Below are 72,089 nucleotides of genomic sequence, written 5' to 3'. Positions count from 1 at the left end.
TAATTTTCTATGGCTAATCCCTGTAAAAAACACATGTTAACAAGTAAAGCCATTGGCCTATGTCTAAAAGGTTCTTGCATTCAATTCAAAAATGTACTTTTATCGCACCATCCATGATTGATGTGATCCTACCATCTTATCTATATTGTAAAAGCAGTTCAAAAACCAAAAAGGTTGGTCTTTAGTGACAGTTTCCCAAGACAGTTAGGAAATATATTTTACAGAACAGCTAGGGCTATTATGGACTGAAAGGGAGAAAATTGTGCCAGCAGCATCTCGAAGGAAATGACTTTGCTGTCATAATATTTTACAAAACAGCTAGGGCTTTTTTCTTAGGCATACTATTAAATGTTCTAATCCCATACTAGTTCCAGTTCAGCATTGAGTTCTTAATTATCAGCCTCAATAAGTGGGTAACCTAATGAGATCTTGTAAGCAATTTATACAAGGATTGTCCCCTCCTTTTTTTTCTCATCTCTTGAATGACTTTATTAATCCAAAAAAAAAAAAGAATTGAACACCTGAGTTCTTCAAATAACATAATTCAAAAAACATAATTAGACAGACAGCATAATATTGCATGTCATATGTTGCAAAACTCAAGTAGGTCAATTTTTCACAGCAAAGAATAGAAAAGAACTTGCCCCACAGTCAGGTTGCCCAACTCTTTCAGGAAGCTCTTCTATAAATTGAGTGCCCTGTAAAGAGAATAACTTAATAAGAAAATTAAACCTTAAGCTCAAGGCCCCAAGCTATATATCAAAAAAGAAAAGAAAAGAAAAGAAAAAGAGCAAAATGTCAATGTCAAGCAAAAGCTACAGAATATACAACATGGTAAAACAAACACTTGAAAGCACATAAAGCATTATAAAGCAACATATCATAAATGCAGAGAGAAAAAAAGAACTTCTAAAAGTAAACATTTTGTATTACCAGCGCAGCAGGAGGGTGATTAAAACGACAGTTACTTCCATAACCACATAATCCGGTCCTTAGATAATAGATACAATCTGGTTCACCAGGACGATCTGGGTATGGACTTGATGGAGCCATACCACCTTGTTCTTGATTATCATGAATTTTCAACCGCCAAATTCCATCTGCAATGTGCAAATAAGCCAAATAAACAAATAAAGACCAAAAACCCACATTTTAGCCAGCATCAGAAAAGGTCTAAGAAAAACTCCGTTCAAAACAGCAGAAAACAGAGCATAAAATTTGATTGCCTGTGAAAGCTAAATCCCTTCAAGCATTGATACGCACTGCATAAATAAACAAAAAAGCTCTCAAAACTAAAAACCCACATGCGACGAACACCTACCAAGCAAGAAAGCGCAACGGCACTGAATTCATACATGTTCCTTCAACGACCAAAAGCTCCCAAAACCAGAAACCCATAAACCATCAGAAGGGATTGCAAATACGCATAATTCAAACAATTTAACAAAACAGCGAGTATGATATGAGATTCATAACAAACAAAGAAATCATTTAAACAATAAATACAACTTCTAACCTTGTAAGAAATCGTAGCATTTAACAACAATATGCATTGTCATTTAACAACAATAATAACAAACTAATAAATCACGATCATCTAATTCAACCATCCATCACTCAATTACACACACTCCCAATATTGTTTAACAAATATAACAAAAAATAAAGCAGATCTTATCTGTTCTGAACAAAAAATAGCTGAAAAATACAGTGGTACCTTCAATATTATCAGGAGATTGATTTGGCACAGCATTGCTCTTAACCTGCCTATTATTGTTGTTATTATTACTATTATCTGGCATCGGTAACACAAAATTCCTATAATCACTAGTCTCGATTTTCTTCTTCTTCTTCTTCTTCTGCTTCTTCTTCTTCTTCTTCTTCTTCTCTGTGTTAACTTCGAATCAACAATCAAACATCACAAAACCAAAATCAATGAATCAAAGCAGGAAAAATAAAAGCCTAAAAAAGTACACAAAAGGGTGTGATTCAAAATAGGAAAAATTCAAAAAAAAAAAGAAGAAAAAATGATGTGATCAAAGGGAGTTTCGGTGAAATTGAAGAGATTAAAAAAGGGAAAAGGCTCCAGAAAGCAATGCTGCATAAATAAATTATGAAGGAATCAATAGAGAAATCGTAGAAATATATTCCAATTCGATTAAATTCCTCTCCTTTTCTCTCTGTCCTATATTCATCATCAATTTTCTTTATCTTTTCCTGGACTGAGAAGGAAGTAGTAGGTATATAAGAGGGGCAATTTCGGATCTCTGTGAAAAAATTATTTACAAAATTAATTCTTTTTTATTTATACTGAATTTACATTACTGCCCCTGAAGCATGCCTTGCCAATTAATTTCCGTTAATAACTGTATTATGAAAAATTAAGAACGCTATTTACTTTCTTCTCGCTTGGCCACGTTGACTGAAATCGTTCTCGCATAATCTCATTGTTTTTCACATGATTTTTTATTTTTAAAAATAAAACTTTTTAATTAAAATAATCGAATATTTAACTTATTATACTTTAAAATATGAAAGTCATAAAAATTAATTTTTTTATTTAATTTTTCAAATAGATGAATTATCCTATTGCATGTTTGATATCATATAAAAATAAATTTTATAATTTTTTTGGATTAGATAATTTTTTATATCTCAGCTTGACTTGCTCTAATAATTTTTTATCACAAAAACATTTTATTTTTTAAATTCATTTTAAATATAGGATTATTTTACTTTTAAAATAATATATTATTTATTAACTTTTTAACATTTTCATATTTAATACATATTAAAAAATAAATTTATTAATTTTAAAAATAATTTATTAATATAAATCGAATTAATTATTTTTTAAATTTATTTTATATTTATATATTTGTGGGCATGTTGATTTTTCAAAGTGAATTAATACGAGTGGTAACCGGATCGTAAGTTCGTAATTAGAAAAGGAAACGAGAGAGTACATAGGGGTATTTGTGTAATTGCGGTCGTATTAAATGCACGCAGAGGTAGGCGTGGGTATCACGGTATGAATTTTTGGGTCTTCCGAGTAGGAAAATTAAAAGAAATTAAGAAATAAACAAACAAGACGTCACCGTCACAGCGCGCGAACTTGAGGGGGCAACTGCGAGATGTGGGCCATTGGATTTGAATTCTCTGTGGGTCCCATGTAAAATTCCTCTGATCGTGCATAATGAAAAGACTATTCTAACCCCACAAGACAGTTAACTTGTTCTAGTTTGAACAGAAGTTGGGAGCATTTATGTCATTGAGGACGTTAGAGGGCGCGAAATTGCTCAAAGAGGGAGAAAAAAAAATCTATTATATATAAAATACGATCTTGGAGAGATGAGAGAAAAAAAAAAGTTTTTCTTTTTCTTTTTTTTTTATTTTAAAGTTATTTTAATAATTTTTCCATTTTTTTCTTATTTCTAAATTATTTTAATGCTTTTCTAAATCTAAATTCATTTAATTTTTCTAAATGTTTTTATATAATACAAATTTATTTAATTCATTTTTAAAATTTTTTTATATAATTCAAATTCAATTAATTAATTTTTAAAATTTTTAATAAAGATTAATTTATATTTATCTATTATCTATTAATTTTATCCTAAAATATATATATATATATATATATATACACTGAGTTTAAGTATTATTTTTTTAATGAAAATATAAGTTCATTTATTTATAAAAAAATAAAATGTTAAAATTTCTCACTATAAAGATAATAACAAATTTATAAATGTTAGAAGTTAAAAATATTTATTAATTATATAAATAGTTAATATATAAAATATTTTTTAATTATATTTTTTAATTATTTAAATTATTTTAATACTCTTAATTTTTTTTATTAATTTACCTGTATATTTTGTATTTATCATTGGTAAAATTTATATATATATTTATATTTTTATGTTAAGTTTATATAATTTTGAAGTGTTATATTTTTTTCATGAAAATTTAATATAACACAGACAATAACAAATCTGTTAAGATTTAATAATATTTATTAATTATATAAAGAGTTAATATATAAAATATCTTTTAAATAAAAATTGCTATTATGTAACTATGAAAATAATTATAATATTTATACCTTTAATAAATCTAGCCGATTTAAATTAGTATAAGATGAGTAATGGTGATTTAATTAATAATGAAATTTAACTAATTTATTATTCAAAATAAATGTAAAAGATACATTAAAAAATTTAATAACTTTGTAAGTATTAAATTGAAAATTTTAATTTTAAATTTTATAAGAGAAATTATTTTTTTATTTTTTTTTGCAACTTTAATAAAAAAGTTTAAAGATAATATATACTTTTTAATTATAAAAAAATTATTTTTTATTAATAAAATTAATAACTATATAATTAAAATCTACACGGTGTTCACTAGTTTTTATTTTATGGTTTGGTTTTTCTGAACGAGGAAAATGTGAAGAATGATATGGACCGTTGGATGTGAATAGCAAAAGGATAGTGGGACCCATAGATCGCGGAAAGTGGAAAGAAAACTACTGGACCACTGGTGAGGTAGTCACGGGGATTTACTAGCCGAGTTAACTCACTCTCCACCGTGTGGACCGAAAGGCACAAGGTAGATGAGTACATAATTAATTAAATTTAAAAATATGCATTATTTTTTAAACAAATTATTAACTTAGTCTATCGGGTTTATTACTGAATATTAGTTCACTTATTTTTAATTTCAAATATTCCACTTCTATATTTAATTTCAATAACAAAATTATTTATCCATATAAATTAAACATAAATTTTTATTAATTAATGGTTAATATTAAACTCAACCTCCAAAAAAATTTTAATCCTTAAATTACATTTATCTAGGGGGTGAGCATTCGATCGGTTCGGTTCAAAACCGAACCGAACTGAATAAACTAAAAATTGAAATTTTAGTATTTATAAAAACCGAACCGAATCGATTTTGATCAGAAACCGAACCGGTTTGATTTGGTTCGATTCGATTCGGTTTGATCGGTTTCGATTTTTAATAATTTTTTTTATTTTTTACACTTTATTTTTAATATTTTAAAATTTAATTAAAATATTTTAATTTTAATATGATTTAATTTCTCTATGAAAAAACATATTATTATCATTAATCGGTTCGATTCGATTTTTTCGGTTTTTTCTGATTAAAACCAAACCGAATCGAAATAACCGAAATTTCTGAAATTATAAATCGAATCGAATCGAAATATATAAAAAATTAAACCAAAATTTCAAATCAATTCGATTCGATCGATTTTTTCGATTTGAACTGAATACTGCTCACCCCTACATTTACCCATTCTCCCTCTACCTTGTATAACCGTCTTTTATTCCTTATCTTTTCGTCAATTATCATTTTATCTTTTCAATTTTAATTTATTTTTTTATCTCATTAATTTTATAAAAGTGATATTTATTAATTTTTAAATTCTTAATCAATAAGTTGCATAAATATAAGTGATTTGAGGTGAGTGTTAACTTATTTAAATGATGATATAGATTAAAAATAAAAAAATATTTTTATAAAGTTGAGAGGATAAAAAGAAATAAATTAAATCTGGAAAGATAAAATCACAAGTCATGAAAAGGTGAGGGGTAAAAGATATTTTTTACCATTTGTGATTGTTCTAAGAAAGAAAGAAATTGCACAAGCTTCATTTGTCTTATTTAAAATATTAATTAATTAAAAATACTTTTCTAATGAAATGAAAATTAACTTTATTTTGTTAAAAAATGACTTCCTTAAAAGAGTTAGTCATTTTATATACATTAAAAATAATATTCATATTACTATATATAAATTTATTAATATTTTTATTTTCAAAATTAAAATTAAACAATTAAAAATAAATTGTGTTATTAAAAATATTTTTCACAAAAAATATTTTTCATCAAAAATATTTTTCAAAATACAAATTATTTTTTAGAAATAAAACACGAGGTTTAATCTTTTCTATGTTAAAGTTTTGATTATGTCTTGAAATTGAAAATTTTATTTTCTCATGAGAAATTTTTATCCGTGATTTGGATATTAATAATCCTTCTTAATGGGTAGTATGTGTTTTTTTTTTACAACATTTATTAATTTTTAATTGAGTCCATCAAGTGCTTTTATTGTTTTTTTATATATACAACTATATGCTATTGAATTTATAATCTTTCCAATTCAATTAATTAAATGCTTAAAAAAGAATGTCGAAAATATTCATAAGTTTAAAATGAAAGATCGTTTACAAAATCATAAATATATTTTATATATAATCTTAAAATAAAAGGAAAATTCATTTTTTTAAATAAAAGAATGGAGAGAATTAATATTTAATTTTGACTCTATTAAATGAATGATACATTTTCATTTAATGTTTCAAACCAAAGTATACTAGTAGCAATTTTTTATCACATCATCGATTGAAATGAAACGAAATCAATTCAATGCTAGTTTAATTATTTAACTAATAATATTTTAATTAAAATAGGACTATAAGTTTTTATTAAATGGATTAATGTAATATAGATTTCATATACTTCTCCTGTGAAGCGAAAGAAATGAATATTATTTTTTATATATTAATGTACTTTAATTCTGTATAAAGGAGCTATTTATACTTACTCATAAATTTAACCCACACAGTCTAGAAAAATCTAAAAAAGAAAATAATACAAAAGACCTTTAAAAAACTTAAGCTAAATTAAATCGGTGCAAATAATGATCTTATACAAAATAATATAATTTAAAGTAATATTTCTTAGTTGATAAGGCGATTATGTCTAGTCGTCAGGTCCTGTATTCCTTATTATGTTGTCTTATCATCTGGTTGTCAGTTGATGAGCCACTAAGTCACTCCTGCACCTCATCTGGTTATATCCTTCTATACCTCGTCTAGTGACTTGATCGTCCGCCAAGTCGTCAGGTCTATACCTCATCTGGTCGTCCACTAGGTTGCCATGTCGTCAAGTCTACACCTTGTCCAAGTTGTCAGGTTTACACCTTGTCAAGTCTACATACCTCGTCACAGATTTACACTTCGTTTCAGGTCATTAGGTTTACACACCTCATCAGGTCTATACACCTCATCAAGTCTACACACCTCGTCAGGTCTATACACCTCGTCTCACGTCATCTGCCAGGTCGTATCCTTCTACACCCCTCCCTTTCAAGTTGGAGTTGGGAGAGACACCAGAGACAACTTGAACAAGTTTGCTATCTAGTCTTGACTTGACACATACAAAGTCGTTAAAAAACCTTTCTAAAGTTGTTCGCGTACAATATGACAGTCGATAAAAAAACCTTTCTAAAGTTGTTCTCGTACAATATGACAGTCGATAATAATATATTTCATCCTTTCATGAAAAACCAAATTAGCCACAATTTGGAGAGTCGTCTTGTTATCTCACAGAAGCTGGACTGGATAACTAACTGGAACTTGCAAATCTCGTAAAATAGTTGTAATCCAAAGCAATTCACAAACTGTTGCAGCCATGTTCTTATACTCTGCTTTAGCAGAGGACTTGGAAACAATAGTTTTCTTTTTTTGTCTTCCAAAAAATCAACGAATACCCAAGAAAGACCCCAAATCCAGTTAAAGATTTTTGAGAAAAATAACAAGATGTCCAATTTGAGTCACAATAGGCAGTTTTCAGATATCGTAAAATATGCATGGCTGCTTCCCAATGTGGTTTTTTAGGGGTAGTCATGAATGGACTGAGGTGTTGTACAGCATGACTAATATCCGACCTAGTGAGATTAATATATAAAAGTCTCCAATAAGCCTTCTATAACAATCCGGCTCAGTAAAAGACTCACCTACATCCGGTGACAGATGCAAACCTCTAGGTAGAGAAAATAAAGTAGGTTTACAATACAACATACCAATATCACTTAACAAGTTGGTAATAGATTTTGTCAGACTAAGAATAGTGTCCTGATCAAATCAAGTTATTTCAAATCAAAGGAAATATTTAAGATGCCCCAGGTCTTTGATAGTGAATTTATTATGCAAAATAGTTTTAACTACAACAATATCATCAACAGAAGTACCAGTCACAATGACATTATCGACATATATTAAAAGTCCAATAAAAGAATGCTCATATTACTTAATAAACAGGCAGTGATCATGGGAAGACTGCTTGAACCCCAAAGACTTGAAGAAGGAGACCTGCTTCAAACCATAAAGAGACTTTTTAAGCAAGCAGACCTATCCACGTAAGGCCTTATAATACCCAAGAGGCAGCATATAGACCTTTTCATTTAAAGTGTCACATAGAAAAATATTATTAATTAATATTGAACTGAAAAAATATATTGTTATTTTATAATATTGTTAATAACAGTTTAATTTAAACTAAGTAACACTAATTCATAATATTATTAATAACTATTTAATAGTTAAAACGTAGTGTTATGTTTAAATTATATGAATGATTTTATTTATAAAAGTAGTTAAATAATTTTAAATATAAAAATAATCAAAGAATATATATATATAAAAGCACACAATGAATTAAATTTTTATTAAGTTAAATCTTGAATAGCTTATAAATAATTAATTTATTTACACACTTACTCATTTATGATTCAACTAATATATGTTATTTAACAATTTATAAAATTAAAATTTGAAGTATTTAAATAAAATAATATAATTTTAGTAAGATAATAAAATTATATTAAAAGTATATGAGATATAAACATATCATTAAAACTATATAATAAAATCATAATACACTAAAATTATTAAAAAATATACATATAAAATTAATTTTTTAGTATGATTTTAGTACAGTTCCGATATAATTTTTCATAAAAATCAAAAGTAGAACTAAATATTTAAATAAATTTAATTTTATACAATTCAATTTTATAATATTGATTTTTTTTTAATTTCGATTGGGAACCCTAAAAATAATGTATAATCCTAATTTTTTTAAAAAGACTAAACAATTTAATTTTACAAACCATAAAAATGTTTAATCGATTGATTTTGTATATAAACAAATTAGTGAAATGTTTTAAAATGTAGCTATCTGATAGTAATTTTTTTTAAAAATTATTAAACAAAAATATAATAAAATATGATATATTTAAATAAATTATTTGAATTATAATAATTACTTTATAATAAGAAGACAAAATTTTATAAATTTATTATTTAAAAAATTGGAGTTGTTTCATGAGCTTATTATTTATAATAATTAGATTTCAAACCATACTGAAACTGAAAAAAAAAAATAGAAGTCAAATATATCAAACGAAATTATTTAATTATTTTATTTTGATTTTAATTTTTTATCAATAATTATATTGAAATCATACTGAAAAACTGCTTTTATGTGTATATTTTTAAAAATTATTTTAATTATTATACTGTATAGTTTCAATAATCTGTTTATATATTATATAGTTTCAATATAAGCTCATAAAGTGTTAAAATAAATTGTATTAGAAAATAATAAATAACGGTACAAATAAAATATATATATATATATATATATATATATATATATTTTTTAAATTAAATAATTTAAATATAAATTATTTTTATTAATTATTAAATAATTATTAATAATATTACAATAAGTTATTAAAAAATTTTAGCTATATTATTTAATTAATTATTTTTTAAATAAAGAACTAGAATATGCCTTTAACTATTGAATCAGTTAGGTAATTAATTTTTTTTAATGCAAAACTACTGATTATATTAATAAAATTTTATCAAACAAACTATCATCTCAAACAGAAAAATGATTATACCTGATAGATTCTCTAGTCAAAGTATAAGGAGTTAGAGTAATATTACGATAAATTCATCTAATAGAAATATCAGTTCTAGAATCTAACAAAAATTTACAATCATTCAAAATCAAACCCCTGTATAAGATAATTTGGCAAAAATCTCATCAAGTGCCTATTTAAACCCTGTATAAGATAATTTGGTAAAGATACTCTTCTTTCTCATCTCTCGAGTATAAATCATTAAAATCTATCGAACAAAGTCACGAAAAAAAGTTTTTACGAGATAAAACTCGAATAAAATTACAAGACTGACGTCGTCGTTGCAATTCTAGAAACCCATAATAACCAGTAAATTTTCATTGAACGTTACCTTCCAAAACAACTGAATCAATAAAATAAATAAAAACACTCATATATGCATTTGTTTTTTCAACCATAAACGTATTAATTATTTTATAATTTTTTATTATATGAATGAATTACATATTAGTTATATAATATATTTTTAGATATTAATTATACATATATTTTTTAATTAAAATTATATAATTAATAAATATATATAAATTAATGTAATAATGTTGCTGAAAATTATATATAATATATTTTTAAATTAATATTATTGTTTTTTAAATGTTAATATTATTATTTTGATTGTAGTTATTTATCATTTTAAATAAGTATAAAAATTTGAATTAAAATTAAAATTAAAACATTAAAATTAATAAATTAAAATAGAACTAAAATAAGAATTAAAATCCAACTAAAACTATACTTAAATTTTTTAGAACGGTATTATACTGAAATTTGATTTTAAATTTGGTTCTTTAAAATAAAAAAAATAAAAGTTTTGTTTTTATTTTAATTCTCAGCTAAAACCATAGTAGAGTTAAAACCGAACAACTATATGATAATAATGAGTCCAAATCCAACACGTGCTTGAAATGAATATAGCAACTAAAGGCATGTGGTTTTCGAATAGTTTTTTTTAGGGACCGAAATCGAGAGTTAATTGGTTAAATATTTTGAAACTGGAATCAGTTTTGGTATGATTATATATATTTTCGATTTTGATTTGATTTTTTGATTTTGATTTTGATTTTGATATAATTTTAATATGATTTTTTATTTTTATAATAAAAATTAAATTTTATTAAAATAATTAAATATTTTTAACATAATACTAATATTATTTATATTAAACTAACAAGTCTTGCATGTTTTGATTCAAAAAAAAAAAAGTCTTGCATGTTAATTTTAAAATAATATTAAATATTCACAAATATCTTTAGCACTTTCATAAAAAATATATCAAGAAGTTAAATAAGGAAAAATAATATAGTTTTTACTATCAGAATTTCTAAACTCTTAAAATATTAAAATTAAGAAAAAAACTCCTACTATAATTTCTAAAAACTTTATTGCAATATTTTCGCAATAAATAAATTCAAAATAAACCTTTGTTTGTTTTATAAAAAAATAATAAAAATATTTTTTATGAAAAATATTTTCTGTAGAAAATATTGTTAGTAAAAAATATTTTTCAATGAAGTAATTTATTTTGCATTACTTAATTTTAATTTAAAAAATAAATTTTATTAAAAGATATATAGAGAGGCCTTAATAAAAATATCAAATTGCGAAAAATAACTTTTTCTTTTAAAAAAAAAATATTTTTCTTAAAATGATTTACCTTTTCCTTTTATTGAAAAATATAAAAAATATTTTTCGTTGACTAAATTTTTTGAGTGTCCAAATACCAAAAAATACATAAAATATTTTCCTGGAAGTATTCTAAATACTAGAAAATACAGAAAATATTTTTCTGAAAATAATTTCTTTAAAACAAACGAGCCTAAATGAGTTTTTATTATTCATTATATATATTGCAAATTTATTTAGTTTTCTTTGACAAGTACGTAATTTAGTTGGAAATAGTATTTTTTTTAAAGAAATAGTTGTAATTAATTTAATTTAATTTATTTCTAATTTTATCAAAATATATTTTATTATATATATAATCTAGTTAAAGATTACATTATTATTATATATAGGGGTAATAATAACGATTATAATTACATATATACATATATATGTAATTGATTTTAATAATTTATATTCTATTAGTATAAATATTAATAAAGAGATAGTGTATAACATATCATTTTAAATAGAATGGACTATCATTAATAAATTAAATTAATTAAATTATTCCATTATAAATTTTTTAATACTTACTAATAACTAAACATATAATAATTTTATATTATTATTATTATTATTATTATATTACTGATAATAATTATAATTACATATACACATATCAATCTAAATATAATTATTTTAGTAATTTATATTCTATTAGTATAATACTATTAATATTGAGATAGTATATACATGTGACAAAATCCTAATAACCCGTGACACTCGATCATAAAAGTCTCACTCATAATAAAGGAGACTCGGTTATCATGATGGTCAACATTTGGAGCGGTAGAACACTCACTCATTTGTGTTCGGTCGAGCCTCTCATAATATCTAAGTTACTATTAAAAGATGTTATACAACAAATCTCTATTACATCTACAATCATGAGATCTCTTACCCACTAATCAGTACTAGCCGGATTTTTAGGAAATTTGCTAACTAACTCTATCTTCTTACAGTATAAAAGTAAAGTATACATCTACAATCATGAGATCTCTTATTCACTAGTCAGTACTAGCCGGATTTTCAGAAAATTCACTAAATAACCCTATCTTCTTACAGTATAAAAGCAAAGCATACACAGAGTTCAAGATACACATTCTTACACACTCTTCTTAAACTCAAGCAATTTTACTTACACTCGCCCTCTTTAAGAAACTGAGCACCGAAGACCTGCCTTCAACTATTCTGTAGCATCCTCAAATCCGTAGTTAGAAATAGTAACATCACTAGGTATGAGTTAGACTATTTCACTATTAGAGCAAGTGGCATTAGGGGAGGTGATAGCTTACCTGGGCTATTTAGGGTAGGTGTTTGTATAACTCCATACTGCTAATAACTAAATCATAGAAAAATCAAATAAAGAAACGGACATATCCAGAAATAAAGCAGACAGTGTGATTAGCGAGTAAGAAACGAGTCACTTTTGGGAGGTGTTTAGGGTTTTTCGACGTGCTTACTTGAGGTACTTGTTAAAATTTGACATGTTTATCTAAATGAAATGAACTTTTAAAGGCTAAAAGCATAATTTAGTAAGTCAATCTATGAATATTGAAAGTTTGAAACTAAATTGAAACATGGTAAAAGGTTTAGTAAGTTAAAGTGTGAATATGAAAAGTTTAAAGGTAAAATTCAATTTTAGTATTTTATTTTTCCACCTCTTCATCTAAACCTTTCATGTGTCATCTAACTAAACATAAAGGAAATGACAAAGCAAATGAAAAAAAGGTTGTCTTTATCCACCATCCTTATTGCCTAAGTTTATGCCATTGAAAAACTAAAATCTTGTTTTTTTCTTTCTTCCATCAAATCTAAGCCAATTTCTCACCAAATCAACTTCTTTCTTTGATAAAAATTCACCTTAAGATCAAGAGTTAAAGAAAGAGCCATATATTAAAAAAATTGAAGAAGGAAAAGTTTAGAGTTCCATATGAACCAAGCTTGAAAGTCAAAGGTGAACTTAGAAATATGTAGAAAATAGTATCTTCTCATTTCTTCATGCATTAATTTGAATTATAAAGTTTTAATTTTCAATTTATTCAATCATTCTTTAATATATAAATTGACCTAGGTGAAGAAAAATCAAAGGGAAAGGAGATAGCTAGAGAGTAAAAGTGGAAAAGAAAGAGAAATTCAAGAAAGTTTTGGTATTTGTATAATTTTTCTATTTTTCTTTAATTTTCTCATAAATATGTGAAATTAGAGATTGATTTTACTTACTAGAAATGTTGCTTTGATTATATAAATATGTAATATGAATGTTAGAATGGTGTTTGAAAGGCTTAAAGTAAAGAAATTTAACATGGGAGTTAAAAGTGCAAATCTGGCAGGATAGATTTTAATAGGGTAGTATGTATTAGCAGTTTCATAACTCATTATATAATTATTAAAATTAGACCTAAAATATACCAAATGAAAGCCGAGACAAAGAGTTAAAATTTTCATGAATTGACCAAATTTTGAATCTATAGGTAAAATAATGTAAATTACAAGTAAATTTAAATTGATCATAGTGATAGAGCATCCAGAATAGACTGTATTGATTATACTATAACTAATTATGTACTCAATGAAATTAGTTAAAATTAATGCCACATAGATCTTAAGAAGTATACTTAAAACTTTGTAAAAGACACTTAAGCTTGAATTTGTATGAAAATATATGCATCTAATATGTTTTATGATACTATAAACAAGTACCAATATTGAACTGATTAAAAATTTATTGAGCAGTTTATAAAGAAAAATTCATAATTTAAGCTAGAGTGATCATATTTGCATGAATTATACCTTGTTGTAAAGATAAGACATAAATACACATTTGTTATGGAAACTTAAGTTAAATTGTAACTTTAAAGTGCTTGAAAAGTTGATATAAAATTCAGCAGAATACAGCTCTTTTAAATTGGAATGCATAAAAATTGACATACTAGCTTAATCGATAAGAATTACGCACATGTTTGCTTGTCGTACTTGATTTTTGTACATGTTTACTTGATAATAAAACTTATTTGTGCATGATAATTTGAGTAAAACTTGTCATTCTTTACTTGTTAGTGATATAAAATACAAAAAGTGGATTGACTTGACGCAATATTGGAATACTAAGTCTATAAAGTTTTGCACTATTTGCCATAAGTTTTTCATCTTGTTAATCTTGGCATATGATATATATACTTTGAAAATTATTTTAAATAGGTTCAAATGACATGCATTTACGTTGAACAATTGATACATTGAATTAATGATACTTGGCCATGGTAAACTTAATGGGAGTCGAGGTTAGCTTAAGAGTATGACATGCCATTTAAACATTCAGAGTTCGCAATACTGCTATCGATACATGATCTATATTTAAGGTTACATATCAGGTACCTCATAAGCATGGCCACAGAGCCCTACTATCATAGTTTTAGCCTTTGAGCTTACCGTTTGGTACTATGTGCCCACCGTTATAACTCTTTATCTACCTAGTCAATCCTATTATGTGTTTATAAGGGTTGAGAACTTAATTCGGATTGATGCTCGATTTTATGAAATTAATAGTGAATGTTAACATATTGCATCTATTGCATGCACTAAGGTATGGTGATTTGCTATAAATATAAAATGTATAATAATGGCAAAAGAAGATATTTTTATTGAATATGAAGGAAATTCTTGGCATGCATAAGGATACATATGACACTCCTATCTTATACCAGCAGACAAGTATATTTTGTATCATGCTAACTGCACTTTACATGCTTATAATTGTTTACTTAATTATCTATATACATGAACATGCTTATTTTATTTTATTATTTGTTTCAAATCATCCTTTGAGTATTAGTTACCTCACGCAGGTTGTAGATAAAGTAAACACTCCAGAGGCCGTCAGAGATCTACATCAGACATCAAGACCATTATTATAACTGATTGTTTTGAGTCTCCGAGTCATAGTACGGTTATATTTTGGCATGTACATATTAAATAGAGTGGGTTATGAAGGTTATGTAAGTTAAAATAATGCAAACATATATGGATAAAGAAAAAAAGCTAAATGTTTGCATATGATGAAATTCATGAAAAAATAAGAAATGATATTGTTATGAAATATGTATCAAATTAAAGAATAGTAAGATATCAAATGACAGTTGATAACTATAAATATATTTTTCATATGTACTACAGGTTGAAATGCTGATAAAATAAAGAAAACTCTGCCAAAATTTTGATTTAAAATCTCAAATTTACTTTACTCACTTTATGAAATTTACATGAACTACCTAAGAACTTGATAATTACACATAAAAGAAATGGTTTAATTTGAAATATCTAAGAAAGTATAATTTGTGACAATTCTCACTCTATCTACACCTTAACAGGGTAATGGGTGTTACATGTTCCTCGTATGCCATGATGGTATCTTCAACGGAGATCTGATCATCAACACGAACATGTGGATTAGGAGCATAAATCTTAAAGATCTCTCGAGAAATCTAGTAATGATCGTGAAGACGGTTTATGTCCCTACTATTAAGCATGGATGGGATTTCGTTCACCAGCAGAGTGTTATTGTCATGGACTGCCCTCAGTGGAACTATGGGAGCCGGAGCCGGAGCACAGATGGAGCCTCTAGAGGAAGAGATGGAGGTTGAGCTATCACTAAAAGAAGAAGACGAAAGGACCTATTCATCTTTAAAGTAGGGAATATGAAAAAAAGAAGAGATTACCTTTGGAAAATAGGAAGGAGAAGACCGAATGTACGAGCCTTTTCAAAAAAGAAGGAAGCAATTGAGAGCAAAAGTGGTGATCATAGGAAAAAGGAATAATTTCTATTGTTGTTTGGATAGCTGGTTTAAATGTCGCTGGAGAAGCAAAGCAAAACTTCATTTATGATTGGTACAGACAAAGAGATGTAGGTATGGAGAACCAATTTGGGCATACTACGTGTCTAAAACCATAGAAAACAGCTGTAATATTCGAATCTGAAGAGTCGAAAACTGATGGAAGGACTTCTGATATGATACAGTACGTACCCAAATTATGCCATACAAGGAGATACGTGACAAAGTTCTAATAATTCGTGATACTCGGTCATACAAGTTTCATCCATAAGAAAAAGGAGATCCAGTCATTATGAAGGTCAACATTCGAAGTGGTAGAAGACTCGCTCATTTGTGTCTAATCGAGCATCTCATGATATCTAAATTACGGTTAAAAGATATTATATAACAGATTTTCATTACGTTTACAATTACAAAATCTCCTGTCCACTAGCCGAATTTCCAAAATTACTAACTAATCCTATCTTTTTACCGTATAAAAATATAACATACATAGATTTTAAGGTACGCATTGGTCATAGGTACTAACCACCTCACTTTCTTTTTAAGATATACATTATCCAACCAATCACCTCATTTTCTTTTTTTTCAGAGTGACAGGTCATTTTTAACTCTATTTGGACCATATCAATACATAATCTATTTAGATAGAATGAACTTTAATTAACTAATTATATTAGTTAAATTATACTATTATAAACCTTTAATAATTAAGTAGTGATTAAAATATATAATAATTTTATATTGTTATTGTGTATATATAGGTAATAATAATACACTTATGTAATTATTTTAATAATTTATATTCTAATATTTTAATATTATAATTCTATTAGTATGGAAATAATGTATATATAATCTATTTGGATAAAATAAATTATAATTAATTAATTAAAATTAGTTAAATAAAAATATTTAATAATTAAATAATATTACAATTATATATGTTTAATTTTATTAAAATTATATAATATATAAAATATATTATTAAAACTATATATTAGAATTATAATATTATTATAAATTTTTAAAAATATATATACATAAAATTGATTCTTCAATATGATTTTAGTTTAATTTTAATATAATTTTTATAAAAAAGTAAAAATAAAATTAAATAACTAAATTAATTTAATTTAATTTCTATACCATCTATTTTTTTAATTTCAAATTAATTCAATATAATTTTTTGATTTGATTCGGAGTATAAAAAAAGCCGTGTACAGTCCTAATAGAAACACGCTGAACTAAATTGTTATGGAAAAAATTATTTCATGTATATGTTATGTTTGATATTTTATTATGAAATTTCTCACCCGTATGCCTAGTCGCGAGGTTAAAAGGGTCCAAAAACAGAAGGGTATTCTCGTCCAGTTAAATTAATTTTGGGCCAACAAATTGCAGAATTCAGAATCTGTCAGAAAATACTTTTAATGGGTCCCAGTAAAAGGTAAGGGTGACTTGCATACACGGACTTGTCAATTGTCATTGTCAGTAAGTTAGATTTTTTTAAAAAAAAAAAAAAAAAAAAAAACTTGTTAAAACATTTTAAGTTTTATTTTGTTCTATATATTTTAAGTTTTAATAAGAAATTTAAATATATTTAAACAATATTTTATTGATTAAAAATTTTAAATAAATGCTTATTTAAAATTGCTATGTGGATTTAATATTTCTCTATTATAATCAAAGCAACATGAATAACAAGAGAAATGAGTAATCGATAATTCGATTTAAAATTTAATTGAATTGAATAAATTAAAAATTAAAATTAAATTAATTTTAAATAAAAATTTATTTAAATAAAACCGTTATAATTTAGTTTAATTTGATTTTATTTAGTGGGTTGAGTTTTTTTATATTTTATATTTTATTTTTAATATTTAAAATTTAATTAAAATATTTTAATTTTAATTATTATCTAATTTTTTATATTATAAAAAATAATATATTATTATTCACTAATTAATTTAATTTAATTTTATCAATTTTTTTTTAAATTACTATTAAACCGAATTAAAATAATTAAAAGAATTTTTAAAAATTAAATAAAAAATAAAAATTTAATTATTATTTTTTAAAATAAAAATAAAAAATTAGGAGAGTAGAATTTGAAATCTTTTAAATTTATTAAAATGTATCAAATTAAATTCGTGATTGTTTATTATTATTTTTTATATTTATTTTTAAATTTTATATATTTTATTTGATTAAATTTTAAAAATACTATTATAAATATGGTAGGTAGATTTTAGTTGATAAATTACTACAACCGATTTGACAACGGTATTAGTTGGTAAATTCATGTTTTTTTGACGTAACTAAATTTTGCTGAGAGATTCAACTATTTAATGCAAACAGTGATTTAATGGGGAAAAAATTGAATAAAAGGACAAAAAAGTAAGGAAATTAAAAGTTTAATTATTAAATTTATGAAAATATAAAAATGAAATTATGTGCGGAAGTTCAAATAATTCCCCAAAAAAGTAACTATTTAATAAAGCGTTGGCGAAAACCGAAGGTTGATATGACGAATTAAAAAATTACACGTGTAAGATTTTGAAGGGTGAGACGAGGAATTGGAATTGAAGCAGCATAATCTTCAGTGGTGGTCCCAGTAGACAAAGATAGATGATTGTGGTAAATTGACCCGACCAAACCAAACAAGAAAACCATTGATTAGTTTCTTAAACAAGTCTTCTCATTTATTTGGCTAAAACGACAGCAGGCTCCACCCACCTTCTCTGCCTCTTCATTTCAAGTCGGCAAACCACTCCCTTATATTTCTCTCTCCTCAATTGTATTTGAAGGATGTCTCACCTGCTACATATTTCTCTCCTTAATTGGAACGAAAGCCCAAATCTACTATATTTTCTATTTTTTTTCAAAATAAGTTATTCTCTCATTTTTTTTATTTTATATTTTTTACATTATTCTTTATTATTAAGAATTAATATATATATATATATATATATCTTTTTTATTTATTTTATTTAGTTTTTAATCTATTTTATTTCACTTAGTTGTTAATACTATTGTTATGAGTAGTAGTTTAGTCTAATTAAAATTATGAAATTGTGTATATTTTAAATAATATTTTTATTGGTAATAATTTAGTATAATTAAAATTAGAAAAATTTTGTAAATATTAATTATTATTTTTATGGGTAATAATTTAGTGTAATAAAAATTAGAAAAGTTGTGTAAATATTAAATATAGTTTTATAGGTAATAGTTTATGTCTAATTAAAATTAGAAAAATTGTGAAATATTAAATATATTTTTTATGGGTAATAGTTTATGTTTAATTAAAATTAAAAAAATTAAGTAAATTTTAAATATTTTTTTAGTGGGTGATAGTTTAAATTTTAAATATTGGTCAAATATGATTTTATGGGTGAATTAATAAAATTTCATTTTTTTAAAAGATAAATTTTCATAATAGAAATTGAATTAAAATTTTAATATATTTGAATTATATGTATTATTATAGGTACGGAGTGATTCTTTTAAAAAATGTCAATAAATGTATCGTTATCATTGTCGATGAATCAATCTGCTTAATCAACTTCATCTAAGCAAGTAAGGATTGTGAAGTTGATATTGAAAATATTCTCTCTAATCCATAATTCGACCTAACATAATGAGGTATCTGTTTGATGTTAGAAATCAAGTACGCAGAGTTTACCTACTAAAAGGTCTATATTAACTATGCAGCCACAAATTTCCTCAAAGAGTAGATAGAAGTTGAAATAGAAGATTTATTGTATCTTAATTTGATAAATTTGGGAGTTGGTTAGAATATAGCATAACTAAAGATGCTGCCTATTATTTATATTATTATCTTTTTTCATATGGGTGTAGTGAAAAAAGTTATGATGCTTTTGTTATCGAAGATTTTACTAATTGAAGAAAAAAGGAAAGATTGAGAAAACATGTTGCAGACCATGTCGTTTAGCTTTTCAAGATTTAATAAACCAATCTCAACACATTAAAGAGTATATTTCAAAACAATTATAAAAGTCAAAGATTGGGTATTATTGTAGATTAAATGCATCGATTATTTGTCTTCGTTATCTATTAATGCAAGGTTTGGCTTTTTAAGGGCATGATGAGTTTGAAAAGTCATTAAATCAATGAAATTTTATTAAACTGTTGAAGGCGTTAAGATTCATGTAATGAGGAAATTAATAATGTGAGGTTGAAAAATGCTCTTGAGAATTTGAAGCTCATAACTCCCCCTATTCAAAAAGATATCATTAATGCATGTGCAGTTGAAACAAAAAATGCTATAATTAGATATTTGGGGATGATTTATTTTCTATTTTAGTTGATGAATATCGAGATGTATCCGTGAAAGAGCAAATAAGAGTTGTCATTCATTATGTTGATAAATTTGGATGATGTGTTGAAAGATTTTTGAATATTGTCCACGTCAATGATACTAGTGCAGCATCACTTAAAAAAGCTATGGAGTATTTATTCTTTACACATGGTTTGAGTGTATTAAGTTTGAGAGGCCAAGGATATGATGGAACTAGTAATATACAATGAGAATTTAATGGGTTTAAGACTTTGATTTTAAGAGAGAATTCTAGTGCTTATTATGTCCATTGTTTTGCTCATCAACTTCAACTCATACTTATTTCTATTGCTAAAACGCATTCAAACATAAGCTCTTTTTTCAATATCGTTGTACGTTTGTGCAATGTTATTGGAAGTTCTTGCAAAAGAAAAGACATGCTTCGGAAAAAATAAATAGATAAAGTAATTGAAGGGATTGAAATTGGAAAAATAACAATCGGATAAAGTTTAAATAAGAGATGACAATAAAGAGATCAGGAGATACTCGTTGGAGTTCTCATTATAGTATATTGATTAATTTGATACATTTATTTTAATCTGTGATTGATGTTCTTGAGTATATTGGTGAAAATGGTAATAATGATGCACTAAAGTCAAAAGTAATTGATTTGCTAGATATTATGAGTCATTTTAAATTTGTTTTATGTTGCTTCTCGTGAAAAAAATTTTGAAAATCACACATGAATTATCACAAGTTTTGCAAAGAAGAAATCAAAATATTGTAAATGCTATGCACCTAATTAAAGTTTTCAAATGTTATTTGCAAATTATAAGAGATGATGATTGAAAATTTTTAATACTTGAAGTAGAGTAATTTTGTGGTAAACATAATATAGTTGTGTTAGAGATGAATGATTTGTACACAGTTAGAGAGAGATGGAGAAAAACTGAAAAGACGACAAATCTTCATTTCTACCATGTTAACCTATTTTACTATGTCTTTGATATGCATATGAACAAAAAGTTTTCTAATGTGAAAGGAATTGGAACTCTTACTAAAAATATGATTGCTACAAGAAAATATATTGTATTTCCTGTATATGTTGATTAAATTATCATTTTGAAAAATTTTTTTCTGCAATACACATCATCAAAAGGACTCCGCAAAATAGGAAATAAGTTATTGAATGATTGTTTGATAATATTTTTTTGAAAGAGATGCATTTGCAAATATTGATAATGAATATATTATAAATAGATTTCAAACAATGAAAAATAAATAAAAAAATATTGTAATTTTATTGTAATTATTTATTAGCCTTTTTATAATATACTTTTTTTAAATGTGTATTATTTTTTAATCACTTCTTTAATTTCGGCCCTGACCAAAATTCTTAAATGCACCGTTAAAATTACAAGGAGTAACTTTTTATCATTTTAAAGAAGAATTTAAGAGTAGAAATAAATTAAGTTGTGATGAATTTTTAAGAATCTAATTTAATTTATTAATTTTTTTGACTTATTTGAATTTGTGCCCGTAAAATATAAATAAATTTAATTAAGTTTCCCTTCTTTTTGAGCATTTATTAAGTTAAATTTTAAATAATTTATAAATAATTCGAGTTATAAATAATTTAAATAATTTTTTTATTTAAAATAATATATTTAAAACTAAATAATTTAATTTTAATACACGTGTTTACTAAAAGTATTATAAATTTATAGATGATTGATAGCTAATGGTAACTAATTATTCTAAATATTTGATTATTTTGTATAACATCAATCATTAATATATAAAATAATTAATAAAGATATATATATTAGTTTATTTTACTATTAAAATAAGTATATAATTATTAATTTATCATATATACATACACCAATACTGATAGATGAGAAAAGTGGTTTTTTTTTTTTATATATATATTGAGACAGCATAATTGATCACGAACCGTTATAATAAATGAAATTATGAATTTTAATGAATTGAATATTAATAAATTTTATTTAATTTTTTAAAAAATTAAGTTTAATTCTAAAAATTTGTTTTTGACTTATTTAAAAAATAAATTTAATTGATTTTTTTATAAATTCTTTGATTTTAATGAAATAATTAATTTTTTATTTTTATTTTTTTTAAAAAAAAGCTATAGCTATTATAGAGAATCCACTGGATCATACAAAGTGCTTTATTACTTAATTGGATTGTTTCTCTCTAGCAGTCAGATTCTGGATGTTCTCGCCAAGCAAACTTCTTGACCTATTTGTCAATGGGCTAAAGTAGTTAGATTATGGATGTTCTCACCAAGCAAACTTCTTGACCAATTCGTCAATGGGCTAAAGTAAGTGGTTTGCATGAGTTTGACTTCACCTTCATCTAGATACGTTTTACTGGTTCTATAACCTTAGGAAAACACATTTTAGCTAAAAAAAAAAAAAAACGGTCCATGATCTCAAGCTAGACCATAATTTGAGGAAGAAGGATCCAACCCAGCAGCAGACTCGACTCACTTTAGCTGCAGAATTGTTGAAGCCCTAGGATCTGAATCCGAACCGTACTGTAAAGTGGGTCCGTTGAGAGCGTCGTCTCCAGCTATGACTAGGAAAATAGATTCCTTGCATGTCAAAGATACAATCATCAAAAGCACATATTAGAGAAGAACAAGGCTTAAAGAACTAAGATCGCTACAGGAGGATCCAAAACGGTAAAGGAAAATACATATCATAAGAAGAAACGGAAGGCCTTGAATGGTGGGCAGAGCTCCAACATCTCATGCTGGTATAGCCTTATGGGACTGAGATACCAATGGAAGATAGCTATGGCACCGTGAACGTCTTAGAGATGATCAACCTCTAGCTTCCAAAAAGCTGAGCCCTATTTACACCATCTCGCCTGAAAAGGCAACAACAACACAATGTGCAAAGGGAAAAACACATGTAGGGACAGAAAACTCGAAGACAACATAGAAAAACGGTAGATTAAAGAAGACTCTCTTTTAAGCATAGATCTACCTAGAAAAAAATGGAAGTAAAGAAAATCAAAACAAAAGACCAATCCCCGATGGTAGGGGAGTAGAGACCCAACTCCAAGAGGAAAGCTGATAGGAAACGGCAGGGAGAACCAGGATGTGGCCCTTAGAAGAAAATCAAAAAGAGAAAAATCTCTCTTCACACGATAAAAAGAGTTATTTATTCCTCATCATGAATTGAATGGATTAAATAGTTGTTACTTTGAAATTACATTCAACCTATTCATATCACTGCTACCAACATAAATCAACCTACTTCCGGGAGTCTCAGTTTGTACAGTAGTATAAACTCTTTTTTTGATTCAAATGCGAATATTCTAGAGAAATATTTTTGTTCTTAGATACATTACCGTTCTGATTCCAGATTTACCAAACACTACCACTTGCAACATCAAGAGCAATTTTGTTTTTACCAAACATTACCACGTGCTCTCCTATGTAGCATCGAGAGCAATTTTATAGTCGGAAAGCGTGACTGCTGAAATGATTCACCAAGAGTTTGTACAGTAGTAGCACCCACTCATATTTGATCCTATTGAGAAAAAGAAATTGAAGAATCTCTCCTATTCGATTGAACGGAACCTTATTTAGAAGTCCTTGGATAGCGTGGTAGTTGTTACAATAATTTCTGATCAGAAGACAATCCCAACATCGTTTGATGTACAGGAAGGTCCTCAATAACACCATATCCTTGATCTTGATTATCATCCTCCTCCAACATTAAAAATCGGGTTCCTTTATTGTTACAAGCTCGATTTGTGGAGTATTGGTTCTAATAGACTCCCCCTATCTACCATAGCCTTGATTCAACCGACCAAGATTGCGTAATGGCGGCTAAACAAGCATCCACAGGCCAGCTAAAACTATATCCCCGCTATGACTACTATTTACATCATGCATAGGAACAGCAGGAGGTACATGATTTTTTTGTGATTCTTCTATGACACCCAAATAATCCCTATAACACCCCTTACTGTGTTGCCACACATTCATCTAATCGATACCCATAGCATCCACACTGAAAATAATTCATCTGTAGACCTTTATATTCCAACCGATGAACACATCTCCGTAGTTGGAGCTTAATTAGTAAACGTTTGGCTAGGTCCACTTCAACACAAATTCGAGCATACTTACTTGAGATACCTGTAGAGTAGTAGTATCTATCTTAATAGGACAACCAATTTAAGCATCCAACCGCATCAGAAAGGAAGTATTAAAATATTTCACTGGTAATTTTGGAATTCTGACCGTACATGTTAGTGTCGAAATAAGATAAATTGTGGATCCATGACACATGGTGCCACACATTGATTTTGAAAGTTCTTGATTGATTGATTGGGTTTGAATTTCTCTAGAGGAGTCTGAAGCAAATTTGGCAAACAAATGCTCCATTCAAAATTTTTAATTTGCCCCATGGTTTCTTCTTGGCTAGGTTCGCCAATAAAGAAGACTGTGAGTAGCTCTCTTTGAAGGCCCTTGCTCAATAGCCAGCCATTATCTCTTGTTGAAAGAGTGACAACCGAACTTTGATCCGGGCCAGAATGGTACAACAACCCACAAGCATACGAGTTAAGGGCCTTGAAAATCAAGAGAACCAACAATGAAAGGGTGGCTGAGCAAGGATATCTTCAGATAAGCTAAACCTAAAAAGAACAGCAACAAGCCAAAATGTAGTAACCACCAAGAGAATTGCCTGAGAAGAGAGTGGTGGCCAGAGTTCTACAACCTCAAAAGCTTTGAAGGCCACCATAAATGGATTCTACACTTAGTATACAACCTCTAAAGATGAACCACCCTTGAAAAATGAATCTTTCTTCTATATCTGATAGAGCAAAATAGAACACACAGAAAAGAAGAAGAATGTAGCAGAATGAGATACATATTTTATTCACTGCTATGTGCTTAAATACAGCAAAAAAGAAACTGAAATTCCTACATTTCAGCTCAACCATGGAACATGCTTCCACGTTTAACAACTTAACTAAGAAAATGGAAATATTGACTAAAAATCAGTAGAATAAGTCAATTGAAAATAAAAACAGCAACTAAAAAATAGAAAGTGCAGTAGCAGCTAAGTCAACATTTTAATACTCCTCCTTGGCTTTGATGCTGCAAATTTCAAGTTTTTCTCTAAGAAACTCGAACTTGCTTCTTTCCAAAGGTTTGGTAAAGATGTCTGCAATATTGTCATCAGTTTTGCAATATTTCAGAATAACTGAACCTTCTTTCTGCACATCTCTGAGAAAAAATAACTTGATATAGCTATTGCAGCTTGATTATCCACAAACACATCTGTACCTTCCTTCTGCTCCAGATTCAGATCAAATAAAACTTTTCGAAGCCATAAAGCTTGATTTGCAGCAGCTGTAGCTGCAATAAACTCTGCCTCCGCAGTTGATTGTGCAACAATTTCTTGTTTTTTACAAGACCAAGAGAACATCCCTAACCCCAGATTAAAACAATAACCAGAGGTACTTTTCATATCCTCAGAACCACCATAATCGCTATCTGAATAGCCTGCAGAACATGATTCTGACTAGCACAAAACTGAATTCCATGCTTCAATGTGCCTTTTACATATCTTAAAACTCTTTTTGCAGTTGAAAAATGAGTTTCAGTAGCACAATTCGTAAATCTAGAAAGCAAACTCACAGAGTATAAGATATCGAGTCTTGTGGCTGTTAAATACATCAAACAGCCCACTAGACTTCTGTAAAAAGTTTCATCAATCTTTTTCGCTACATCATCCTTGTTGAGCTTCACATTTTTACCTATAGGAGTGTTAGCAATTTTGCACTCATCCATTCTGAATTTTTTCAGAATTTCTTTAGCGTATTTGGTTTGACAAATGATGTAATACCCGGCTAGACTCCGGTATCGGAATTCCTACCGTCCGGTGGAATCTCGGATGTCGGAACCCTCTAGAAGGGTAAAATCATGTTTTTATAAATTGTTTTCATGTATTTTATGATTTTTATGAAGAAAGAAATTAAGTAAAAGTTTTATAGAAAAGAAAGAAAGAGAATGAAGGAAGGGCCCAGGTTCGGCCGCCGAACCTCATGTTCGGCCGCCGAACATGGGATGCATGCGGAGGCATGTTAGGCCCCCGAAAGTGGCCTGGCCAGCCACCTATAAAGGAGTCCCTTGTCCGAAATGGGCGAGTTTTCTCTTCCCATTTTCGGCCAAGGTGAGTCTCCGTCCTCCCTTGTCGATCTTGTGTTCTTCCTTCAAGTCTCTCATGTTTTTATGAGTTATTTAACTTGGTTTTGAAGATTTTTGGAGCTAAGATCAAGATTTGAAGCTTGGAGACCCCGGAGCTTTCTTCCTCCATTTCTCCAAGTTTAGGTCGCCTCCCCTCTCGATCTTCAAGAGATAAGGGTAGATCTTTAGCTTATCCCATGTTTTAAACAAGTTTTATGAGGGGTTATGGGGTAGAAGTGCATGTTTAGGTTAGTTGATTGTTGTTAGGGTTAATGTTGAATTTATGGATAATGTATGTTGTATGTGTATATGCTTTGTGTTGATTGTTGGGGTTTAGGGTAGTTTGAGACCTCTATATGCTTGTTTGCTTGTGTATGCATGTTGTAGAATAGCTAAATGCATGTTTGAAAGTTTTGGGAGGCAAAATGTGCATGAGGAGGCTGAGTTCTGCTACTTTGGAAGAACTCAGGTTCGGCAGCCGAAGGCACTTTCGGCCGCCGAACCTGCCTGTGGTGGCATGTTTTGGCTGCCGAACCCTGCCCCCGAAAGTTGGACTTTCGACTCTGGATGGGAGTTTCGGCCGCCGAACGTGCCTCCGAACATGCATGAGTTTCAGATCTGGAAGGCACTTTCGGCAGCCGAAGGTGCCGCCGAAGGTGCATGACTTTCGGCTCTGGAGGGACTTTCGGCCGCCGAACCTGCCGCCGAAAATGCCCTGTTCAGCCTTCCTTTGCATGTTTTCTATGATTGTTTTAAGGTATTTTAGGAGGTTTTTGGGGAGATGTTTAGAGTCAAGTTCACGTATATTTGGTCCCTCATTTGAGTCCACCTGTGTAGGTTCGGACCCGAGGAACCGAGGACCCCAGCAGTGAGATAGCTACTTCAGAGTCTTTTCAGAGCTAGCCTGAGGTGAGTAGAATGACTCTTTATGTTGCAAAGTAAATAAAGAAATTTTGAGCATGTTCATGCATCACGAATGCCATGAGATATATTAGGTTGTTTGCATTAGAATTCACGAATATGTTGCATTGCATAATATGATGTTGATGTGGATGAACATTGGATGATCCATTAAGCCCTCGTATGGAATGATATGATATGATGATGATACGGTATGGAAGTCCAGGAAGACCCATTCTACGTCCCTGGCACAATGTAAGAGAAAGTCCAGGAAGACCCATTCTACGTCCCTGGCACATTGAAATGTTATGATATGTTATGTAAGGGAAAGACCAGAGACCCATTCTACGTCCTGGCACTATTGGATATGTAGAGAGCTATTGGTAACAAGTTCATCCTTAAGGTGATTTGTTTGTGATGTGATGCATTTCATGAAAGCATGAATTTTAATGTAATGTTTTACTATTCTGCTCACTGGGCTCTAGTAGCTCACCCATTTCCCTTAACCCCCAGGTTTGCAGGTGCGGGCTAGACCAGGAAGTCACTAGGAATAGAAGCTTATGTATGTAATAGTTAGTAGTGGACATGTATTGGAAAATGCTATAATGTTATGTAATGTAAATAATTGTATTGAGGATAGAATTGTGCTTGGCCCTAGTGTATGGTTAATCCCTTTTGGGTACATGATCTTTTTAATAAAATGTTTTGATGATGTTTTTATGTTAAACCAAACTTAATGCATGATATGTTACCCCATTAGAGCATTTGATGAGGGCTCCAGTGTGGGGTTTATGTTCATAAGTATGAGTATGCACAGGTTAAGCTTGGTGAATGAAAGAAAAAGTTTAAAGTTTTATGTATATGTATGATCATGTATGAGATTTAACAGGTATACAGGATGTATGTTAGGCTTGCTACGGGTCCCGGCGACCTTAAGTTGATCTGGATCCTAGCGCCGGTAGCGGTCCGGTTTCCAGGTCGTTACAAATGAACACTTCTTTCTCCTTTTGTTGAACCTCCATTCCAAGAAAATATGCCATTTCTCCTAAGTCAGTCATCTCAAAGATCTGCTGCATATCTTTCTTGAATTCATTCATAAGCTCCAAATTGCTTCCTGTAACAAGCAAGTCATCCACATACAGAGAAACAACAATAAAATTGATTTCATCACCTTTGACGTAGAGGGTAGCCTCATTGAGACTTTTTTTTAAAATCCAACTGCATCAAGTGCTGATCAATTCTGCTACACCAGGCTCGCGGTGCCTGCTTCAGGCCGTATAGCGCTTTTTTAAGCAGATACACATCATTTTCTTGCTCTTTTATGACAAACCCATCTGGTTGTTCAACATAGATCTCCTCTTCAAGAAAACCATTTAGAAACGCTGATTTGATGTCTAACTGGTAAACTTTCCATCCCTTTTGAGCAGCAATGGCCAGTAGCAACCTGATTGTTTCAATTCTGGCAACAAGAGCAAAAGTATCCGAAAAATCTACACTAGGGATTTGGGCATACCCTTTCACGATAAGCCGCGCTTTATGCTTGTTTATAGAGCCATCACCATTCAGTTTTATTCTGAATACCCATTTTAACCCAATCACGTTTTTGTCATCGGGTCTTTTTACGAGTTTTCAGGTTTTATTTTTTTCAATCATGCTTAGCTCCTCCTTCATCGCAGCTACCCATTTTGGATCTCCTTTTGCCTCCCGAAAATTTTCTGGTTCCAGGATCGCAATATTGCACCTCTGATAGATTTCAGAAAGTGATCTTGTACCTCTGATCGGTTCATCATCAAACAAATCAGATTCGGACAGCTCTTACAATTTTGAATCTTGATTTGGAATGGTTCCAGCCTGATCTCCTTCCCAATTCCATTTCGCATCTTCCATAAAATGCACGTCTCTGCTTATTTGAATTTTTCTCGTATTAGGTTGAAAAATTCTATAAGCCTTTGAAACTGAGCTGTATCCCACGAAAATTCCAGCTTCAGCTTTTTTGTCGAGCTTGTCCCTTTTAATCTGAGGCACATAAGTGAAACACAGGCAGCCAAACACTTTTAAATTTTTTAAAGAAGGTTTGTAACCATACCAAGCTTCAAAAGGTGTCTTCCCATCAACTGCTTTTGTAGGAAGTCTGTTTAGCAAAAATACAGAAGTGTTAGCCGCTTCTGCTCAGTATTCTTTGGGCAAATCTTTCTCATAAAGCAAACACCTGGCCATCTCCATTACTGTACGATTTTTTCGTTCACTGACTCCATTTTGCTGAGGAGTATATGGAGCAGTGAGTTGATGATTAATTCCAGCCTCCTCATAATACTTACTGAATGTTGCAGACGTATACTCCTTCCCATTATCAGACTTCAAAGTCTGAATTTTGCAGCCACTTTGTTTTTCAATCCAGTTCTTAAAGTTCCAGAACACACCAGCCACTTCTGATTTGAATCTGAGAAAATAAATCCAGCACATTCTACTATAATCATCAATAAAAAGCAGATAATACTTACTCCCATTAAGTGAAGGAGTTCTATGAGGACCAGCCACATCAGTATGAATCAATTAAAGCTTTTCTGTTGCTCTCCAAGTAGCTTTCTTGAAAGGAAGTCTTGATTGCTTACCATATTGGCAAGCGTTGCATTCTGGCAGATCAACTTCAAGATTAGGCAAATCACGAACAAGTTCATTCTTTTGCATATTCACCACTGCTCTATGATGAAAATGCCCCAGCCTTCTTTGCTATACTTCTGCATTTATTGTTACTGCTGAGTAAATCGATTGCGTTGCCTGTAGGGGTTCTAGTGCAAAGCTTTTCCCTTTCATCCTCACTCTAAAAATATCTTCATCTTTTGAATTTTTGATTAAGCAATGGTTGCTCTCAAAAAATAATTTGAAGCCATTTTCAAGAAGCTGACCAACACTGAGCAGATTTTGAGAAACATCAGGTACAAATAATACTTCTCGAATAAATTTTGTACCTTTCAAAGTTTCTATTGCAACTGTGCCTTTTTCTTCCGCTGCGATATATTCTCCATTGCCAATCTTCACCTTGGATATAAACGACGTATCCAGATCCTTGAATAAATCCCTGTCAAACGTCATATGATTGGTGCAGGCACTATCAATGAGCCATTTGTCATTTGAATGATTTGCTGCAAGACAAGTGGCTACAAATAGTTCCTCCTCTTCATGATCAGCTACATGAGCAACGTTTTTCTGCTGAGAATCATCTTGAGTTACAACTTTGCTCTTGCAAATTTTTTGATGATGTCTCATTTTTTTGCACTTCTTGCATTTCACATCAGGTCTCCTCCAACATTTTGATGGCGGATGACCCTTTCTGTTGCAGTGCTTACAAGGAGGAAAGTCAGATTTTGATGAACCTGAACCTTCCTTCTTATTTTGTACCGTTGCTGCCAATGCTCCTTCAACAGAACCTTCACTTCGCAGAAGCCTTCTCTATTCTTGAGCCTGCAACGCATGTATCAATTCTGCCAAGCCAATCTTTGACAGATCCTTGGTATTTTCCAAAGAAGTAATGGTAGCTTCAAATCTTTCAGGGACGGTAACAAGAATTTTTTGAATTATTCTTGTATCATCAAAGTTAGAACCAAATAACCGTACCTTGTTTACAATATTGAGAAGTCTATCTGAATACTCTTTGACAGTTTCAGATTCCTTCATTCTTTGCATCTCAAATTCTCTAACCAAGTTCAGCACTTGCATTCCTTTGATCTTCTGATTTCCTTCGTACTCCTTCTTGAGATAATTCCATATATCAAAGGTTGTTTCCAAGGACATGATTTTGGTGAAAATTGAGGATGAAACTGCAGCAAACAAGCAGTTTTTGGCTTTGGACTTTCTTGCTTTCCTTTCTTTGAAACTCTTCATTTGAGCTACTGTAGGATTTTCAGATAATGGAAGCACTTGGTAGTCTTCCTCAACAGCTTCCCAGAGATCATTTGCATCCAGGTAAGCCTCCATTCTGATTGCCCAAACTTGATAGTTTTTCCCATTGAACACAGGAAGTGCAATGGCATTGAAAGGAATTTCAGCACTTGAAGCATCCATTTTTGGTGAAAAAAAAAAACACTCAAGTTCCTCACAAGTCCCTTAAAGAAGAGGGCTCTGATACCAATTTTGATAGAGCAAAATAGAACACACAGAAAAGAAGAAGAATGTAGCAAAATGAGATATATATTTTATTCACTGCTATGTGCTTAAATACAACAAAAAAGAAACTGAAATTTCTACATTTCAGCTCAACCATGGAACATGCTTCCATGTTTAACAACTTAACTAATAAGAAAATGGAAATATTGACTAAAAATCAGTAGAATAAGTCAACTGAAAATAAAAACAGCAACTAAAAAATAGAAAGTGCAGTAGCAACTAAGTCAACATTTTAATAATATCTTATCTGAAAGCCACCCAAAAAATCTCCCAAACTAAACATGTAGATTATCTCTCTTCTTAAAGTCCACTTGCACAAAACAAACACTTGCAATATATATATATATATATATATATATATATATATATATATATATATATATATATATATATAACCCCAAGTCATTTTTTCCCATCTCTAGGTTAGGGAAAGCAGACGAGTTTGGCAAGAAAAAGAGCCCTAGCCTCACTAACAAAGGACCAACAGAAAAAGAGAGATTCTCTCTCTATAAAGAAACTAGAAACTAAAGAGAGAAGGGCACGTACTCAAGGGATAAACTAAGCTTTACTGTAAACTTTTGCATTAGTAGATATAAGAGGAGAGTGTTGAGCTCCAAACAAAACAAGATATAGCAGTAAGTCAAACAAAATTTCGACAATGAAGAACTTTCGGCAGCACCTCAACAGAAGAACATCAAACTAGCAACATGCTTTTGCAACCTAGGCATCTTTAGTGTAACGACCCGAAAATCGGACCGCTACCGGCGCTATAAAACATATTAACACTATGCTCCCGTGAAATGCATCATAACACAGACAATTCACATAAGGGTTGGGTGAACTTGTCACCAACTAGTCCAAGCTAACCCTGTCCAGGCCTTCCTTGCATGTTTTTGTATAGTTGTTTCATGATGTTTTAGGGGGTTTTTGGGGAGTAGTTTATAGTTATGTTCAGGTATGTTTGGTCCCTCATTTGAGTCCACCTGTGTAGGTTCGAACCCGAGGAACCGAGGACCCCAGCAGTGAGTTCAGCTGCTTCGGTGTTGTCAGAGTCAGCCAGAGGTGAGTGGAACTAAACTTAATCTTTTAAATTAAATGTTTTTCTCATGTTTCATGCATCATGATTATGCAATAGGATGATTGCATTAGTTTCCACGAATATGCCGCATTGCATCGATTGTTGTTGATGTGGGTGAATATTGGATGACCCAATTAGTCCATGACAGGAAGACCAGGACCCCATTCTACGGCCTGGCACTATGTAAGGAAAGACCAGGACCCCATTCTACGGCCTGGCACGGTTATGGAACTCGAAGACCAGGAGCCCAGAGGAGGCCCTGGGGTAAATGGTAAGTAATGTATGTTATGACAGGAAGACCAGGACCCCATGCTACGGCCTGGCACAGAGTTAGCTTGGACTAGTTGGTGACAAGTTCACCCAACCCTTATGTGAATTGTCTGTGTTATGATGCATTTCATGGGAGCATAGTGTTAATATGTTTTATAGTTCTACTCACTGGGCTTTTAGCTCACCCCTCTCCCTTTTACCCCCAGGCTTGCAGGTACAGGATAGAAGAGGAGGTCGGTTAGAGTAAAGCTTGTTTGTGTAATAGTTAGAATGTGGACATGACAAAATCGTAGTATGATGTAATGTAATAGTACAGTATAGTTATGTAATGATGTTTATGGATTATTAGAGGTGTGCTTGACCATAGAATGTTGTTATCCCTTTTAATACATGATCTTAGAGATTTTATGATGTTTATGTAAACCAACTCGACATATGTTATGTCACCCATTTGGGGGCACTGATGAGATCCCACTGAGGGATCAATGTTTATGAGTTATGTTATATACAGTGCATGCACAGGTTGAGTATGGTTGATGTATATGGAAAGAAAAGTTTTAATTTTTATGTATATTGTTGATCATGTATGGGATTAAGCAGGTTTTCAGGATGCATGTTAGGCTTGCTACGGGTCCCGGCGGCCTTAAGTCGACCCGGATCCTAGCGCCGGTAGCGGTCCGATTTTCGGGTCGTTACATTTAGAACAGAAGCAGGTCCTGCAGATGTCATGTTTCCCTGCCCGGAAGAGGTTTCAGACAAGTTATACTCAAACTTCATAAATTGCCTCATTTGTTGTGCAACAAGATAAGCATAACACACTAGAGCCACAACAAGAAATAGAATAGTAAGTAACAACATTGTTAGAGTAAATATTGATTCCCTTTATGAGTATTAAAATGTGTAGTAAAATTGCCAATTGAGATAATTGAAATACTCATTTGGGACCTAAGAGATAAGAAATCCAATGAGATGGTCATGGGTTTTAGCAGTTAAACATTCAGACAATGGGTAAGAAGCAATTCAAGTTCGAAAGCTTGCACATAAGAAAGAAAGTAGAGAAGATTTTGAAACTCATCAGGAGAGAATCCAATCACAATGGTTAAACTTTTGTTACCTTTTTTTTTTAATTTTTTGAAAAATATATTATTTATTTTTCAAAAAATATTTTTTTGAATGCAAATGTTTATCATACTTTATGATAAACAAAATAATGATTATTTTATTACAAAACTGATCATACTTTATTATTTTTTCCAAGTAATTAAATATGTTTTCGTAATTATCATATTATAAAAAATATATGATAGTAATGGGAAAATGATAATAATTTATAAGAATATATTTTTTATAAACAAAAATCTATTATATTTGTATTTTTATTTTATAAATTTATAAAAAACTGACATATATTTTGGTAAAGTAATTATTTTATGAAAAATATTAAATTAATAAAAACTAGTTATATTTTCAAGAAATATAAAAAATATTAACACTTCAAAATATAAAGATAATAAACAATTAAATAAAATATTATTTTTAATTAATCATATTAATTTAGTATCATATTATATTTATTTATAAAAAAATATTTACAAATATAAATCCTTTATTTGAAATTAAAAATTCTATAAAAATTCAATTTAATTGAATTCTTTTATAATAATTTTATTATTTGAAATAAAAAGATTTAATTATTTTTAAATCATTTTCCCTATTTAATTTCTCTTTATTTCCCCTGAGCACAACTAGTGATACAATAAAAAAATAAGGTACCCTTTCCATTTCCAATACCAAGATTTCAGGTAAACTAAAATCATGAACAGATAATTTCTGCTGTCAAAAATGAATTTTTGTACTCAAACTTTGTATCTTACAATCATTTTAACATTGCAACACTTCTGAAAGTGCACAAGAAATTTTGATCAAACACAATAAAAGTATACAGATCTCCACTAGCAACAACAAACAAGAGAATGAATCCACATTCTTACTGAAGTTTCATGAAAGCAATGAGAGGCTCATATACATCTTGCTTAGCATTCTCAGCCATAACATAATCTGCATGAGCATAATCAGCTCTGTACTGAATTACAAGCTTATCTCCATCATGATCCTTTAGGCTATCGAGCAAGCGTTGTACGTCGTTAACATCAGAAAGTGCATCTGCCCCTCCATAGCTGAGGAAGATAGGAAGGTGTTTGGGAATGTTTTTCATTTTGTACACGGGAGGAGTTGGCTGCCCATAGTGTTTTCTGTTCTCATCTTCATTATTGTAATTGTACATTGTTATTGTTCCTTCTCTAATCACTGTCCAAAACTTGCAAATTAGATTCCAAATACATTTTCAACCAAAAAAAAAGACACTTAAATTTTACTTCCGTTATAGATGTGCTTACTCTGAGACAGATGGATCATGTTCTTTGTAGCTGTCGATTGAGGCTCATGGTCTAGGAAGACATCTACAATGGAGGAATTCAGGCAGCAATTCTGGCCTGGAAATGGCAATAATTTACGGAGTCAAGTAATGGAAAATCAAGTGTTGGAGCTAATGATTCATTAGGAAACACTTTCAATACCTGTAAATGAAGTCAACAAGTTGGTGCAATCAATACCCGTTTTTTTGCATATGTCCTTAAGAAATTTGATTACTGCTTCCCTGCACAATCATTAAAATGTTTGCAAGTTGGTGCAATCAATACCTGTTCTTTTGAAAATGTGGTATTTGGAATTCAGTTTTAGCTGAATTATAGGGAAATGCATACAAAATTAACACCACAAATTCAGGGGGAAATAATCAACTTTTGTCTTTGAGTAAATGATACAAGAAAAGTAAAGGAAAACTTACTTAGACCCGATCCACTTGAACCCAAGATACAAACACAGGAGTCTCATTTAATTTTTATGTGGAGGGACCATATATTTGTATCTTGGGTTTACAGTGAATTGAGCCTAGGCAAGAATTGCTCGAAAGGTAAAAGGGCAGAGTTGCATAGACATAGATACCCTCTTGGATCAAATTCGAGAATACCCCACCGGTATAGAGTCTGTCAAAGAAGGATATGTAGTTCATCAGAGAAGTTCAACTCCATGAGGTAATAGAGAAAGCAGTGACTGATACTCACCTCAGCAAGGAAGTTCTGAGCAGAATTTCTTGCAAGTGGAGAAGTCATCTGACCAACATATGCAATTGGGCAAAGTAAGGCAGCTGATCTCAACATGTTAAGTAATTGATCCTTTGAAAAGGAAGCCAGAGAAATCAAAGTTCCCTAGAGAAGAATTCAGAAGTTAGTATCTCCATTGTAGATATTATGCTAGAACAACTTGAACAAGTAGACTGCAAAAGTTCACCAGTGAATGCCCAACATAGTGCAGTTTTTGTCCAGTTTGAACATGCACATACTTATATGTAGCAGGAAGATCATAAGCTACCAGTTCGTCCCATGACCAATCCCAATAGGCCTGGAAATACCAACATCATCAATTAATTACCTAAAAGAAAGGTAGTGACAATCTGGAGTGGAGAGTAAGATTTAAAAGAAGGAGAATGTAAATTACAGGATCATATGGGCCAAGTGATACATGCCCACGGCTATATTTCGTTCCTCGAGTGTTAGCTATCCACACATCAAAACCATTATCAGCCAAGAGGAAAGCTAAAGATAGTTCTGGTGGTAATAGCAGCCAGGTTATTCCATCCTGCAATCATATCACAGCCTGTTAGATCATACATAATGAAAAATGAAACCAAAGTCTCAGCATAATTACTCACCATGAGTAGCCCGTGCTGCAACAGAACAGGTACTCTGTTTCCTGGAGACTCCCCAGAGCGCCCAACTGGGATTCTCTGCAAACTGAGAATAAAACCATCTTGTGTTGTGACCTGAAATCCATTGAACTTCATCACATAATGTGTACTATTTAATTACTTCAAGATGAGCAAAATTGATTAATTCAGGAAAAGATTTACCTTATGCTCTTCACAGACATAGTTGTGCTTCTCAACCATTGATTTGCAGATGCCATCAGTGCTTGTTGGGACCGATGCAGCTATGCTCCCGTGACTTTTTGCTGAAAACAACTTTGCTCTATTTCCAGCTGCTGACCCACAGAAAAGTGTAGATATAGTTATTATTATTAAGGTTAAGCTTTTGTCCATCTGTAACTATATATGATATGTTTTTGCTCTCCCCACCAAACTTTCAAGTCTAGCAAATTTTTATAGTGGCAGAACCCCCAGACAGGAACAGAAACAAATATCCAAATGAAGGGTCTTGGAAATAAAATCTTTCAAACACATTGAACTCTATGGTCCAAACAAGGTTTCTGGCGGGGCCAATTGTCCTATTGAGATATTCATTTTTATGAAAATCATACTTGATAAATGTCATGATTCCTTTTTATGAAAAGGCATTTCACAGGTCAATAAAATCTGTCAACAAATTGAACACTATGGCCCAGAAAAGGTTTGTGGTGGGGCCAAATGTCCTGTTAAGAAATTAGTTTTTTTATCTAATTCATATAGATTTGATAAATTTCATGATTCCTTATTATATAAAGGAATTTCACAGGTAATGAGGACAAACATGTATGTCAAGAAAATAATGTCTGACAGATTCATTTGTCTTGAACAGTTATAGCTGAATATATAATGCCAATTAGACGCAGAGACCCAAGACTTACCATCTCCTGTTCACACATTCTAACCTTGATATTGATATTGTTCAAATGGGTTTCAAGGAAGATGATAAATGGCATCTTATATGTCAAAGCCAACCAATTGTGAAAAATACTATGAAGTACATATGGTTACAATAATGTGGTGCCATGGATCAAACACATAGAACCTTGTTCGCATTTTCTTCTTGGGTATGCCGCTAACAATGTCCTTACAACAAGGTGGAAACAAAGGGAAGAAGTAAAGCAAGAAAAAGTATCAAACACGTTGCGTTCATTCTTACCAATGTTATTTCAAGAAGAATTCCAGATGGGTATTAAAACTGGAATAGTTGCTGTTATCTTGTGAATGCCAACAACAGGATTGATTTCGTCAAATATGTTTGGCAGTATGATGTGCCCATATTCAGAACCATGGATCTTGCTATTAGTCCCCCCTTTCTTCTTGCAATTGACTAGATAGAGAGACCTTCTTGCAAGTAATTCTCTATCTTTCTCTATTTTCTTCATCGGTTTAGTAATTTATCAATGTTAACACATTTGTGTTATAAAAACCTTCAAATGTAGGTTACATGTGGAAAGGATTTTGCCATGGATAAACCACCCTGTGAGTCATAGCCAGTGATAGAACTAAGGGGTAGGCAAGGACCGTGACCCCTCAAACTTTAATTCCTCAAATTTTTATTTTTAAGTGGGATTAGATTAGATGTAAGTTTATTTTTTAATATTCTCTTTATGTCTAACCCCTCATTTTTAAGGAAAAAAATCAGAAAATTATTTTTTATTGGTCTAGCTTATAAAAAATTTAATGCGTTCAAATTTAATAAATTTAAAATTATATTTTTACTAAATTTAATTTTAGTTAAATTGTATTGAATTTAAATTTATTAAATGTATATTTTATTTTTACTAAATGTAAATAGTAAATATTAGGTCAGTGAGTTAAACTGTAAATATTGCATTCACTTCCCAAATGTTGCATCCTTCGCTGGTCACAGCACCATGCTTTCAAGGAAAGTTGTAAAAACCCAAAAAAGTTGTAAAAACCCAAAAAAGTTTGAAAAAATAATGAAAATATGCCAGCAAATTTGGTGATCAATTTTATTGAAATAAAAGTAGCAGTTTTATTTATCATCACGCAACCACTCAAAGCATACAAGGGGAAAGAAAACAGCAAGCGGCTCAACTTGCCAGAGGAGGATTCTTTCCAAGCAATATCTTCAATGAAGTTTCAAGAAAGCAATAAGAGGATCATATATAGCTTCCTTAACATTTTCAGCAAAAATGAAATCTAAATGAGCATAATTTTCAATGGTCTGAACCACCAGTTTATCTTTAACATGATCTTTGAGATTATCCAGCAATAGCTGCACATCTTTGGTATCAGAAAGATAATCCTTTGCTCCACACCCAAGGAAGAGGGCAACATCATTTGGAATGTCTGTCATATTATACACTGGTGGTGTAGCCTGTCCATAATGTTTCCTGTTTTCATCTCCATTGTTGTAATCATACATTGTTATGGTTCCTGCTTTGATCACTGTCCAGAAACCAAAAAGTAAGTGCCAAGAACCATAATATGAAGTCATTCAGATTAAGCAAATTTGAAGCAGTTTCAAATATTTGAATCCGAATGTGATGAGGCCTAACTCCAACTATCATCACATCCAAGTAAGTATTCACATATCGTACTTCTTTTCTTAAAATAGTTTGCTAATGACCCTTCGAGTTGGGTAATAGGAATTTAGATCACTTACTCTGAGACTGGTGGATGAGGTTCTTTGTTGATGTTGACTGAGGCCCATGATCCAAGAAAACACCAAGTACGGATCTGTCCAGGCAGCAGTTGGGACCTGTAGATATTCCACATTGTAATCCATATTGGGGTTGAACTTTTACAAATGCAAGTGCTAGTTCAGAAACTAAGGACGGATATATTACCTGTGTAGGCTGTTAACAAATCGCTGCAGTCAACACCTGGTGTTTTGCAGGCATCATCGACAAGTGTCTTGGCTGCGGCCCTGTTTCATAGGGGCAAAAAGCATTCACTTCAACCAATATAAAGCATCATAGGAAGTTTCAAAGTAATGTTGGAAAATTACCCAGTTGGATCAAATTTAACAGAATGACAAAAAGAATAAGGTTGTTGAAATTTACCCAATTGGATCAAATTCGGCAACACCCAACCAGAATGATGTCTGTCAAAATAATGTCAAGAACATATATATGAATGGTTATTTTTCAGGGAGTATCATTCAATTAGTTAATCAACATAGACAAAAGGGTTCAGTTATTCACATTGGCAAGTAAAACATCACCAGCTGCTTTTGCAAAAGGAGATGGTATCTGACCCAAGTAGGCAACAGGTCCAAGCAAGGCAGCTGATCTCATCTTGTCCACCAACTGATTTTTGGAAAAGGCACCCAGAGCAGTCAAAGTTCCCTATAAAAGTTTGTAAGCTTAGCATCTCCAGTACAGAAAGTTGGTTCTGGGAGAAAAATGGGGCAGCGGAGAGCAAAAATACCAGTGAATGAGCAACATAGTGCAGCTGTTGTCCAGTTTGATTGTGCACATACTGAAATGTAGCAGGAAGATCAAAACCTGCTAATTCATCCCATGACCAATTCCAGAAAGCCTGAGAAATAAAACAAAATCATCAGAAAATTCAAAAGACTGATTCAAAGAATAACATCATGTAGAAAGAGGGAAAATAACTGGATCATCTGGACTAAGCGATGAGTGTAAACTGCTAGATTCAGTTCCTCTTGTATTGGCAACCCACACATCAAATCCATCATCTGCCAAGAGGAATGCCAAAGCTTTATCTGTAGGTAACATCACCCACACTGCTCCATCCTGTCATGCATTTCATCACTAGTTATATCCACTGACTCTTTTAGTATACTAACATTTGCTTTAAAAAAACATCAAACTACATACCATTAGTATACCATGTTGTAATAGAACTGGTGTCTTGTTTGCTGGAGTCCCACCAGATGCCCCCGCAGGAATTCTCTGTAGGCCAAGGATAAATCCATCTTCTGTAGTTACCTAAACCCAATCAAAGTTCCCCCAACAAGAATATAGTTAGCCAGGAAGTATCAACAAACTTCAGAAACTGAATATTAATATTAAGAATATTACTGTATGTTCTTCACAAGGATATCCATGTATCTCCACCAGTGTTTTGCAAATCCCATCACTGGCAGATGGGGCCACTGCAGTCGCAACATCCAGACCTTTCATTGGATATGGCATTGATCTCCTTCCATATGCTGATCCACATAAAATAATTAGTAGAACTATCAATGTTATAGCATTACCCATCTTCAAGTGCCTCCTTTCTAGCTCCAACTGTTCTGTCTCCGCAATTTATAGGAATCCTGGAAGAATGCTATCAACGGGTTGTAGAAGCCCAACCAATGGCATGAACTTCAAGGTTCATATTGGCAACAGAATGAAGATTCCACATTCTAACAAGTAATTAGACATATCTTTTCATCGATCAATCCAACATGGAAAATAGTTAAGATCAAAGGCATTAAAGAAAACAACATTTTGTCAGCTTTCTTTGGCTTCAAAGACAAAATAGGCCAGCTGTTCCTCCTTTAAAGGTAACAACTTAAACAGAGTTCAAATGATCCAAGCTAAGTTTCAATCCAAAATGATTAATTTAATTTTTACATTAAAAAAATCATCACAACTAATTACATTCAGTATACTCTGGAGGAATGCCAATTTTCTATGCAATTTGCAGTATCATACAACATAAAGGCATTTATTAAAAGAATAATTCCAAAAGATGTTTATCAGGAGAACAAGGTAAACTCCATTAACATATATCTCAAGCGCTAAGATTCTCAGAATAAACTTGCGTTAAGAGGACAGGGACATTTGAAAGATATCCCACTAAAACCAAGATAAATAGAAAAGATGATGCTATTACTCATCATGCCCAAAAATGCCTGTTAAGAAGATATCTATGATAAGTTCGAAACTATATAAATAATCTCTCTTCCAGTGATCTCAGGATATCTAAGCCAAAACAAAATTACAAGGACTGATGTTGTTCTAACAAGACCGAGGGAATTCCCCAGGATTATGTGTTGCAGGAGCATCCTTCAGCATCTTCTCAGATGCATTGCCTCCACATTCAGGAGCTCTATATCTTGAAGATCTTTTAATAAATTGGTGTTGCCACTCCTTAGGTCTCAGGCGTGCCAGCAACTGCCATCTTTGAGGCTTTATCTGCCCTAGCAATTTCATCTGTTCCTTTCTGTACTGCCTATTTGCATACCATCTTCCACCTCGCCAACCGAAGCCATACCTGCCATTCAGTAAATGCAGGTAAATGAACAATCCAGCAATCAAAGTTCTTTCAATTGAAGACCAAATGCCAAATATCCTATTATCAGTTGAGAACTTGGAACAATGATATGATTATTGTAAGCGAAAATTTTTACTTAGTCCATTTATTTAATATGGAGAAACTCACCGGTTGGTCCCTTAATTTTGAAAAAATGCATCAACATCCCTGACGTTTTAAAAAATCTACTAATTAGTCCCTCCATTAGTTTTAGCCATTAACTATTGCAAAAAAGTCTAAAATGCCTCTGATATGGAGGGACTAATTACTAAACTTTTTAAAAATCTGAGGGACCAAATAATAAATTTTTCAAAATTATAAGGACTAAATAGTAAAATATTTAATGGTAAAATTAACGGAAGGACTAACTAGTAAACTTTTTAACATATTAAGGACATTTTAATATATTTTTCAAAACCGAAAGACTAACTAGTGAGTTTCCCTATACTATAGGGACTAAGTAATAATTTTCCCTTATTATAATATCTTTCAACTATAATAAGGTGAACCAATAACTCGGAAAAATACATATCCCTTCAAAAAAAATAACACCCAGCTAGTAAGGAATAGGCGTTGTTAGCCTACTTGGGATCAACTAAAGGAAATCATTCTCGAACCATTAACTATGTCTAAATCCATAAGCATCATTGGATCCTCAGCCATAATATCTATTCACTTCACCAACAACACTCGGGTTCTTTGGCCTTCTCAAACCTATATTTCTACTTGGCTAAAATTCTTAAAATGTTCATTTGTCTCACCAAAATGGAAGAACCATCTTCAAGAACTCAGTTAGTAATGGCTCAATGTGCACTAAAGTGCAAAGGGATATTGGTGCCTAGGCACAAGGGGAAAGCATGTGCTTGAATGAGGTGAGGCACAAAAAATGAACTTTAATAAAAAATAAAAACAAAATGAAATTTTAATAGGTGTAGCTCTCTTTAACCAAACTTAAATTATAGCTCAATTGAGCAAGTAAATGCAACCTGACCAAATTCATAATCACACATTTTCATAGACTGGTTTCTACATAGATGCTTTCCCCCTCAAAATGTGACAAAATTACCTTACTACAGAAAGAAGACAGCAAAAACAGATAAGCCAAGTTTGTTTAACTACACTAGCAAGCAGAAAGCTCTCCCCCCATTAAAATAAAAAATTAAAAAAAAAAAATCAAAAGGAACAATTATATTTCAAAATGGAATTGACCTTCCCTATTATGGCATGCTCTTCAATAAAGGGAGACGTGATAAACCACCTTCATCAAATGTTCCTTCACATCCCCAGTTGAGTGGCACATATTAGATATATTAACAGCATACAGCACTCATCTTTTCCAATTATGAACTGTAGTTAATCAGATGCAGTCATATGGGACTTCCAAAAAGGTTTGACTAATGGAGGACCAAGAAATGTTGGATAGGGAGAACTGTATAGTTTTCAATGAAAACAAAGCAAAAAACACAAGGGCAAAGAAGCAAGATAGGAACAAACCCAAGAATAAACGTCATCCCAGCAGTAGCAATGCAGGAAGCAACACTGGAACTCCCTGGATCCACAAGCTTCTTAACTTCAGCATGTTTAAGATGATAATTGCTTTTCATCTACCACATCACAAGGAAAAATACAATTAGATGTAACAAACAAAAGAAAAGTCATGGGAAGGATTGAGTAGGAAAATTAACATTCACAAACTACAAGGGAAGCAACACTTAGATGTAATGTACCAAACAATACCAATGTCATGGGAAGGGTTGAGTAGGAAAATTAACATTCACAAACTGCAAGCAGAATGACAGTCTGCTAAAAGAAGGGAAATCAAACCATTGGAAGAACACAGAGTTATTACTTGTAAGTAATATCCTTGTTACAAGTAATCCTATACACTTTCAATCCAGATGTTACGAAAGGGACGAGGGCAAACTAAGATAACGTCGGGATTTATGAAGACAAAGATAGATTACATAGGCATAGCACAAGAAAGAGATGGCAATCAGAATATTTGAATACCAGAAACAAATCAAAATGACGCTGCATTTATGAAAGTTACAGATGGTGCAAAGATAGCCAAGCAGAGAGATGTTGATTGGAACAATCTACCACCAGGATAGGGCATCAGATATCATTACTGGTCAGCAAAATTAATTCAGTCAATAAAGCCTGAATTCCAACAATCTAGGTTCGCCCTCTTCTTCTTCTTCTTTTGAAGGGTGAAGAGGAAGTATTGGTTCAGTGGTTATGTTAATTGTTTAAAATTCTTTTCCACCTTGCCAACAAGCATCTTCCAACTTTCAGTGTCATAATTATGCTCAAATAGTGCTTGGAAGGAGGTATAAAAGTATTACCAGCAAAGGAAAATGTAAGGAGCAATGACTATCAACATTAAGTAAAAGATACTCACAGCATTTTCAATTGATTCGAGTCTTTGATCAACTTTTGAATCATGAAGATGACGTAAGGAATACCCTGCACATTCATTTGCAATTTTCAAAGGATGCTCAAACCAGAGACAAAATTGAAAAGAAATAACTAGGAAGCACATATAATCATACAAGAACATAAAAACTCAAACTGAACAACACATTTTGGTCACACCCAGATAACAAGTATTAATCCTTTATTTATCATCAAAGACCTGTCTTTTATAGACTAATTATAGAAAACTTCAACATAAATTCTTAAATTTTCTACTTCACTGGTTTACTTAATATCTTATGTAAAACGGATGGAAATTCGGAATATGTTCATGAGCCAAAACTCAAGTTTTTTGGAGTTAATTGTAAAGGCTTGATAGCACCTTCTTGCATGGTGAGCATATTTTCCAAATCAATTCAGTAAACGGAGAAGTTTTTCTCTGGACGAATATTTGCTCCTGCCAATGAAATTGTTCTGGCTACACAACTGGAATCCATTTGAGTTATTTCTTTACACTTGCACAAATAAACTCCCAAATTTGGCAGAGTGATGAAGAAGAGGTTTATCCAAATAGAACTCTTTGAAATTAATTGAGAAATCAAAACCAAGATTCTATCAACTCAATTGGCGAACAAAATATACTCTGGTAGTAAATAGGTGTACTGAACAGCAGAGCAAATTAAGAGCTTTCTTCTTCAAATGGGGGATTGCAAAGGAACCAAAAAATGAGGTCCTTTTGAATCAATGCATGCTGCATAATACCCTTGACTCAATTGAGTTAATGCAACCAATATCAAGGAGATTTTCTGAGCTCAAAAGCAATACAATTTTCTAAGGACCAAACAGGAGGTTTGTGGCAGAGAAAAGGGCCGGGGATCTTCTCTGTTATGAGAACTTGACAAATAAGCTAAAGTTTATGAATATAGACCATCGGATTTGGCTTTGTATTGTAAGAATGTTCTCAATCACTAGCCGTTTTGTTACGGGAAAAAGGCACAGTTAAGATATTCACTGCATTTTTTATAGTATGTTGGTATACTGCAGTGTATAATGAATCAAATTTTATATTGAACTCCAACCAAAAAAAATTGATTACGTTTCCATCTATGAAAGCTAACATTAAAGAAGAACTTAATTTATTCCTTTCTTAATGATTAACATTAGTTTTTATTTAACATCTACCATATAAAAACATTTGCTCTAATTTATATTTCTTAGCAACGGTAAATCTGTAAACTTTAAACCATTTATATATTCATTAACTTGAAATTCTCACTTTATCCACAAACTGAACAACACATTTGGTCATACCCAGATAACAATTACTAATTCTTTATTTTATCATCAAAGACCTGTCTTTTATAGATTAATTATAGAAACCTTCAAAATAAATTGTTAAATTTTCTGTATTACTGGTTTGCTTAATATATTATGCAAAATGTGAAAATTGAAATATGGTTCATGAACCAAAACTCAAGGTTCTTTGAAGTTAATTGTAAAGCACATTCTTGCATGGTGAGCATATTTGCCAAATCGATTCAGTAAATGGAGAAGTTTTCTTGGAACAAATATTTACTCCTGCCAATGAAATTGTGCTGGCTACACTAGTGGAATCCATTTGAGTTATTTCTCTACACTTGCACAAATAAACTCCCAAATTTGGCAGAGTGATGAAGGAGAAGTGTGATCCAAATAGAACTCTTTGAAATTGATTGATAAAACAATTAACATTTTCAAAGTTTGCGTAATCAATATCCAGGCTAAGTTACTTACAATTGTTATTTCAAAAAAAAAGAAAAACTTACAATTGTTTCGAACACATAGCAAGAAGTTTACCAGTATTTAACGCCAAATCCAATTTCACTGAATCACAAAGACCACCAATGCCAAATATAAATATAAAAAAGGGAAGAACCAGGGAGAAAATAAATATAAATTGAAACAAACTTACCAATCCATGCTGTAGCAACCGACGCTAAAGAAGTTCCGACCGTAAAAACCACCCTATGCCTCTCAAATAAGTCCTAACAGATCAAAACGCCAAAAATGGATATGAGAAAACCCCACAAAACCCAGTAAGACATTCATGTCATTCAAACAATCAGAATTATAGAAAACCCAAAGACAAAATTCTGATACCAAATGAGTAATCAAAACAAATTAAGGAATAATGAATGAATTTGAAGATGAAACTCATAAAAGAAAAACAAGATTCTATCAACTTATAATTGGCGAACAAAATATACCTTGGTAGAAAAATAGGAGTCCTGAACAGCAGACCATGAATTAAGAGCTTTCTTCTTCAAATGGGGGATTGCCAAGGAACCAAAGAGTGAGGTCCCTTTGCTTCTAAATCGATACATGCTGCATAACACCCTCGAGTCAGTTGAGATTGTGCAACCAATATGAAGGAGATTTTCCGAGCTCAAAAACAGTAAAATTTTCTAAGGGACCAAACAGGAGTTTTGTGTGATGTTCTCTGTTATGAGAACTTGGCAAATAAGCTATAAGTTTATGATTATAGACCGTCGGATTTGGGTTTGTATTGTATGAACGTTCTCGATCGTTAGATGTTTTGTGTGAGTCAGTTTCGGACTTTTACTGCCTTTTTTCGTTCGACTAGGCCTAGCGTGTTGGTACACCGTAGTGTGTAACGAATCAAATTTTACATTGAACTCTAACCAAAAAAAAAAAAAAAAGATTAAAGTATCACTTAATGATTTACATTATTAATGGATTGAAAAAAGTTTAAAACTTTGCAACCATTATTTTGCTTTATTTTATAAATATCCTTCACGCAATCTAAATATTTGTTATTAGTATACATATATTCTATTGTAAAACTTATAATATTTTTACTTATACTATATATAAATATGAAAAGGAAAATAATAGCATCTTCTCATACTTATATTTTCTTATTACAATTTACTCTTTTATTTAATTTGTTAAAAAAATATAAATATTTATTGATATAAATCAATATTAAAATATATTAAATTTAAATTTCTGTAATTTAAATTTCATCTATTATTTAAATACTTTATAAATTTTTAATAAAATGATAAAATTCTAATCATAATATTATCTATGTCATAATATTATTTTTATTCATTAGAATTATATATTATATTCTATTATATTTTATATAAAATTTTACATTCTATACTAGATATAACTATATTATTGATATTACATAATAATAAGCCAAAGAAGGCTATGTGTAACGACCCGAAAAATCGGACCGCTACCGGCGCTAGGATCCAGGTCGGCTTAAGGCCGCCGGGACCCGTAGCAAGCCTAACATATAACCTGTAAACCTGTTTAATCCCATACATGATCCACAATATACATAAAAATTAAAAACTTTTCTTTTCATCATACACTAAACTCAACATGCACTATACATAGCATAATCATAAGTATTAATCCCTCTGTGGGATCTCATCATTACCCCAATGGGTGATATAACCTGTGTTGAGCTGGTTTACATAAACATTATAGATCATGTATTAAAGGGATACCATACACATAGGGCCAAGCACAACCTCTAATCCTCAATGTCATTACATAACATAACTAATCATAACATTACATCATCTTACAAATTATCATGTCCACTTTCTATCTATTACAAATACATGACTTTACTCTTCTTGACTTCTCTGTCTAGCCCGCACCTGCAATCCTGGGGGATTAGGGAAAGGGGTGAGCTACTAGAGCCCAGTGAGCAGAATAATAAAAACATTTAAATCATATGCCATAATGGAATGCAACACATCACAAACAAATCACATCTCGGATGGTATTGTCACCAATAGTCCTCCACATAGTCCAACTGTGCCGGGACGTAGAATGGGTACAACCGGTCTTTCTCTTAACATAACATATCATACAGTCCAACTGTGCCAGGGACATAGAATGGGTACAACCTGGACTTTCCCTTACATAGTGCCAGGGACGTAGAATGGGTACAACCTGGACTTCCATACCATACAATGCCGTAACATCACCATACCATATGAGGACTAAAGGATCATCCAATAACCAATCCACATCAACATCATAAATGCAATGCAACATATTCGTGAATTCTAATGCAAACAACCTAATTCATCACATGGCATTCATGATGCATGAACATGCTCAAAACTTTATAATTTATTTGCTTTAAATCATAGAGGTTTATTCTACTCACCTCTGGCTAGCTCTGACAATGACTGAAGCAGCTGACTCACTGCTGGGGTCCTCGGTTCCTCGAGTCCGAACCTACACAGGTGGACTCAAATGAGGGACCAAACAACTAGAACATAACTCTAAAAACATCCCCCAAAAATCCCCTAAAACACCTTAAAACAATCATGCAAAACATGCAAAGGAAGGCTAAACAGGGCACTTTCGGCGGCAGGTTCGGCGGCCGAAAGTCCCTCCAGAGCCGAAAGTCAGGCAGGTTCGGCGGCACCTTCGGCGGCCGAAACTCCCAGACAGAGGCGAAACTCATGCATGTTCGGCGGCACTTTCAGCGGCCGAAAGTCCCAGACAGAGACGAAAGTCTCCTTTCGGGGGCAGGCTTCGGCAGCCGAAAGGCTTGCCTCCCCAGCCATGTTCGGCGGCCGAAAGTCCTTCGGCTGCCGAACCTGGTTTCTACCAAAGGGCAGAAACTTGGCTCCTCTATGCACATTTGTCTCAACCTCAAACCATCATGCATTTAGCTCAACCAAAACATGCATACAAGTTCCTAGGGGTCTCAAACTACCCTAAACCCCAATTACAACACATCAAACAACACATCTACAAGCCACATTGTTCATAAACTCAAAAATCATCAAAACTCACTAAAAACCTACACATGCATTTCTACCCCAAAGATCTTACTAAAACTTGTTTAAAACATGAAAAGGATTCAAGATCGGCCCTTACCTCTTGAAGATCGAGGGAGAGACGACCTAAACTCGGAGTTGGGAGAGATTTAACTTCCTTGGTCTCCAAGCTCAAAACTTGTTCAAATCTCTTCAAAACGACATAAACCTTGTTAAAACATGAAGGATCGAAGGAAAATCATCAAAAACGAACCATGGAGGAGCAAGAACTCACCGTGGCCGAAAATGGGGAGAAAACTCGCCCGTTTCGGCCATGGAGCTCTTATATAGGGGCTGGCCAGTTCACGTTCGGGGGCCGAACGTGCCCCCATATCTCATGCATGTTCGGCGGCCGAACCTTTGGCTCTTTCATACAAGACTTTCGGAGGCCAAAAGCGCTCCCAAAACCTATCCACGTTCGGCGGCCGAACATGACTTTCGGCGGCCGAACCTGGTAAAGGTTCCATGGTCTTTTTCATTTAAAAACTCAAATTCATTCTTACTTAAAAATCATTAAAATATGAAAACATTTGTGAAAACATGATTTTACCCTTCTAGAGGTCTCCGACATCCGAGATTCCACCGGACGGTAGGAATTTCGATACCGGAGTCTAGCCGGGTATTACATATGTGTTGTCACCCGAAAATAGGATCCACATAACAAGAATTTGGTCATGTAATATTCAGTCCCACCAAGAGAAAAGAAGACCCGGATGCTTCAGGTCGGTCTCAGTTCAATTCAAGCCGTCAAGAATCGCTCTCTCAACTATAGGGCGAAAACTCTATAGGAAGGTACCGTTAATAACTACAATCTAGCATATCTCCTTTGCGCCTATAATTATGAGATCTCAAATCAATTAGCCGGTAAAGATTCCTTATCAACGAACTGGCCATATCATTATCAAATTTTCAGAAAATACTATAATTAATCTCACCTTCTTACAATATAAAAACTAATGATCACAGAGATAAAAGTTTGCAATTCTTGCACAATTACTCTTAAGTTCAAAGCATTAGATTCTCTCACTCTTCTCTTCAGCTTACTAACTTGAGCATCGGAGTAGCTATCGTAGGTGCCAACTACCTAACATTCTCTTTCTTGCAAGATTGACCAATCACAGCATAACTCTATTTGGTGGACCAATCACAGTACAACTCTTTTCCGATTATATTATTTGGTTCTGTTGTCGAAAAATCTATTGAATTCTCTCTGTTCATTTGGATTAAAGTTGGTCTTTTATTCCTTTTCTCTTATAAAGAAACCTTTTTTCCTTTCTCTCAATAGCTGGCACTTCTCGAGCTGCTGCTAGGGTTGTTACCAATGAGGGTGTTATTATTTCTTCTATTCCTAGCAGTAGACAAAACACCTTTTATGATCAATGAAGCCGATCTTAATAGTCTGAACAATAAGCAAATGCTCTAATATATCAAAAGGTTGCAGGCTACCATCAAATAATATAAAGCTCAGGGGGAGGTATCATTCATGACTCTCAGGGGAAGGGAGAAAGCCTATACTCGGACAGAGGCAGTCCAGGCACGGTCCAAAGGGAAGGTCGAGTTTGAAGAGAAGAGTTGTCAGGCAATACTACAAAGGATGTTGACGAAAAGCTGGTGCGGGCTGTCAAAAGATACTAAAAGGAGCAAAAGGAGGACTATGGCTTGGACGATGCCTCACCCCTATCAGAAGAAATCCTAGCAGAACCTTTTCCTACCAAATTCAAGCTATCTAGCTTGGATAAATGTGACGAGACAACAGATCCCAGGAGTCACCTGGCGATCTTTAGGACGACTATGCAGCTTTAGGATGTCAATGAATTTATACTATGCTGAGTATTTTTATTAAAACTCACAGGTTTGGCTCATAAATAGTATCAACACCTGAGCCCAGGTTTGATTCAAAATTTTACGCAATTTGCGTGTTATTTAAATTCAAGTTTATTACTTGTATACCTCCTAAAAAATCTCTCCTCTGACTTGTGAAAGATCCACTAGGGAGAGGGCGAATCTTTGAAAAGTTTTATCTCACAATTTAATGCAGAAGCAATACAGGTAGAGGAGTTAAAGCATGAGATAATACGTGAAGCATTAAAGAAAGGAACATGCAACAACAAGTTCATGGATTCCCTAATCAAGATCCCAACCGCTATGAACCAATAGATAATGGATAAGTCCCAAAATTAAATCAGGTTGATGATAAAGTCCAAGCGTTGAAAGAGGACAAAAAGATTAGTCAAAAGCAATGCCAAAAGGCGAAGAAACGAGGATATGAAGAAGATTATAGTAGTTACCCAGTCTCCTGAAGAAGAGATGACCAAAGTATAAGAACTACACTCCATTGAATGACTCACAAACACGTATTCTAATGTAGATCAGAAAGAATGATAAAAAGGCTAGGTGGCCTCCCAAGCTCAACCCTAAGAGAGCCGAAAGGCGAGACAGGACTAAGTACTGCCATAGACATATAACGGAGGAGTGCCGGCAGCTAAAAGACCAGATCGAGAGGTTAATAAGAGATTAAACACTTCAAAAGTTCGTCAGGAAAAATACAAAATAGAGGAGGCCCGAGCCCGAAGAAACAACTCCCGAAACTAGTCTTAATCGAGAACCCACAGGGGGTTATTCATGTAATTTCTGAAGGACCTAATGATGGCAAGGAAAGATAAGCAAATCATAGAAGATGTAACAAGCAGTAATGCTAGGTCTGGTAAATTAGGCAAAAACTAGAAGGGACTGTTTAAGGTTTCGAAGGCTATTCGCCTGGGGTCTTATAAGTTGGTCAAGTTGGACGACCGAGTATTTTATTTTATCCTTGTTTGTGATTTATGGAAAAGTTCTAAAACTATGATACATTCTTCAAATCTTTTTTGGTATGAAAATAAAAAATATTGGATGGATGAAAGCGTGGAAACAAAAATTTAAGGCCACAAGGTGGGAACTCGCCAGGCACATGACCAGGCGTTAGTCCTATATAAACAAAAGTTTCAAAACCACAAGACGAGAACCCACCATGCACATCACCGGGTGCTAGTCCCATATAAACAAAATTTTTAAGGCCACAAGGTGGGAACTTACCAGGCACATAACTGAGTGCTAGTCTCATATAAACAAAAGTTTTAAAAGCCACACGGCAGGAACCCGCCAGGCACATAACCGGGTATTAGTCCCATATAAACAAAAGTTTCAAGGTTATAAGGCGGGAATCCACCAGACACATGATCGAGTGTTAGTCTTATACAAACAAAAGTTTCAAGACCACAAGACGGGAACCGGCCAGGCGTATGACCGGGTATTAGTCCCATATAAATAAAAGTTTCAAGGCCACAAGGCGAGAACCTGCCAGGCACATGACCGGGTGATAGTCCCATATAAACAAAAGTTTCAAGGCCACAAGACGGAAACCCGCCAGGCACATGATCGAGTATTAGTTCCATATAAACAAAAGTTTCAAGGCGATAAGGTGGAAATCTACCAGATCAATGACTGGGTATTAGTCCCAACAAATAAAAGTCTTAAGACTTTAAGGAGGATACTGTCAGGCCGATGCACTGTGTATTAGTCCCACTAAGTAAGGCATTTTATGCCAACTGGGTGTCAGTCCCACTAAACAAATGCATCTCATTCCAGGCCATAATGAGGGAATCCATCAAGCCATAATTCGGGTGTTAGTCACACTAAACAAGGCGAGTATGAGCCAGACCGACCAACCGGGTGTCAGTCCTTCTTCATGAGAAGATTCTAAAGTATTTCATGCCCAGACCACAAGGCGAGTATACGCTAGGCTGACCAACCGGGTGTTAGTCCCAATTCACAAGAAGTTTCTAAAGCATTTCATGCCTAGGCTACAAGGCATTTGTCATTGCTCTTAAAAAAGGCTGCTGAGCGAGCGAGTGAAGCCCGCAAGGAAGAAAATGCCCAGAAGCTCGCTAGGGCTAGAAAATGTCCAAAAGCTCGCTAGAGCTGGAAAATGCCCAGAAGCTCATTAGGGCTAGAAAATTTTCAGAAGCTCATCATGCTGCCCAACCGGGTATTAGTCCCGCTTCACATGAAGTTTCTAAGGCATTTCATGCTCAAGCTACAAGGCATTTATCACTGCTCTTACATGAAGTTCGCGAAGAAGAAAAAGCTCGAAAGCTTGTCAGGGCTGGAAAGTGCTCAAAAGCCCACCAAGGCCAGATAATACTCGCAAGCATGCAAGGCTGAAAAAAGACCAGAAACTCGCCAGGGTTGAAAAATGTCTGGAAGCTCGTTAGGGCTAGAAAATGCTCAAAAGCTCGTCAAGGCTAGAAAATATCCAAAATCTTGTCAGAACTGGTTGAGGTAAGAGAAAGCCTGAAAACTCGCCAAGGCGTTACTATATTGCTCGGATCAATTTTGGCCAAAAGATGGGCAAGATCTTGGACCGGACTAGTCAGCACGACAACTAAGAAGAAAGCGAAGACAGCCCGCACTCAGCCCGAATAGAAGCTGACTTAGTTTGACGAACTGAACTAAGGCCGCATGGTTCCACTTAGGACAGTTAGTATGATTTACACTCTAAACCGTGACCTATTTCACGCCCAGACCACTAGGAGTAGGGGTGAGCAGTATTCGGTTCAAACCGAAAAAACCGACCGAACCGAATAGATTTAAAAATTTAGTTCGGTTTTTTATATATTTCGGTTCGGTTTGGTTTTTAATTTTAGAAATTTCGGTTACTTCGGTTCGGTTCGGTTTTTATCAGAAAAAAACCAAAAAAACCGAACCGAACCGATTAGTGATAATAATATGTTTTTTCAATAAATATAGAGAAATTAAATCATATTAAGATTAAAATATTTTAATTAAATTTTAAAATATTAAAAATAAAGTGTAAAAAATAAAAAAATTATTAAAAATTGAAACCGATCAAACCGAACCGAATCGAATCAGACCGGTTCGGTTCGATTTGGTTTCTGACCAAAATCGATTCGGTTCGGTTCAAAACCGAACCGACCGAATGCTCACCCCTAACTAGGAGGGTATTTGCAAGGCTAATGACTGGGTGTCTATTTTGGTTAATAAAATTCTCAAGTCATTATCGTGACCGGGTGTTAAGTTCGGTTTGCTATTTTTAATTTATTTCATAGCCATAAGGCAATTGTTATTTATAGGCAGGAGCAAGTAAAGCGATGCGAGTATAAAAGGCCAATCCAAACAAGCCGTATGCCCTAGATTGTGAAGACAACTATCACTTTCGAATCTCAAGAATCAAAGACCAACGGGAAGACTTCTGATATTGCATAATAATAACCCAAATAAGGTCATGTGTTGTCATCCAAAGACATGATCACGTGGTAAGAGTCTAATCAGGTGATACTCAGTCCCACTGAGAAAAAAGAAGACATGGACGCTTCAGGTCAGCCTCAGTCCAGTTCAGTTTATCAAGACTCGCCCTCTCAACTACAAGGTGAGGCTCCATAGGAAGGTACCATTAACGACTATAATCCAGTAGATCCCCTTTGTGCCTGTAATCACGGGATCCTCGATCAATTAGTGGACAAAGATCCGTTATCAATGAGTCGGCCACATCATTACGGATTTTCAAGAAATACTATAATTAACTCCATATTCTTACAATACAAAAGCTAATGATCACAGAGATAAAGATACGTAATTCTTACACAACTACTCTTAAGTTCAAAGTATTACGATTCTCTCGCCATTCACTTCAGCTTACTGACTTAAGTATCGGAGTCGCTGTCGTAAGCGCCAACCACCTCACCTTATCTTTTTTTGCAGGATTGACCAATCAGAACATAGCTTTATTTGGTGAACTAGTCACAACACGACTCTATTTTTTTGTTACATCAATCATCTCGTACACTTCTAACAATATTCAAACTCTATCCAATACACTATATAAGAAGCTCACAATCTCCATATTTAGATATGTTATTCTCTCAATAGTCAATTCGATTATTTATTGAGTATTCGTACTTACTTGTGCATCGAATAGGTTGGCAAACCAATCCACTCAGTGTTCTCTCTTATTTTATTAGTCCACATCCAAAGAAATATAATATGAACAATATCATTGAAACCGTCTGTGAGGATTGACATAAAAGTTTTGTATCTCTCTCACACTTTTATTATTTAAAGGGAATTGTGATCAAACAAGTAGAAATCTAGGCTTCTGCGATGAAAATTTTTTGTCACTAAAGGGTTTTGTTTCATCGCAAAAATCTTTTGCAATGAATTTGATCTAATATTTGACACCCTGTTGCAAAATTTTTGCTACCAAAATTTACGTTGCTAAATTAGAGCAATAGACTTTGTAACAATAAAAATCAGTCGCTAAATCAGTGGTAGAATTTCTCCATTGCTAAATGGTATAGCAAAACTCGCTAATTGGTCCCTCTATTTTGAAAAATATATAAATTTAGCTTTAATATCAAATAATGAGAACATTAAGTGAATTAGCTTTAATAGCACTCCTTAAAATACTCGATAATTCACTCCTCATTTATTATTCAATATTTTATAAAAGTGATATATGATTATTTTAGAGAATGAAAATTAAAAAACGAATTTAAAAGTTTTATTAATGACATAATAATTTTCTTAAAAGTGGGATAGAATTGGTTAAATGTTCAAAACATAAAATTTAATTAGTTATTTTTTAAATATAGAGTAAAATTATAAAAGGTTAGAAAAGTGTAAAATTTTTTTAGCAATTTTACATTGATTAAATGTTTGAAATATAGTATTTAATTGAGTATTTTCAAACTATATGATAAAATTTTAAAAATTTATAAAGTATAAAGTTAAATCGGCAATTATCCGTTTTAATAACTAAATTTAACAATTATATAAAAAAATTATAGTAATAATAAGAAAAAGAATTATAAAAATTATTTGTATAAAGGTTAAATGGGCAATTATCCCTTTTTATAACTAAATTTATTAATTACATTAAAAAATATAGTAATCGATGAAAAAAATTATAAAAATTATTTAATTAACATCAAAATTGTTGATATTTTTAATTATATCATCTTTTAGTTGAAATAATGTTAGGAAAAATTACTATATAGTTTTTATTTTATAAAAAAAATTATAAATTAGTTTCTTTATTTAAAAAAAATTATTAAAATATTTTTAAAATTTAAAAATTTTAGTAATTAGCCTTTCTATTAATTTTAATTATACGAAAGTATAAAATATCTTTAATATGAAAGACTAAATAATATATATTTTTATAAAATTGAAAGACAAATTAATAAAATTATTCATAAATGGTAAATAATAAAACCTTAATAACTAAAATCAATTAATCAATAAATTTTAAAAATAATTTAATATAATTTTTTAAAACTAATTGTTTAACTAATATATTTTGCCATATAAACTAAATATTAAAATTTTTATTATATTCCTATGAAACTGGAATATACCATATCATAATTATATTACTTCCAAATTATAATATAAAATAAATTTTTAACTTTTATTTTTTTAATTTTATAATATTTTCATTTCATTTAACATATATTAATTTCTAATAATCAATCAAATGAAATTCTTCAATATTGTAATATAAAATAAGTAAAACTAAAAATTTTAAATTAGATAAACTCTAAAATTAACATAATAAAAAAATCATTGTAAATAATATAAATAATTAGGGGTAATGTAGGTAATTCAATTATTTCACATTTTTTTATATATTCAAGGTTGTATACTTTTTTTTAATTTTTCTATAATCTATAACATATAAAAATATGAAAATTGTATGAATGGATAAATTATTTTTTATTATAAAAAAATATGAAGATTGTATGAACGGATAAATTAGTATGCAACCTTGACTCAGAATATTGTATAATCTATAATCTATAAATTATTTTTTAATTATATAAATTATTTTCTATAATCTATAATATATTTTTTAATTATATAGTTTCGAATTAAAAAAGGTACAATATTAATATCTAAAGTATATTATATAAATAATATATGATACAAATCATATAATTAAGGACTAATATGATAATTTAGTGTATTTATAACTAAATTATAAAAAAAATAGAAAATAAAATATAATGTCAAATTATATAGACTTCAAACTAAAGCTAAATTAGGTTATATACTCTATGTGTAATTTTATTTTATAAAATACAGGTATAATTTTATTAAAATTGTAAAATTATATTCAACAACATTATATATGATTCCGAATTTAGGATTGAGATCGAATGGTATATTGACTAATGTTCAGAATAATTTAATATTTTAATTTTAAAAAATATATTAAAGTGTTTCTTAAATATTAAAAAATTTATAATTAGTCATTTATTAATTTTTTTAAATGAAAATTAAGAATTGAGAAAGTAAAATATGAGATCTCTCATATTTATTTAGATGTACTTGCACTTATCACCATACTAAACCTGTAAGTGCAGTCATTTATTAATTTTAACTATAAAGTATTTTACTATTTAGTTCAGGTAATATAAAAAAATTTATTAATTAATCTTTAAATTTTATAAAAATATAAATTAATTAATATATTTTTAACTTCCATTAGCATTTAATGGTTAAAATAAATAAATAAATTAATTAATATAGAATCCTCATAAATATTTTATTATATTTTTCAAAATTAAATAATTTTAATTAATAAATTTTTCTATACCATACATACTAAATAATAAGTTTTTCAAACATTAACAACAACATGTTAACATTACAATTTTTTTTTATACATAAACATTAGAGTGTTTGACTTTGCGGTTGTCGAAACCGGTCAAAAATAATATTTTCAATTATCAACAATATTACTACTGCAGATAGTGGTGAAAGAATCGAATCCACAGGGAATTGAAAACTTACCTATATTCCTTATCAAGACCAAGAAAATAGACTGAAAGCAAACAAACTAAAAGCGAAATAAAAATAAAGTGCAAGTAAAGTAAAAAGGGGATTTGAGATTGATTCAGTTGAACTAATAAAGAAAGCAATAAAGTAAGTGAATAATAAAAGTAAAGAGAAATCAATAATAAGAAATGTCTAGTTGAAGAGTTGGATCCAATTCAACCATAAAACAAGTAAAGTTTCAACCAATCTTCAACTAGAATAAAAGTTTAAGCCACGGTTGAACCAAAACAAAAAAATAAAAAGAAGAAAGAAGAAGCAAGAAGAACCGAAGCTTGGAAAGGAGAGCTTGTGCGCTGGCCGAATGGAGAGAATGTGGAGAAGAAGTGCGGCTGGCTTTGAAGAGAGGTATTTATAGAGTTAAGGTGCTGCCCAAGTTGATCTCCTTACTGCCCATACCGCCCATGTGCACATTAATGAGGTGGAGCCTCTCTTTGAATTTTGAATTTTGAATTTTGAATTTTGAATTTTGAATTTTGAATTTTGAATTTTGAATGTGCAAGATTTGAGGTGGCATGTGTATCTTCTTTGGATTTCTTAGCAAGTTGAATTTGAATTTCAAATTTGAATGTGCATCTTCTAGAGATTTGGCTTCTTCAATAAGAAAGGGATTCTTAGAGATTTGAATTTAAAATTGCTCTGCACTTTCCTTGTTTGCAACTTTCCTTATTAAACACTTTTTCTTATTTAGCTGAATCTTGAATTTTGAATGCTTTTGGAGATTTGAAATTTGAATTTCAAATTACTTTCCTTATTTGTCTTATCTTCAAATGGAATTTGGCATGCTTGCTCTCCTCTATTCCATTTTAGGCAATTTTAAGGGTATTTTCTCCAAATTATCTTTTTATATCATTTTCTGCAGAATAAGATCAAAATTATAAAATTATATAAAAAAATATAAATTAACATTAATAATATCATGATAAAATTGTCTAAATTTAGACTGATCAGGTCCATAGTACACACAAACAAGCAAATCTATATAAACCATTCTAAAGTCAAACCGGTTCAATACAAGGAAAACTAACTTTCCAATAATATTAAGAAGTCTACAATGGCATAGGAAGATAAATCAGTATGGTATTATTTCATTCGAATCTAAACTCAATTTATATTAGAAATTCGTTCTAAATCTAATTAAAATTAATATAAACTATATGTATCGTTTTAAATTCAATTACCATATTCTAATAATTTTGAACCGGTTTAATCTCATATATTTTAATTAATAAATTATATATAAAAAATTTCATTAATAATTTTCATTTAAAAAAATGTATATTTTTAAATAAATATTTAAATTTAATTTTAAATGAAAACATATAAAAAAATTTATAAATATTATTATAAAATATATTTTTATAATAAATTATTTATTTATATAAATAAATTCAAATAATAGGTATTTATATATAAAATTTGAATTTACCACGAGTATTTTTTTTAAAATTCAAAGTCACCAGGATCCGATTATAATTCTCTAAATCTATTTTATTAAAATTTAATTAGCTACCAAAAATATCAAATCTCTAGAAATCTTTAATGGCCACTAATGATCCTAAATTGCTCCTCAATAATGCTTAGAAAAATCTTAACAGTATAAATTGAATAGAATGAGGATGTTTTGCTTCAAACTTCCATCTTAATTTGATTCAATTTGAGTATTTTACATGATTTTGATTTTTATATGGATTTAATATCTAATAGATTTAATTAATCATAATAACTATTTTGAAAATGATATTTAATGTTTTAATTAAATTAAAATATTAAAATTTAAAAATTAAAATAATGAATTACAAAATTTTATTTTTATAATATTTAGTTAATTATTATAGAACAACTAATAATTAAAAAAATAATATTACTGACGAAGGCAAAATAAACCATTTAGGAATTCTTTTGTCAGTTCACAATATCTAATAAGCAATAGAATTATAATAGTAGCAAAATGTCTTTTAATATTTACTTTATATAAATTTATAAAAATATTTTATTCTATTCATTCATACTTTTTATTAATATCTTTAATGAATTAATATTGTAGATTAAAACATTTTTCAAAGCAATTTTCATTTAAAATACTGAGCAATAATTATTGGCTGATGCATTAATCCAGTAATTGTGTTTACATAGAACATAGCCCACCCACTGAAAGAATCAAAGCAGAAACAATGTTCTATATGATGTGAATCATCTATCAAATAGAGATGAACGGTTAGGAATCAAGGAAAGGAAGTCAGACCTATTTGCTTAGGAAAGTATACCAAAATTACTCCTACTGCAGAGAGAAATATAAATACCAGAAAATTAATAATTTGTGCGTGAATAGAGGCTCTCTCCTTTCGTGTTTCCCTCCATGTTCTTTCACTCTCCTGCTGAGCAGGGAAGGCCAAAAGAAACAGCAATTGTTTTCTCTCTGCTTTGATTCTTCTTCTCAAAACCCTAAATACAGCTCTCTTTGGTATGATTTTTCTGCTCCTTTTTTCTGCTTAGTTCGCTCGATTATTTGTTATTTTGTTTGCTTCTCTGAAGCCTGTTTTGCAGCTTTGGAACTTCCTTTTGACCCTCATTCGATGTTGTTTTTGCTTAGATTTTGCTTCAATGAGGGTGCTTTAGTGGTTTCTAGCTTGTTAATTTTGTCTTTTTTTGCTGCATTGATCTCTATTGCTTTGATTATGGAAATATCTTTGCTTTAATATTTGGTTTCTATTTCTCCAGTAAGATTGTTAACTACTAACTTCCATTGGCTTTTACTCTGCTGGTGATTGTGTATTTGCTTTTCAAATCTGTATTATTCCATTTTTTTATTATTGTTTTTTCTTTTTTCTTTTTGGATTGTTATTATCTATTTCCTTGCCTTAGCCCATGATTTGCTTTTATTTTTTGGGGTTTGAAAGCTCTCCTTACTTGCTAATATGTGTGTGTGTGTGTTTTTTTATTTTTATTTTTATTTTATTTTTATTTTTTTATTTTTGTAGCTTTTTGTGTTTGGGAGATTTATACAGTACATATACAACTTCTGCGATGTGCTTTATCTTTTGTTATTATCTCATTGGATTGTACGAGTCTGTTTTATTTATTTATTTGTTATACCAATTTCACTTTTTTATGTGTTAGAAGCTTATGAGATTCTCTATTTATATATGTTGGTTCCATTTTTCAATCATTGTTTTTATTACCCCGCTCTCCACAGGTGTTTGTATGTGTTGTTCTCGTTGTTTATTTTGGGTGTGAGTGTGGAGAAATTTTACCATACAACCAGTGTATTTATTATCGCCATTAATCATTGTTTATATTATTTGGGTCTCAGTATGATTAATGTCTAATCATTATATATACAACTGTTCCATTATTACATCCATAGATCATAGTGGATTTCATGTAGGTCTTGATAAATGATTAATATCTAATGGTTACACATAAAACAGTTGTGTGTTGAATAACTTCTCACAAGCAAACTAACAGCTTCAAATCACATGGATTTGGTTTTCTTGTTTTTTGTTGTTGTTGTTTTTTTTCCCTTTTCTTTCTCAATGAAAATCACATTATTTTAATCGCTAGAATTTTTTTCCTTTTTTTTAAATTCATTTTTTGTGACCTTGTATTGGTAAGTGTCCTTGTTATCTTGTGTGTACATATCCTTCTTGATTGAAGGATGACAAGTGTTAATGAGTGCCCAATTTCTTATGCTATCCGCTCCGCTGCCATTTGTAGAATGATAGTCTCTATAACCTTATTTAACATGTTTTTTATGTTGTAGTGTGAATCTTGCATCTTTCTTACTTTATTCGTAGGGGATAGCTTTCCTGTTAATTAGTAAAATGAGCATAATTTTCTATCACCTGCTTTCTGTCTTTGTGACCAGTGACTTGTGAAACTTCCTGGGTTCAATCATTTCACAATTTAAGATAATACTTACGCCAAGTCCCATTATACATAACTCTCTCACTTAGAAGATCATTGTTTTCTGTTTCATTAGAGGTGTAAGGCATTTAAGTTCCTGGTTTAATTGAAAGATGGAGAAAGAAGCTGGTGGATCCCCTCCACTTCCAATGCCAGCCAATGTGAAGGCAGAGCTGGCAGTTCCTAGACATTCGATCATTAACAGACGTGGATTTGGGTCTAGTGGGCGTCGCATACCTTTGCTTGCCAACCACTTTAGAGTTTCTGTCAGTGTTCCAGATGCTGTATTTTACCAATATAGTGTATGTTTAGCATTTAAGCTCTCTGGTATAGTGGTATTTAGCCATGTTCTTGTTTAACATGCTATATAATTTGCAGGTTTCCATTACTTCAGAAGATAAGAAAGCTGTTGAAGGTAAGGGAATTGGGCGAAAGCTAGTTGATAGGCTATGCCAAACATACTCATCTGAACTTGCTGGTAAAAGGTTTGCTTATGATGGTGAGAAAAGCCTCTATACAGTGGGGCCTCTGCCACAGAACAAATTTGAGTTCACTGTGGTACTTGAGGAATCATTTGCCAAACGGTATATGCTTTTTCCGTTCATATATATGATTTGGTCACTAGAATATTTTATGTTTGTAACTTATGTTGTATAAACCTTGCATGATAGTGAAAATGGAAGCCCTGCTGCAACTGCTAAGAGGTCAAAGCGTGCTTTTCACTCAAAAACTTTTAAAGTAGAGATAAGCTATGCTGCCAAAATCCCTTTGAAGTCCATTGTGCTTGCTCTCAAAGGAGTTGAGGCAGATAATAGTACTCAAGATGCTTTAAGAGTGCTGGATATTATCTTGAGGCAGCAAGCAGCTAACAGGTGCTACAGTTGCTCTTTCTCATTCTCTTTCTCTAAATACATTTGTTGACTCCTTTTTTATCTGAATTGCTTGAATGATGATATAGGGGGTGCCTTTTGGTAAGACAATCATTCTTTCATGATGATATGAGGAACTTCACTGATGTTGGAGGGGGTGCAACGGGAGTTAGGGGATTCCATTCCAGTTTTCGCACAACCCAGGGTGGCTTGTCCCTTAATATGGGTATTCTCTCTCTCTCTCTTCTTCCTGTCCACATTTCCACAATGCTCTTTTATTTTTTTTTTGGGGGGGGGGATCAAGACATGGATTAAGTTGAATGGAACTGTGTGCTGTAGTTGTAATTTCTTATTTTTTGTTACTTCTTCAATGATGTCACAGCCTTTTTTTGTTTGTGTTGCAGATGTGTCTACAACAATGGTCCTAACCCCTGGACCAGTTATTGATTTTCTGATAGCTAATCAGAATGTACGGGAACCACGCTATATTGACTGGGTAAAGGTAAGAAGTTGCTAAACTGGATCCTCAAAATTGACCATATTTTGCGTTGAAAATTCATCTCTTTAATTTACAGGCCAAAAAAATGTTGAAAAATTTGAGGGTTAAGCCTAGGCACCGAAACATGGAATACAAAATTATAGGCTTGAGTGAGAAGCCATGCAATCAGCAATAGTATGTGCTTTGTTCTGTGCCTTTTCCATCTTTAAGTTGCCACTCTCCATGTCCCTTGGAGAGACTCTAACTTTTGTCTTTTTTCCTAGTTTTCCGATGAGAATGAAAAATGGTGACAATGCAAATGGTGAGCCACAGATTGTGGAGATAACTGTGTACGATTATTTCACTAGACACTGTGGCATAGAACTCACCTTCTCTGCATACCTGCCTTGCCTTGATGTTGGCAAACCAAAACGACCAAATTATCTGCCAATAGAGGTCTGTTAAATTCTCTTATTTAACATTTCCTTTTGTTATTTTGTTTTGCTCAAACTTGTCTTACTTCCTTGGGTTTTTAACTATATTGCAGCTTTGTTCACTTGTTTCACTCCAACGCTATACAAAATCCCTATCTTCAACACAAAGAGCATCTTTGGTTGAAAAATCCAGACAAAAGCCTCTGGATAGAATGCGAACTGTGACTGATGTTAGTTTTCCTAAACCTGTATGCTCTTTGTTTTTGGCCTTGAATAATCTTATCATTTGTGTGACCTGGCAGGCTTTGAAAAACTACCGTTATGATGATGATACTGTTCTTTCTGCATGTGGTGTTTCTATAGAAAAACAATTGATGCAGGTTGATGGTCGTGTGCTTGAGACTCCAAAGGTAAATGCTTATGGCACCCTTTTCTTTATCTTCGGTGGAACCTTTGCTTCCATAAAGATCAGTGAGTTGGAGGGTTTAGGTGGATAAATGTGTGCGCTGCATTTTAATTGATAAAATGAATACATCTGTGTTATTTTCAGTTGAAGGTAGGAAATAGCGAGGACTGTTTCCCGCGCAATGGACGGTGGAACTTCAATAACAAGGTGCTGTCTGATATATAGTCTGGCTATAAATTATTTATCAATTGCTGTCTCTTCGGAACAGTGATTTTCCTTTGTCCTCTCTTGGCTAAAGCTAGCAAATTTAATATATCACTTATTGCCTCTCTTGTGTAAAGTTATCTGAGTTTTCTCCTATTACAGACACTTTGGAAAACCCATAGCATTGAGCGCTGGGCTGTGGTAAACTTTTCGGCTCGCTGTGATACTAGCCAAATCTCTCGTGATCTTATTGGTTGTGGAAGGAGAAAAGGCATTGTATGTTGCACCTTATGTTCTATATCACCTGGGTTACACTGTTATTTTGAAAACTATAATTTAGTAAGATCTCTTTCTACTCATATATTTGTTCCATGCATACATGAAGCAAATTGAGCGTCCATATACCTTAATTGAGGAGGACCCACAATCTAGAAGAGGCAGTCCAGTTTCTAGAGTAGAAAAAATGTTTGAACAGATGATACCAAAGCTTCCATGGGAACCCAAATTTATTTTGTGCGTCTTGCCAGAGAGGAAAAACTCTGATATTTATGGTATAGATTTATCTCATTCTTAGGTCCAACTCTCTGTCTTCCTCTCCCCTCACTGTTGCCTGAGACAGCTCTTTTGAATTACTTGATTGACAAACATAAATTTTATTGCAATTCCCAGGACCATGGAAGAAGAAATGTCTAAGTGATTTTGGCATTGTTACACAATGCATTTCTCCATTTAAGGTTAATGATCAATATCTCACCAATGTACTGCTCAAGATCAATTCTAAGGTATACCTGAAAAATTGAAGCTTAAAGAATTTGTATTTTTTTTTTTAGAGGCATTGATATCACATCGTGGTCATCTTGTATTATAGCTTGGAGGAATAAATTCTTTGTTGGCAATTGAGGATTCCAGACATATCCCACTCATAAAGGATACTCCTACAATGATTTTGGGCATGGATGTGTCTCATGGCTCTCCCGGTCGATCTGACATCCCATCAATAGCTGCAGTAATGTTTATCTTTAAAAATTAAAATTTTCATGAATTAGTTTATGCCATGATCAACATTCTATTTATATGTACTGAAACTTTCAGGTTGTTGGGTCTCTTTATTGGCCACTGATTTCAAGGTATAGAGCTTCTGTGAGATCGCAATCTCCCAAGGTGGAGATGATTGATGCTTTATTCAAGCCTTCAGCTAATGGGAGTGATGATGGCATCATGAGGTATTCTAGTGAATGACCTATATATTACTATTTGTAATGGGTTTGCAAATATATGCAAGTCTAATCTCTGCATTAGATCGTAATGGAATTTATCATGACTAATTAATTATTTCTGGGATAATAACCTCAGTGTTTGTTGATTCATTTGTAAATTCTGAATCTTTGAAATCTCATTTATATCTTGAGTCTATCAAAAGACGTAGTGTGAGTAATTTTCTTTTTCCCTTCCTATTTTGAGAAATAACAGTAAAGATAATTTTTCTGGTATATGCATAACTGATCTCCTTTTCTTGCAACTTCACACATTAATGCAGTTTTGGAAGAGGATCAAACTTACGATTATACTGTAGAATTAGGAAGTTTAGTGTCTTATTATTTAGGAATTTTATTTTTAAGCATATTATTGCTTTTTCCTACTTTTGGTATTTAGGATTCTTTGGTAATAGTTGATTAGAGAGGTTTTGTTGAGATATGAAGCCTAATTATATATGAGGCAAATTTTTTGAGAACTATGTTGTAATTTTGTATTTTTCCTGGATATATAAGTATATAATATTCTCCTAGTGTAGTTTGAAAACTCACATATAAGTAAGAAAACTCTAATTGTTATGGACGTAGCCAAATTGGTGGACTATATTAAATTTGTATGTTATTTACTTTTTGTATTTACTCTTTGATTGTGTGATTGTTCGATTCTTAATAGGTTTCTTGTTCAAGGATTCATACCCTTGTAGTAATATGATTGGTTATTTTGCTATAGGTACATTTGTTGTCTGCTATTTTAATAGATTTTATTACCTCGATTATTATCGAGATCAGATAAAGATTTTGATAATTAGTTTCTCATTTGTTTCTCTTTTGAATCTTGTCAATTTGTTTGTCTTGATTTCTTTTTTTTTCATCAATTTGGTACAAGAGTTATAACATCCAACCTCTGATCCCTTCGTTCTTCTTATTCTATATGACAATTTTTTACCAGTATTTTTACTCGTAATGTGCATGTCTCTATGCTGCCTTGCATTTGGGATACCACTTTTTTCCACCTAGCTATGTTTTTTGCTTTGTGCTTACCCCCTCTATGTTTTTTATCTGGTACACCCATATATATGTGTGTGTGTGTGTGTGTATATATATATGTATAATATGGGCTCTTAAATATCCCATAAGCAAGAAACATTGAAACTAAAAATTTGCAAATTTTCCAATGTAATGTTATAAAATTATGAAGTTTTACTTTTGAATATTTTTAGTTTAGTTATTCTATTATTCAGCTGAGACATGATATTGCTCATTGTTACAGGGAGTTGCTAGTGGAATTCTTTTGTACGAGCAATGGGCGCAAACCGAAACAGATTATTGTGTTCAGGTATCACGGCATCGTTGATTCTAATTCTCTTTGGATAGTAAATTTTCTTACTTTAGGGAAATATTCTGAATAGCTAAAAATTTTCATAAAACTTCAATTCCAATTTGCTTATTTTCCATAACAATGAGATAAGGGCTTGGTTGTGGCATTTCAGAATATAGAATTATTAGGAGTCTGAGTGGTCTCTAGGTGCTAGATAATTTGATTTCAGATAACATCAAGTAATTGTGAACTCTGTAATGTTTGCTGTGAACATGAATACGTTACAAAGAGTTTATCAGGAGACAGAAGATCATGATGGGCATGTTTGGGATGGAACTTGGAATTATCTCTGGTAGTAGTCATTGTTTCATTTAAAGCATATTTTGACTGTTCATATGTAACTACATTAGCTTTCAATGTTTGTTTCCTAAAAATTTTTTCTTAATACAGTTGGTCATATTCTAGACCAAAATTCAGTATTTAAGCCTTTAAAAAGAATTGGTGCATTTCATTCAAAATTCTCTTATAGGATCTGATAAAAATAAGGGTCAAACCTTACATTATTGGTTGTATACGAGTTATTTAACAATGAGGTGAAGGTTTTTTGTGTTCACTGTGGTGACATCACATCAGTGTTATGAAAGGCGTGCCTCAGGCACAAGGTGCACCAGGCAGGCGCTGTGCCTGAGGCGCCCTCAGGCACAAGGCGCACCAGGCGGGCACTGTGCCTGAGGCGCCCTCAGGCACAAGGCACAGGCGAGGCGTGCCTGTGCCCTTCCAGGTGTCCTATGTAAGAGAGCTCCAAAATTTGCCCTAGATTTTTAATTTTAGGACAATAACTTCAGCAGCTAGCAGCAGCCGCAGGAGAGAGAAGGAAAAAGAGGAGAAAAAAAAAAGAGGAAGGAAAAGGAAGAGAAGAGAAAGAGAGGAAGAAGAGGAAGAAAAAATAAACCTTCAAGACTTCAATATACCTATATTTCATCTCTTCAATTAATTCTCAACATAAAATCCTTTTTTTTATAGTTTATCATTCTCCTTTCTTTATTTTTTCTCTTTTTCTTCCTTCTCTTTCTCTTTTACTCTTTCTCTTCTCATGGCTGTCATAGTGCTGGCATGCTGCTCTGCCATTGCCAACCAGCCTACTGTTGCTGTTATTGTTGATTTTTTTTTTTAAACTTTATGTTAATTATCTATTTATATTATTATCATGTTAATTATCAAGTAAATTGTGATTTGTGAATATAGTTAGCAAACAATAATCTAGAGTTTATTATGATTGTGAATTGTGGATTGTGATAACGTGATATGTGACTTGTGATTGTGAAAAGTAGTAAATAAGTAAAGATTATATTGCATTTGATGTTTGGTACTTGATTTTATTTTTTTGGGCCTTGAGTTGATCGGGTGCAGAATTGCGCCTTGCGCCTAGGCTCTAATCCCCCTTTGAGCCTTGGTGCGCCTTGAGCCTTTCACAACTATGCATCACATCTTCCTATTGAAGAGAACACTATTGATATGCCTTTTGATGTGGCACTTATATGCACCGTAATTGAGTGGTAACAGCATGCTTGTATTTCTTTTCTTCCGACTGTTACGATTGAATTGGCAAGTTTAAATACACTCAACTATTTGCATTATTCTAGACAACTTTTGAATTTTAAGCAATGGTATTGTTTGTCAAAAACTATCTCTGGTATTTTTGAATCTGTTGCATCAACGACAAAATTTATGCTGTTAAACTTAAGAGAGGTCATTAATATGCTTTTGGGTTTTTATATATTTGTAGTCAAATGTTGGGTTGTTTTGATTAACCTTTTCTTTTTTCTTTTTTTCTATTTTTCAGGGATGGAGTGAGCGAGTCACAATTTAATCAAGTTCTAAACATTGAAGTTGAGCAAATGATAAAGGTTCAGCTACCTATTTAATTTTTAATTTCCAATAATATGATAACTTTTTCTGAGTGCTCTATATTTCAAATTATTTGAAGTTCATCCTTGCTAATCCAACAACCGTTAGTGGTTCAGCAATCAGTGTTTCACCTGTCAGTCAGTCACAGTGTCCCATGTGTTGAAATGTTGTATGTATACTGTAGTCTTCTTTTGAGAAGTGGATTTTCTCATTGAAGTAGGAGTCACAATTTCATTGTTAAAGCTCATTATATGCATTAGACTTCACAAGAATCACACCTTGAAGGCATAAAACTGTGGCCCTGATTTTTGCCATTTGCTTAAGATTTTGAGGGCATTAGTTGGATGCCCTAAGTTCTGCTCATAAAAGGATAAAATTTATTTCATATATATTCCATATGTTATTTTTAAGCCAGTAAACTGGTTTTATAGGCCTATCAGCATCTTGGTGAGGTTGATGTTCCCAAGTTCACAGTAATTGTTGCTCAGAAGAATCATCACACAAAGTTATTTCAAGCTAGTGGCCCTGAAAATGTTCCTCCTGGTCAGTCGGTTAATGATTCTATTTCATTTTTATGTTTTACATGATGCAACCTGTGTTTACTTCTCCTCCCAATCCCCTTCAGGGACAGTTGTGGATACAAAGATTGTGCATCCTAGAAACTATGATTTCTACATGTGTGCTCATGCAGGGATGATCGTAAGTTGTCTTTTTCTCTCATACACATGACACACCCCGGTTAATGTCAAGTAATAAGAGCATTGGAAGATTTTATGTCATCAATTGTGTAGTTTTTATTTAGATATGAGTGCCATGATAGGCAAATGAAACCATTAATTGGTATCGTGTAGGCTAATTTTTTTTAGCCATATGCAGGTTGTATTTCTATTTTGCTCTTCCAATTTGGAAACTTCAAGTGATCTAAGCAATGCATTATTTCCTTAAGAGTATACCAGTAGTTTCTTATTTATGAATGAAGCCTCCAAGTATTGTATTTTTTCATCCTTTTTTTTTGACAGGGAACTTCAAGGCCTGCACACTATCATGTGTTGCTTGATGAGATTGGTTTCTCTCCTGATGACTTGCAAAGTCTTATCCATTCTCTATCTTATGTGTAAGTTTTTCAAGCCCCAGGTGCTTTTTATCTATCTTCAGATGTACAACCTTTAAACCCACAATTTCTTTTATTTTTCAGGTACCAAAGGAGCACTACTGCTATTTCAATTGGTAAATTTACTGCATTAATCAGTATTTCAGGGAGGAAATTCTTGTGAACTACCTTAACATTGTTTTTCTTGTATTTCCTACAGTGGCTCCTGTATGTTACGCTCACCTTGCTGCACAGCAGATGGGGCAGTTTATGAAGTTTGAGGATTTGTCCGAAACTTCATCAGGACAGGGAAGCATGACATCTGCTGGACCTGTACCAGTTCCTGAGCTGCCTAGGTTGCACAAGAATGTCGCATGTTCAATGTTCTTCTGCTGAGGTGCTGCTGACAATTCTTCGTGAATAGTGATTTTGCTAATTTTGTGTAGTGCTACTGCTACAGTTTTTATTTGGAGTTGAGTGCCTTCTGATGGTATTATCGGACGCATTTTCTATAGCTAATATTATTATATCAACAAGATGAGAGATCAATTTTGCCTAGAAACCTTATCCTTATCATTTCAGTAGATGGAGAAGGTTAAGAGAGGACTGGAGTTTGCCCCTTCATTTTGTAAACCAGTGAAAGAGAATTTGAGGAAGAGAAGTTTCTATTTAACATAGGTTTATAATTAGAAAATATGATATTACATGTTTGTATATTCTATTTCAGTACCTCGTATCAGATCTGGCTTTGTGCCCATATATGAAATTAAATTTCTTTAGCTTATGTAGCTCCTGAACTTTGTGTCCAACCTTAATTGGGCCTTATATTATGAAATGGAATCAATTGAATTTTTATACAAAGGAATTGTCATTTGATTCCAAATTTAAAGCTTTTATTTTGGTACTTGCTGTTAAATGTATCCTCGAGTTGTTACTCTTAATGCACATTCAGCAGATATGCGGTTCTTTTTTTCCTTCCCTCTTATCCCTGTGAAAGGATTTGAAAAGCACTATCCTCTTTGGACGGGGTGGATTTAAATTTCCCTCTTGTAGGGGCAATACAGAATACATAAACAAATTCTTATTAATTAAAATAACCAATTAACCAAAATAATCCAAACTTTTTTTTTTTTAATTTTAATTTAGTGTCATTTTGAAAACGCTGAATATTTTATATTTTATATATTTTTTCCATTTTCAACAGTGTTGAATATTCTCGTACCTACTCGGTCTGTTCAACCTCTAACGTTGCAGTTACTTGTTAATTGCTTATTTTGATGGTTTGTGACGATTTTTAAGTCCAAATTGAGTGTTAATTTTTCAAAGGCAAATACTTTTCTAGATAATACTTCAATCAACAGACACAAAGAACATGATCCTCTTGGCTCAAAGCAAGTTCCTCTATAACTCTTGGTTTACTTAGGTTTGTGTACAACGATATCAAGAAGAACGATTTTTGTTTTTTATTTTGTCAAAATAAAAAATAGTTCTTTGATTTTGAGTTTTTACTTTTTTTTTTAAAAATTATTTGTTGTTTTATAAAAGTAAGTAAAAAAAATATTTTTATTAAATATGATATAAATAATTTTATAAATGACGGTAGATAAAAATAAATATTAAATTATTTTTACAATGATATTATATTTATGAAGGATTTATTTTTTATTTACTTTTAAAGTTTCAGAAAATTTGAAAGGTTGTTTTATTTTATCTCTTGATCGGATCCAAAATTTTTTAAAAGACCTTTATGTTTATAAACA

General features: G+C 31.7%; 6 protein-coding genes across 10 annotated transcripts in view; 1 reads left to right on the top strand and 5 right to left on the bottom strand.

Annotated features, from left to right (window-relative positions):
• The window catches only part of LOC110630154 (zinc finger CCCH domain-containing protein 3), a 6,481-nt gene extending 4,253 nt beyond the window's left edge, over positions 1-2,228 (bottom strand). Inside the window, exons 1-3 of one of the 2 annotated variants that reach the window (XM_021777500.2) lie at positions 1,718-2,228; positions 934-1,100; positions 645-698 (exon numbers count right to left, since the gene is read on the bottom strand). In XM_021777500.2, the coding sequence (XP_021633192.2) occupies positions 645-698; positions 934-1,100; positions 1,718-1,802 (306 nt within the window). In that variant the 5' untranslated portion in view covers positions 1,803-2,228. Of the gene's footprint in view, positions 1-644; positions 699-933; positions 1,101-1,321; positions 1,677-1,717 lie in introns of those variants that run through there. The other variant, XM_043949706.1, reaches the window with a different exon arrangement.
• Positions 2,229-28,834: 26,606 nt separating this feature from the next.
• LOC122721479 lies at positions 28,835-31,012 on the bottom strand. The gene is made up of 5 exons (XM_043949313.1): positions 30,519-31,012; positions 29,955-30,185; positions 29,565-29,876; positions 28,965-29,318; positions 28,835-28,859 (listed from the first exon to the last, which is right to left on the bottom strand). Exons 1-5 carry the CDS (start codon positions 31,010-31,012, stop codon positions 28,835-28,837), a joined length of 1,416 nt encoding a protein of 471 aa, XP_043805248.1.
• A 183-nt stretch (positions 31,013-31,195) lies between these two features.
• LOC110629180 lies at positions 31,196-31,807 on the bottom strand. Its single transcript, XM_021776094.2, has one exon. The coding sequence runs from the start codon at positions 31,805-31,807 to the stop codon at positions 31,196-31,198; it is 612 nt and encodes a 203-aa protein (XP_021631786.2).
• A 3,267-nt stretch (positions 31,808-35,074) lies between these two features.
• On the bottom strand, positions 35,075-37,504 carry LOC110629179 (triacylglycerol lipase 2). The gene is made up of 9 exons (XM_043949398.1): positions 37,225-37,504; positions 37,027-37,137; positions 36,813-36,953; positions 36,606-36,716; positions 36,380-36,523; positions 36,261-36,301; positions 35,834-35,913; positions 35,654-35,749; positions 35,075-35,564 (listed from the first exon to the last, which is right to left on the bottom strand). The coding sequence occupies exons 1-9, from the start codon at positions 37,411-37,413 to the stop codon at positions 35,245-35,247; spliced, it is 1,233 nt and encodes a 410-aa protein (XP_043805333.1). The 5' UTR covers positions 37,414-37,504; the 3' UTR covers positions 35,075-35,244.
• A 1,504-nt stretch (positions 37,505-39,008) lies between these two features.
• On the bottom strand, positions 39,009-47,201 carry LOC110629065 (triacylglycerol lipase 2). 2 transcript variants are annotated; one of them, XM_021775914.2, is made up of 13 exons: positions 46,959-47,201; positions 46,664-46,736; positions 44,699-44,763; positions 43,792-43,901; positions 42,148-42,258; positions 40,872-40,983; positions 40,647-40,787; positions 40,456-40,566; positions 40,230-40,373; positions 40,089-40,129; positions 39,873-39,952; positions 39,689-39,784; positions 39,009-39,471 (listed from the first exon to the last, which is right to left on the bottom strand). In XM_021775914.2, the coding sequence occupies exons 1-13, from the start codon at positions 47,073-47,075 to the stop codon at positions 39,152-39,154; spliced, it is 1,521 nt and encodes a 506-aa protein (XP_021631606.2). In that variant the 5' UTR covers positions 47,076-47,201; the 3' UTR covers positions 39,009-39,151. The 2 variants fall into 2 exon arrangements, with proteins under 2 accessions (XP_021631606.2, XP_021631605.2); XM_021775913.2 differs by lacking the exons at positions 42,148-42,258; positions 43,792-43,901; positions 44,699-44,763; positions 46,664-46,736; positions 46,959-47,201 and adding an exon at positions 41,076-41,943 and having other exon boundaries at positions 40,872-40,982.
• A 13,481-nt stretch (positions 47,202-60,682) lies between these two features.
• On the top strand, positions 60,683-71,190 carry LOC110629391 (protein argonaute 16). Of its 3 annotated transcripts, none has more exons than XM_043949193.1 (23): positions 60,684-60,927; positions 62,446-62,635; positions 62,748-62,953; positions 63,041-63,241; positions 63,328-63,464; positions 63,643-63,740; positions 63,814-63,911; positions 64,001-64,172; positions 64,264-64,380; positions 64,453-64,560; positions 64,701-64,763; positions 64,923-65,036; positions 65,146-65,311; positions 65,430-65,542; positions 65,629-65,766; positions 65,853-65,983; positions 67,284-67,349; positions 69,175-69,238; positions 69,671-69,782; positions 69,865-69,938; positions 70,259-70,353; positions 70,435-70,466; positions 70,550-71,190. In XM_043949193.1, the coding sequence occupies exons 2-23, from the start codon at positions 62,483-62,485 to the stop codon at positions 70,723-70,725; spliced, it is 2,634 nt and encodes an 877-aa protein (XP_043805128.1). In that variant the 5' UTR covers positions 60,684-60,927; positions 62,446-62,482; the 3' UTR covers positions 70,726-71,190. The 3 variants fall into 3 exon arrangements, with proteins under 3 accessions (XP_043805129.1, XP_043805128.1, XP_021632034.2); XM_021776342.2 differs by having other exon boundaries at positions 62,446-62,671; XM_043949194.1 differs by lacking the exons at positions 69,671-69,782; positions 69,865-69,938 and having other exon boundaries at positions 60,683-60,927; positions 62,446-62,671.
• Positions 71,191-72,089: the final 899 nt, after the last annotated feature.

Source organism: Manihot esculenta, chromosome 13, assembly GCF_001659605.2.
Source record: "Manihot esculenta cultivar AM560-2 chromosome 13, M.esculenta_v8, whole genome shotgun sequence".
NCBI lineage: Eukaryota > Viridiplantae > Streptophyta > Magnoliopsida > Malpighiales > Euphorbiaceae > Manihot > Manihot esculenta.
This window is presented reverse-complemented; position numbering and strand designations above follow the sequence as displayed.

Excerpts from the sequence above, each read along its gene's own strand:
- LOC122721479 (XM_043949313.1), bottom strand. The coding sequence starts at position 31,012 with ATGAGACATCATCAAAAAATTTGCAAGAGCAAAGTTGTAACTCAAGAT. Across the intron at positions 30,186-30,518 it reads CTAGAACCCCTACAGGCAAC|ATTCAAATCAGAAGTGGCTG; the intron begins GCAATCGATTTA and ends TTATTTTCTCAG. Across the intron at positions 29,319-29,564 it reads CCAAATCAAGATTCAAAATT|AATAAAACTGAATGGTGATG; the intron begins GTAAGAGCTGTC and ends ATGGGTATTCAG.
- LOC110629180 (XM_021776094.2), bottom strand. The coding sequence starts at position 31,807 with ATGGATGCTTCAAGTGCTGAAATTCCTTTCAATGCCATTGCACTTCCT.
- LOC110629179 (XM_043949398.1), bottom strand. The coding sequence starts at position 37,413 with ATGGACAAAAGCTTAACCTTAATAATAATAACTATATCTACACTTTTC. Across the intron at positions 36,717-36,812 it reads CACTTGGCCCATATGATCCT|GCCTATTGGGATTGGTCATG; the intron begins GTAATTTACATT and ends TGGTATTTCCAG. Across the intron at positions 35,565-35,653 it reads CATGATCCATCTGTCTCAGA|TGATTAGAGAAGGAACAATA; the intron begins GTAAGCACATCT and ends AGTTTTGGACAG.
- LOC110629065 (XM_021775914.2), bottom strand. The coding sequence starts at position 47,075 with ATGTATCGATTTAGAAGCAAAGGGACCTCACTCTTTGGTTCCTTGGCA. Across the intron at positions 40,567-40,646 it reads CGCTTAGTCCAGATGATCCA|GCTTTCTGGAATTGGTCATG; the intron begins GTTATTTTCCCT and ends TTTATTTCTCAG. Across the intron at positions 39,953-40,088 it reads GCCGAATTTGATCCAATTGG|GGCCGCAGCCAAGACACTTG; the intron begins GTAAATTTCAAC and ends CCTATGAAACAG.
- LOC110629391 (XM_021776342.2), top strand. The coding sequence starts at position 62,483 with ATGGAGAAAGAAGCTGGTGGATCCCCTCCACTTCCAATGCCAGCCAAT. Across the intron at positions 65,037-65,145 it reads GTGGAAGGAGAAAAGGCATT|CAAATTGAGCGTCCATATAC; the intron begins GTATGTTGCACC and ends GCATACATGAAG. Across the intron at positions 67,350-69,174 it reads AAACAGATTATTGTGTTCAG|GGATGGAGTGAGCGAGTCAC; the intron begins GTATCACGGCAT and ends TCTATTTTTCAG.